The sequence below is a fragment of the Nelumbo lutea genome, chromosome 1 (assembly GCF_056320005.1).
Source record: "Nelumbo lutea isolate HS-2025 chromosome 1, American lotus-T2T, whole genome shotgun sequence".
Lineage (NCBI taxonomy): Eukaryota > Viridiplantae > Streptophyta > Magnoliopsida > Proteales > Nelumbonaceae > Nelumbo > Nelumbo lutea.
In genome coordinates this window covers 151,978,001-152,038,948 of record NC_142684.1, presented here as the reverse complement: position 1 = coordinate 152,038,948, position 60,948 = coordinate 151,978,001, and the positions used below count along the sequence as shown (strand labels likewise).

Below are 60,948 nucleotides of genomic sequence, written 5' to 3'. Positions count from 1 at the left end.
TTTGAATCGTCTAACCAAACCGAAAACTAACCCAAACCAATACAAATCGGGTTGGTCATTTTCACTAATGGTTGGTTGACCAAACAACTTGTAACCGAACCAAACTGACATGTAAACACTTCTCACTCCTCAACTAAATTAATAGTCTAATCTCTAATAAATAATAGTTTAATCACCAATAATTATTGAAAGTTTATAACAAAAAACACAATTATTGATGATAAATTTATAATAAAAATACGATAAATAACTAATAAAATACAATAAATTCTAAAAATATATTAAATTAGTCAATAAATAGCGTAATCTTCAATAATAATTTAATCTCTAATGAATATTAATAAAAAATTTATAATGAAAATACATAATTGCTAAAAATAAATTTATAACAAAAATACAACAAATACAATAAGTACCATAAACTAAATTCAAAAAGTTAAACAATAGTTTAATCTCAAATAATTATTGAAATTGTCTATTCCATAACAAAACAAAATTATAGTTATACATAATTATTGAAAATATATGTATCAAAAAATATAACAAATAATTACTAAAAATATACATAATTTCGTTATGAAGTTCATAAAAGTATAAAATTATTAATAATATGAACATTATTAAATCTATGATTTTTTTTTGTGTTTTTAATAAATATTTTAAAGTTATTACATAATTTCATTATAATAATTAAATAATTCTTAAATTGTTTAATTCAAACTTTCTTTTGATAGATATAGATGGAAAGTGGGATATAATAGAGCCACTTGGTTAGATTAGATTAGATCAAACTTTGGTAAAGAGAGATTTTATGAATAATTTTAGACTTTTAGGAAGGGATATCCAAAAGGATAAACATAGAGGAAAGAGAGATGGGCCAGGCATACTGAGATGTCAAAATGAGAGGGAGAAGAGAGTGATGAGGTGGCTTTATGAGGGAGCAAGGCAAACTAAAATGAGGGACCGAGAGTTCTGGTTAGGGTAAGGGAGAAAGCTCGGGCCATGATGTGACATGTTTCTACTTTAATATATAGATAGATAGATTGATAGATAGATAGATGGGTTTATTTACATCCATGATCCATATTCCCATTGCCCAACCCAGGTATTATGGGCCCATCTAAATCCAAACCCAAGCTTAAACATACAAGACAATTGGAGAGCTCTTGCACAATTGCAAGTGATCTGACCAACATCGGAGAAACAGGAACAAGGAATTTCCCCTACAAATTTCGCGCTTTATCTTTTACAGATCGGTAGCCCATGACTGTTAACTAAACAGTTAACTAGGCCACGATCAATTCACCAATAATACAAAGATATACAGGAATTATAATTCAGTACAAAGAATCAATTCTTACGTGTGTCACAAACGTATACAGGTTGTTCATGTTGTCGAAAGATGAGGGAGAATGAACACAACTACACCACAGAAAATAAGAGAATAAATCAGATAGACAGAATGATATGCACGTGTAGCCATGCAATAAAAACACTCAACCACTTGCAAGCTAAAATGTGACAACAGAATACAGACATCCATCAAATAAATACAGAAGGGGATTTTGTTCTGGTTTTCTGCAGAGGAGATGCAGGTTGGTGTATTCCTCATAGATGTTAAAGAGATGGAAGACAACGTGTTAGTAGTCCTGGTTTCAAAAAAACAGAAGTGATGCAAGGAGCACCCCCAGTGATGATAGGAAGACACAGGTGGTCCTTCGTGGCTGTCCACTTGGCTTTGGTGAGGTTGGAGATGCAGCAGCAGTCCCACTTGATGTATTAGTCTTAGCAGAAGGAAATGGAGGCTCTGCTACATTAGAATCTTCCAGGACTGGATTTGGGGCCTCAGCTGGGGGTAAAAAGTCAGGAGTAATGACTTGCATGAGACTACCAGGCTGAACAGGAGTCATGTAAATTGGTATATTCTTGCCCATACCCAAACATCGGTTCTCTGCATTAACATGAAGCAGCACCACATTAATGACATACCAATCTTGAACTTGTAAATTACACTGCATAATACAATTGGCAGGATGTACCATTATGGAAGGAACAAATACACCACAATGGATGTAGACTGTTGTACAAATTTTTTATGATTGAATAAAAATGTTTTTTGCTTTTCTTTTTTGGAAACATTACTAGCACAATGACAGCATTAAATTTGATGCAAAGGATAAAACAGAAGAATCTGATTGGAGTAGGATAGAACTTACTTCTGTAAGCTGCAGCAGTCCCTGGGAAGTCAGAGATGATTCCATCTATTTTACCTAATGTAACAAATGTATTGATCTCAACAGTTGGATCTGAGAAGAAGTCCCATGCTTGAGAAACAAACTCATTTCTGAATAGATATACATAGGCGGTGAGGTTGAATGCCTGCAGTTTTGATACCACTTTGGTCATACCAGTAATGAAGGCCTGATTTACAGGAAATACATTTGACTTGGTGATTGCTACAGAATGAGCAAATCGCTTGATATCCTTGATGGCCGAGTCATCAATATCACTGATAAATTCATCAACACTGTAGACCAACTTGTAATTGGTTTTCTCCATGAATTTCATTAAAACAGAGCTATTGGTGGACTGGATCATAACCTTCTGGTTTTCATTATTATAGCCAGACTTGTTTAAAGCAACAACGACTGCATCTATTACATTGAAACCTAGATTCTCCATAAGATAGGCTGCATGCTGAAGGAAAGGAAAACAAAATGTTGATCCAGCTGAAAATAATGAGTTCTACTTGTATGAATGTAAATGAGGAAGATTCAAGTCAGGATGGGAAGTAGAAAACCCTCCTGCTGCTGCACAGATGCTGTACATGCATCAAAGAAGGGCCCTGCCACTACAAACATGTGCTACCTAAAAATGAAAAAAAAAAAAAGTGTATTCTCAAGATATTGTACTATTCCATGTCATAATTTCCCCCATCCATCAAACCGTCCATCCAAACTCTAAAGCATATAGGCCATTCTAGAATTTTCAGCCACCAAAAGCTGCCAAGTGAGAGACAGTATGAAGTGCTTCCTCATACACTCCTGCTGCTTGCATGCCCTAGGACTTAAATTTGTAATGGCACCATCCTGACTTGGACATTCCTTATAAAATATATTACCAATTCATAGTTGACTGGTTTCCATTTATATGCATAATATGAATTTACATTGTCTAGAAATTCTCTGGAGCCCGCTAAATCTCAATCCCGCAATAAAAACAAATAAATCATAAAGAGAGAAAGATCCTATCTTTTTGCCTGGGGTTGTAGTGGTCTCCTCGGGTAGAGTGAAGGTTGACCTTGGATTAAAACCATTAAATTGGAAGTTTTGAATTCTATGGTTGATACAATGTGTGTGTTCAAGCTCCGCAGCTAGGAGTATAGTCTCTATGAATGGGATACAGAGATCAAATAGAAGGATTCTGTACATGGGCCTACAATCCTTGGTGTTAATCATGTTATATTCCATATTTTTCTTTTCAATTAACCTACCAAGCAAAAAACTCTCAGAAGGGTTCAATCCACCAGTTCTAACCCTTGAAGGATAGCTTCCACCCTTTGGCCAAGGCAGATACCACTACAACCCTTCTGCCTAAAGGTGAGTGAGCCTTGAGCCTTAAGAGAACCTGCAAGCATAGCATGTTCAGCAATAGGTACTGACCTCTATGCTGATCAAGACAGGAAGTGAATTGCCTTTTGCAAATGCCATGAAGTCATCCAATGAGAAGAATTTTCCATCATTTTTATGTACAGGATTCCGGAACAAACCATAATCCAGGAAGGGGTTTGAGATAACCGCTGCAGTGAAAAGAAATTTTCAAAAAATCAAACAAGAGTAGAACAATACTTGTCCAAGACATAGCAATCTATTTAGGCATTTATTTGTATTTCAAGAACATAGAAGGATCCGTGCATGTAGAAGTAATAACAAATACTGTACTAACACAATTATAACCTTTCTGAAGATCAAGCAAAGAGAAAGCTGAGGGTAATAACAACTATGTTGGTATGAACCCTACATTAAAATAAAGTTGAACAATACAAATAAGTACTAGGACATTGAGAATCCTATCACTATGACTCTAATAGAGTAATAAAGATAATTTCCACAACCACAAATAGTAGATGTTCTAGAGGACAACTGTATATCAATATTCTGCACATGGGGCTTTTATGAAGGGAAGTCACATCTTAGGTGGTTTGTTGAAAAAAATGAACTAATAGACTCCAGAATCAGTAGGCATAATGCTGGTTTTATCTGCAAATCACTCTGGAAAAGCATATGCATCAATTGACATGCATATTTCTTACGAAGGATAAAAGTTTCAATCAGAAATAGCCTATCTAGATGAGAATTTGTGTTGAAACCCATTGTTTCTTGGTGCTCATTAATGACGAGCCACTAGGCCTTTCTAGAAGCTCAAAAGGCCTTCTATAGCGGAAACCCATGGTTTTGACGCTGCAGGTAATCACCCCGAGATAAGGACCAGATCTTTTATCTCAGGTGCATGCTTAGGTAGTTTGAGACAGTCTCAGGTCCTGTACCAACTTGTCAAAGAGTGAATTTTGGGGGTTGGTGAGGTGGAACATAAAGCATTCTTAGCATCAACTCAGAGAGCAATATAAGAAGCCTACCAACTAAGTACCATGAGCTTCTCATGGGCATATGATGTATCCCAAACATTATTTGGATCTCATGCTTGAAAAGATTGAGGGGAGAATAAGCTCTTGGAAAATCTGTAACATGTTCAAAGAAGGTAAGCTTATAAAATTGTTTGGCAAGCCTGATCACCTATATCAGGTATTTTATGTCCAACTCTAAGGAATTAAGAATCTGCAGAGAGATCTTCCATTGAGGGGATCAAAAATGACTTCCAAAATGCAGGACTGGAGGCATGCTCCCCCACTGGCAGATAGGGGTACGGACATTAGAAACTTAAAGTTGTTAATACATCACTGTAAGAAAACATTGGTGGCACTTCAATGTTGAACATGCCGCCCCATGGTGGAAGGTAATAATGGCAACATATTACTTCAGGGAAGGGGGTGGGCCAACCAATCAAGAAAAGGGAGCGGTCGACTGCCTTACAGAAGGGGAGTAGAAGATTTAAGGGGATACCAATCTTTCGTGCAATGAATTAATAAAGTCTATATGACGGATGAAGAATACACTTCTGATGTACCTGTGGTATGATGAAAGGCCTGTTATGGAACTTTCTTTCTCCTTATATCTAGTTGTTGAAAATATGAAAGCGAAGCTCCAAAACTATATTTTTATCAGCAAGTTGAGAAGCTATTATTAAGACAACCATGGAGACAAATGAAATCAATTGTTTCAGGCACAACTTAAACTCAATAGCCTGGTTGATGTTTTAAGTTGCACCATCCTCCCCTAAACTAGTGAAGCAGAAATTAAAATCTGATCATGGGATCTAAAAGGTCTATTTCCCGTTTGCTCCATTTACATTGAGTTGCAGACTCCACTGTGCAGAAGCTTCCTAACATGTTTTAAAAGAGTAAATGTTCTGCACAAAAAAAGCAAAGTGCAATTTGATCTGGTAAGAGATAACAATACAAGTGTTCACGCAACTTCCAAATAGAGGTGTTAGAGATTATTGTAAACTAAGCAAGATACTCTGGATGCTGTGGCAACGCTAATGCTAATGGAAAATGGAGGGGGATTTAATTAACATGTTTTCCATCCAGAAGAGATTGCCATGAGATATTGACAGACATTTTCCTCTGATCCTCTTGAAGCTAATCAGGACTCCTCTCAGCTGTAATTTTTTTCTTTTTTCAACTTGAACAGAAGTTTATCTTATTGTTTCTTTCTTTAGTGATTTATTCATAGTATTAAGTGTTCTTCCAGTTTTACCAGAGAGTTCATTTTGCTACTATAAGGAGGTTCCAACCATGGTTTCAAATGTCGCGACATTTTGCTAATGTCACCCGACATATGTCGATGTCGAGGCTCACCGACATGGAAATGGATGGTAATATAAAAATTACATTATTTCGGTCGACATTTCCTATATTTCGGAAATGTTGACCAAATCGGTCCAAATAACCAAAAAAGACAAATTTTCCTATTATGTCAACAAGATGTCGACTAATGTACATTAATAATACAATATATTAGTATATTATATTAATATAATACAGTATATTAATATAAATTATTCCATTAATAATTTCTATTTAATATTCAAATAAAATATTTATATAAAAGTGAAAGTGTTCAGTCGAACAGAGAAGAGAAGAGAGAGAAAGAAGGAAGAAGAAGGGGAGAAAGTGTTGAACTGGATAGACTCTTCGTCTAACCTAGTCAACCATATACTTTGCATTTGAAATTATAAGTTACAAAAAGACTAAAATGCCCCTGCATGTGAGGAGACATACAACCAACATAATACATAAAGAGAAAAGACGAAAATACCATTTTCTAACTACCTCTAACACTCCCCCTCAAGCTGGAGAATATATATCATATAATCCCAACTTGTTACATACGTAGCTCACTCTCCCTGAACTCAAACCTTTTGTGAACAGATCTGCCCATTGATCACCTGTTCTCACATGCTCTGTCTTTATCACACCATTGATGACATTTTCCCTTACAAAGTGACAATCTATCTCTATGTGTTTAGTTCTCTCATGGAAAACTGGGTTGGATGAGATGTGAATTGCATCCTGATTGTCACAATATAGCTTCATGGGTTTGCTTACTGAGAGCCCGATTTCCTGCAATAGATTCTTCAACCACAGTAGTTCACATGCAATGTGTGCCATGGCCCTATGTTCTGCTTCCGCACTGCTTCTTGCTACCACCATCTACTTCTTGTTCTTCCAAGTCCCAAGATTTCCACCGAGAAAGGTGCAATAACCTGTGGTGGATCTTCTGTCTGATACAGATCCAGCCCAGTCTGCGTTAGTGTATCCAACTATTTCAAGATTACCCCCTAGCTTATACAGTAACTGATGTGTGCACAATTTACATATAAATTCTGGTGTTTATGCATGGTTTTGATGCTGATTTGTGTGAATTCTTACCCCAATTTAGCTTGATTTTAGGAAATTGTCAAAGGGGACAAGTCTAGGGAAAAAGAGCATAAAATCATGCTACAGGAGGCCAAATATAAGGTGATACAGCCCAGCTGGGAGCAAGGCCCAACTGAGAGGTCAAAGGAGGGCCATTCGGGCCATGCAGCCCATGCTGCACTCTTTGGGAAAGCCCAAAGAGAGCACAACCAAAGCTCTCCAATGGAGCCTATTCGACCCAGCAATGAGGAGGCCCATTTGTAGATCAAGAGCAGCTCAAGAGTAGCCCAAAGTGTAGCCCAAGGAGCCTAAAGGTGGGAAACTTTCTAGAAGAGAGAAAGGAGGCGTTAAGTAAAAAACAAGGTTAATTGGGTAATTCTGGACAATTTCGGCACCGAATAGTAATTTGGGCATAACTCTCTCATCCGGACTCCGATTGAGATGATTCAAGATGAGTTGGAAAGATAAAGAAAAGTTCTAGAACTTTCATGTTTTGAGTTTTGATAGACACGGACTGAATCGGGGTCAAAATCGAGCCCGAATTATCTGGAATCGCATTGTAGAACTTTCTAGATGAGAGAACTTTCTAGAGGAGAGAACTTTCTAGAGGAAAGAGGCTGAGGAGAAGGTTATAAAAGGAGAAGAGAGCCAAGGGAAAAGGGGTCCAACATCTGATTTCAAACTCTCCTTGAGCTCTTGTTCTAAGAGAGAAGAAGAGAGAGAGATAGGTGCAAGAGAGGAAAAGAGAGGAGGAACAAGCAGCTTCAAGAGAAGAAGAAGCTGAATTTGAAGGGGGAGAAAGCAATTGGAGATCAAGGGAAATGGGGTGAAGTGTGCAACTACGTTTACCTTTCCGCAATGCAATAGGAAGGTCAAGATCAGAAGCTAAGTCAGATGCAGAAGAGGTTGGATCTACTACCGAAGTAGAAGGTGGCGGAGGTGCTGGTCTCTGTCGATGAGTATACACTTGACGAATTGATGGTCATCCAGGACACTCTTGTAACGGGACCGGGGGAAACTCAGGCACAAGAGGAACCACCGGAATGGAATCGTCAATTGGAAGAGGGAGAGGAACCTCCGTAGGCAGAAGATATGTACCAAGATTTGAGAAAGGCATTGATTCAAAAAATGTAACATCAGGGCAAACAAAGGATTTCCAGGCAATAGAGTTGTAGCATTTATACCCTTTCTGGGTCCTAGAGTAGCCAAGGAAGATACATTTAATGGAGTGAGCATCCAACTTGTCTAAACCAGGACCAAGATTCTAAACAAAGCACACACACCCAAAGATTTTGGGTGTCAAGGGAAATGGAGACAAAGTAGGAAACAAGATATGGAACGAAGAACGACCATCAAGAATGAACGTGGGCATGCGATTAATGAGAAAATAAGCAGTAAGGGCTCCATCACTCCAGAATCGTTTAGTAACATTCATATGATGAAGAAGAGACCGAGCTATTTCAAGTAGATATTTATTCTTCCTCTCAGCTACCCCATTTTGCTGAGTGTGGGCACAAGAGGTCTAATGAATTATGTCATGTTGTTCTAGATAATGCTGAAAGGATGAAAGAAAATACTCTCTACCATTGTCAGAACGAAGAATTTTAAGTGAAACACCAAACTGTGTACGCACTTCAGCATGAAATTATTGGAAAATGGAAAATAATTCACTTCTTTCTTTCATTAAATAAAGCTATGTCATTCTAGAACAATCATCAACAAAAATTACAAAATATTCGTAACCATTGTATGATTCAATTCTAATTGGACCCCAAACATCCGAATGAACTAACTCAAAAAGACAACATACGACTATTGACTCTAGGACTGAAGGAAACCCGGTGGTGTTTCCCATACTGACACAACTCACACTGCAAAGATGACAGACTACTCAATGATGGAACAAGAAGCTTGAGAGCTTTAAGAAATGGATGGTCGAGTCTACAATGCCACTAAGGAGGAGCCAAGGAGGATTGAAGTGCAATTGTAGAGCCTTCATCGTCAAGATAATACAATTCGCCAGCTTCATGCCCTCCACCAATCTTCTTCCCCATTGTTAGATCTTGAAAAACACAAGATGAAGGGTAAAATGTGATAGAACAATTGAGAGATTTGGTTAGTTTGCTAACAGACATAAGATTAAAAGGAAACTTGGGAACATATAAGATAGAAGACAAAGGTAGAGATGCAATGGTAACATTACCAACACCGTAGATGGGGGAAGTAGATCCATTAGCTAGGGTAACACTATTTGATGTAGAGGTTGGAGAAAGAGAGGAAAACACACTTGGAGTCCCGGTCATGTGATCAGAGGCTCTAGAGTCAATTATTCAGGGTGAGGGTTTGGATGCTAGGCAAGCTATACCTGAATGAGCAAGGGTGGCAGTGTTTTGATGTGCAGTGGCCTGAAGAGATCTCTCATACTCCTCTCTAGGAATATTCATCATTTCCCTCCCAGAAGTAGTTGTGACTATAGAAGATACTGGATCAACTGGTTGAGTATCACTAACTTCACTATCGCCAACAGCTGCATGATTAGCCCATGTGGATGGTGGGCCATGTAAATCATAACAAAAATTGGTTGTCCTTCTCTTCCACAGTGTGTGCACTTCTTTGTTGTGCTCCCCCTTCCTCTGCCACAACCTCCCCCTGAATCACGACCTCCTCCACTAGTACGACCACCCATAGGATTACTACAGCCTCCCTTAACTATACGACCACCTCCACTCTACCCATAAGAACCACCTCGAGTACTAACCAGTGTTAATCTTTCGGAAGTTGTGTTACTCTCTGAGGGGCTAAGAGATATCCTACGGAGTCAGGCAAACACTTCTTCGAGAGTCGGGAGAGCAGATCCTCCCAATATCTGTGCCCTGACCGGTTCATACTCTGCTTTCAGTCCCACCAAGAACCGCGTAACATCAAGTTGTTCCCTTTGTTGTTGCTGAATTTTAACGTCCGAGGTTAAGGGATGATAGACATTGAGTTCATTCCGAAGATTTTTCATGCTGGCATAATATTCTTCAAGAGTCTGATTTCCCTGTTGCAAACTGAAATATTCTTGATAAAGCTGATAAACCCTTGTAGCAAGGTTCAAAGTATCGATATGATACGAGTTTCAGCCGTATCATATCAGCACTTAGAAACGGTCGAAACTCTATTTATTTTTCACTTTTTTTTCAAAGTTTGTTTTTTTGGAAAGTTTATAACATATTTTTTATTATTAAAAAAATTGGAGGTTCGAAACACCTGGAAACATGTGTTTCGAACCATATCATTTTCAAAAGATACGATATGATACGCCCAATACGGGGCGTATCATATCGATACTGTGAACCATGCCTTGTAGTGTTGTCTTGTCCCAAATAGAGTTTCTTCACATGTTCCCATATATCCCTCGCTATATCTAAAAATATAAAGTCAACACTGATTTTTGGCTCCATACTGTCCCACAACCATGTCATGATCTGAGCATCCTCTTGCTCCCAATCCCTAAACCCCCGGGACTCAGCACTCGGTTTCTCCTCCCGTACGTGTTTCACTTTCTTCTTGGCCTTCAGAAACACTTCCACCGACTTGGCCCATGGAACATAATTTTCACCGTTGAGTTTGATGCATGTCATTCGTACACTTAAAAAATCAGGAGATATCATCACACTTGAATTCTGGACCACTTGAATCACCCACCGATGCCATATCACTCTACAAAGTTGGTCAAAAAAAAATTTTTCAGCTACTGCAATACTGTCCTTCTACTTCCACACCAACTAGGGGTGTCAATTGGAATGGATACGGTCCAATCCGATCCAGTCCAATGTGAATCCATTACAAATGGACCTGGTCCAATCCAGTCCAATGAATTTTTTGAACCATTTTGAACCGGTCCAAAGACTGTCCAATCTGTTCAAATTTCTGATAATTTAGATTGGTTTCAACTCAAACTTGGTTCATTGACACCTATGTTCTTATTTTCTATCAATGGACCAGATATTGACTCAATCGAATATAAATTCATTATGGATGGACCAGGTCCAATCCAATATGTCATACCGGTCCGTCCAGTCTGTCCAAATTCAATGTCTTTTTGGTCCGTCCAATCCGTCCAAATGGATTTTGATTTGGACGGAATCCAACCCAAAACCGGTCCATTGACACCCCTAACACCAAGACACTTAAAGTCACCACTCGCTTGCCCTAGCATGTATTCAGCCACTGTGAACACCACTAATCTGCGCACTGGCAGATTTAAAAACACCTAGAATCCCTCTTGAAACTGCTCATTAGAGGGCAGACCACAACCACTACACCCACTCAACCACCACAGCTGTCACATATAGTGACAGCAGTCCACACACAGACAACCTTGGATTTCTTGTTCACTCGAACTGCTGTAGTTGCTTACTGTCACCATAACCAGAAATCTAGGTTACTTCACAGTCCTCTAACCCAAATTTCTCACACCATAAAAAAAAAGGCTGCTGCAGAACCCTTACTGTCGTGAAACCTTATGTATTGCCGCAGAAATAGAAACCCTACTATCACGAGCTACTAGATGTTGCCACAAAGATTGGGCTCCTTCTTCCCTAACCCAGATTTCTCACGCCCAGAAAAAAAAAAAAAAAAAAACCGAAAATAAAGAAGGAGAAGACAGAAGGTTGCAGTCGGCTTCTAATACTGGTGCTCTGATACCATGAAAGTGTTCAGCCAAACAGAGAAGAGAAGAGAGAAGGAAGAAGAAGAAGATGAGAGAAAGTGTCGAACTGGATAGACTATTCGTCTAACCCAGTCGACCATATACTTTGCATTTGAAATTATAAGATACAAAAAGACTGCAATGCCCCTGCATGTGAGGAGACATACAGCCAACATAATACATAAAGAGAAAAGCAAAAAAATACCCTTTTCTAACTGACTCTAACAAAAAGAATTAACAAAAAATAAAAACAAAAGAATAAATTAATACTTTATAATGTAAAACATAAAATATTTTTCAAGTAATAAAATATTAACTAGTTAGTATTTTTAAAATATTTATTAAAATCAGAAAATATTTATTAAATTTTATAATAAATCATATTATAAATTTAATGTAAAAAATCAGAATAAATTTATTAAATTTTATACTAAATCATAATTTATTATAAATTTAGTATTAAAAATCATAAAAAATTCATTAAGTTTTATAAGAAATCAGAATTTATCATAACCTTAATACTACAAAAAGGAGAATCAGTTTATTAAATTTATAATAAAACATAAAGTATTATAACTTTAATATTTAAAAAATTAGAATAAATGTATTTCTATTTACTAGTGTGAAATAAATATATTTGAATTTATAATAAATCAAAATTAAAAATAAGAAAATAAAATATCGGATAACCTTGTAAAAACATCAAAATGCATAATAAATCAGTAAATCATCATTTACAAATTTGTTATTGATCTTAGTTTCTTAGCTTTATATAATGGTTGGGAATAAGATAATAGTCTAGAAATATGTATTAATGTTTCTTTTATCATTTTACAAAATATCATTGCATATTTTCACATATTTCATAATGTTTCCACAATGTCTCTAATTTTTACAATATTTTCCCTCAACATTTTCTGAAATTTCCAACATATGTCCTATATTTTGGTAAGCGACATTTCCATGGACATCAACATTTTAAACCTTGGTTCCAACACTTAATGTTAATTGAAACACAAACTATCAGGAAAAAAAATTATTAACTCCTCTAGTTGCATGGAAATTAACCTCCACCATGCATTGGGATTCAAAAAACTCTTACAGACACACACACACACACGAGAGAGAGAGAGAGAGAGAGAGAGAGACTTCCCATGTTTCAACCCACCCCCTTCAGAACTGTGGCTGATCAATAATCTCCACTTATGCAACCAGAAGTATAAACTAACCCACATTCTCATGCTTGCCAGCCTGAGATTTTACCATTGCACTGCTAATGTAACAAGGGGATATGTTCTTAGCTGGGATTTTCACTGCACAGAAGCTCAAAAGGATTCTCTAGCAATGATATCTAGTCAATCCATGACAGAAAGACAGTATGCACAGGAAATCAGTAATCCTAAATACCCACCGAAAATAACATACTGATCCTCAATCTCCACATCTAATGTGAAATGCATGAATTCTTTACTAATTTTAAGCATGCCAGACTTCTTAAATAGATATTATAAGGTCACAATTTCAGTCTATGAGGTAACTTTCAACTAAGAAGTAAATTCCAACTTACGTTTTAAGGTTTTAATCTCTTCCCAAGTAAGGTTGAAGGTAAAAATTCCAGGCGTCAACTGAATCTGTGGAATATCAGTGTTACGAGTGTTGAATTTTGATTGAGCAACATTCGTAGTGTCTATAAGATTTATAGAGCCTGAACATATGGGGATTCCATCCTGTGTCATTTGAACAGAACAATCAATAACATCAGCACCAGCATCGCGGGCTTCCATATATGCAAGATTTGTAGATCCAGGGTAGTCTCCACTAGCTCCATTGTGTGAGATAATGAGCGGATTTGCTGGATGATAAATTAGGTAAAGGAATTAAGTTGGCATTGATGTCTATAGTGCTTTTTATTAAAATATAAATTTATAAAACACCAACAAAAAAAATGAAAGAGAGATCTAGGAGTTACAAGTTACAACAAGACATCAGTATATGCTTGGTAATGTACCTTTTCCAGAACTGTTCATGTTTGCATGAGCAAAGCAATCTGCAAAATGGTTGGGAGAAATCAATATCCTGAAGAAAAAAGTTTTTGAAGCCAAACATGTAATATTTAAGAAGTAGGCAAGTAATAAAAGTCATAAATGTTAAATATTATAGAAAATTACATGCAATTGTATTAAGAATAGTTTTACCTCTTATTTTCTAAGCTATAATATTAACATGTAACCCAGTAAGTTTTTAATTCATTTAAGAATTTAATGGGATCAGGGATGTGTAATAGTTAAGCAAGCAACAAAGCTTTGCTATTTTTCTCCCTTCAAAGCATCTTTCTCTTCTATCCTTCAACCTTTCAATACCAGTTGTTTGATTTTGCTTTCTCTTCTTGTGTTGGCCATTTGACAGAAAAATTTTAAAAATTGTCTCCCCCTTCCATCTGCATCATTCTTGCCCTTTTGTCTCCATTTTATCTTCCCTTAGTAGGTTACTTTATTAAATGATAGCTTCGCCTCCATTCTGGATTTGCTTTCCACTTTTTGTATGGTGCCTACCTCTTCTTTTGTACCAATTGAAGTTATCATTTCTAGCAGTTCCTTCCATTTCTTCATGGATTTGAAACGTCCTCTTTCCAATTTTTAATCTTTGCCTTTAGCAGCTGCAATTTTCTGGCCAAGATGTGAGGACCCATCCCTTCTAGCAGTTCCTTCCATTTCTACCATTGTCTCATTTTTTGAGAAGAGGTAAAGTATGAATATCATCAAAAGAAAAAAGAAACCCTGTACAACTAGAGGCTGTAACAGGGAGAACCATACAAAAACTAAGCCACTATCCCATCAACATTAACAAAAAGATTTACATAATCAAAAAGGGAACTAAACTCTGAACTGTTTAAGTTAAACTGAGCTGATGACCAAGAAAACAGTTTGCCCACAATTGTATGCCAAACAACCTCCTTTTGACTGCCCTTGTTCTGAAAAATTCTGGAATTTCTCTCTTGCCATATAGACCACCACACAACTCCAGGGATCGCTTGCCAAATAGCCTTTCCACTTTTACTCAAACCTTGTAACTGCCTCCCTTTCAAGAAACTCTCCACTGATACCAGAACCAGATAGCAACTCTTGTAGGAAAACAGACTGTGTACTTTCACCCAGATGCTATAATAGAAATTACAATGTAAAAACAGGTGATCAACTGTCTCCTCCATCTTCGACCCAGATATAATAAAACCTAAATGGGCTTGATTTTCTTCCCTATCATTCCTTGTTAAGGAAATTAGTGCATGATGAAATAGGGGGCATGCAAACTGATTGATGCAATTCTGGGTGAAATTACACAGTGAATCTGTCCAACTTCACCAATGTTGGAATTTCTTGATTATTTGCCCATGTATACTCTCCAGACAGTGGCAGATCCAGCATCTGGTTATGAAATCAGTGAACCCCCTGCCTGAAGTAATTAGTGATCTTATCATAAAAGAATCGGATTGTCTTGAAATGCCCACCTGCACACCATGGCAGCAACCACCTGAACCCTTACTCCATCTAGTTTCCCCCATAAATTAGGTCTTTGCAGCTCATTTGAGCCATATACTCCAGTAGCAATGCTTCTAAGACCACCTTCCTACTCCACTTCCACTATGAGATAATAAACTCCAATAGTCCTTGCATGTTACTTTCTTCGAGGTTCCATATCTAATGTTCCTAACTGTCCCATTTACCAACTGACCACACTAACCACTCTGATCATTACCCCGAATGCTTACAAAAGATGCTTCTAGGTGCTGAAGCCGTCTCCTATATCATTAAGATATCTGGATTTTGTTTCCATATGAAAGGGCTTAATACCACTCTTCTACAGCTTGAACGCAAGCCTCAAACATACCACAACAAGATATTTAGTCATGTCATCTTAACAAGACTGAAACAATCTAGCTCCTCTTTCTCCACCACCTCAACCCCTCCAAGCAACTGGCTCTTACTATTTAATCCACACGTACCATCACTTTGACCTTCTCCAAAGGGTATTTGGTCAGTTTGATGGGGGATCTGTTTTTATGGATTTCCACCTATGATTTTATTTTATTTTTTGACAAATGGATTTCCACCTATGATTGCTACCCCATTTTATCCATTCAGTCATTTTGGTCAGTTTTGTCTCCCATTATTTTAACTCTTTATCATTTGTTCTTTTCTATAGGGGTATTTTGGCCATTTTAAAGGTGGACATTTTTATGGATTTCCTCTTATGATACCATACATTTATCCATTCCATCATTTTGGTCATTTTCATTATCTAGTATCATTTTCCCCTGTTCATATTTCATCATTTTGTCCTTTCTGGGTATTTTGGTCATTCCAAGGGTGGATCCCTTTGTACGGATTCTTGCTTAGGATCCCCTCCCTATATTTGTTTGATTTTGTTGTTTTGTTCATTTACATTCTTTAGTATCATTTTCCCATATTTTACCATTTTATCCTTTTCTCGAGGATTATTTTAGTCCTTTTATAGATGAATCTATTCCCCATGGATTTTCATCTAGGAGCTCTACCCAACATCTGTTTTGTTTTCTAGCCTTTGTATTTGCATCATGTCTTCTTGTTTTTCCTTTTCAGTTATCATAATTTTTCCCATTTTGCTTCATTTATGGATATGGAGATTTTGTTTCTTTCAAAGGTGGATACACCCCATCATGGTTTTCACCTAGTATCTATTTCTGACATTTCCTACCACCTTATTTTTAAATTTTGGAAAACACATGTCAGTTTCCATTTATGATTTTCAATAACCTTCTTAGCGTTAGTCTGATCCATCTTTTTGTTAATTTTATGCTTTATTTCCATACCTATGAATTTTATTTAGGAATTGTGCCCCATAACAATTTCATCGTTTGATAAGCTTGGGTTTCCCATTTTAGTTTCTTGTTTTTTTCTTTTTAGAATTTTGATTTCCTTTAATAAGTTTAGATTTCATGGTTATTGATTTAATTTTGTCACTTTAATCATTCATCAAAAAAACTCACTTTAGTCTTAAGCATGTTGCCACTATTCGAGTGATCTAATAAAATCCGGATATCTAGAAGTCATGCCACTTTTTGGAGTTTCAAAGCACCCATGTTGTTAAGTTTGAAAAGTTTTGATTATTTAGAGTGAGTTTTATTTAAAATCAAATTTTGACTTTAATCTTTGATATTTTAACTTTAGATTCAATCTATTTTATAATCTTTCAACAATTTCTGTTTACTTTATTCTTGTTAATTATAACAATGGATGAGGGTGATGCCTCTTGAGGCAAAGAACACGCCATTAATTTTGGACATTCTCTTCATAACATTCACAAATTTTGAATGTAGTTTTTTATCAGCAACCATAAAAGATCAATTTACTAATAATGTGAAAAAGAATGCATGTTCAATGTACAGTATTAGTTAAGCAAAAAAATTTTGAGTTTCATCATCAATATTATTGTCACCTTTCCTACTTTTTAGAAACCATTTGTTTTTTGGGAAATATGAGGGGGGAAGTTGGTCAGCAGGAAAGTCATGTTTTAAAAGCGCAAGGCGCAAAAAAGCCACAAGGGTCAATTTGCACCTGAGATGCAAGGTGCAAGGCGAGGCACGTGCCTTTTAAGCAAGGCACAAAAATTAAAAAAAAAAAGCTAAAAATCAAGAAAATCCAAAAAATGCAAAAAATCCAAAAATTATTAAGCATAATATTAATAAAAATATAAACTTTAATTTTAAAATAAATGTTTTAAAAAACCTATTGTCTAATATTAAAATAGATAAATATAACATGTATAGCATATTCAAATGAGAATTTAAAAATAAAATCAAATATATAAAACATTTTCAAGCATATAAAACCCACAATCTCTTTTTTTCTCAATTGCATTACTTCAAGTATCTAATGTGATGTAAAACATATTATATTCCTGATTCTACGAGCCACCTTTGTACCATGCCCCTCGAGGCAAGCCCAAACAAGTCCACATTAGGTCTTAAATTCTTAGTTCTCACACAAAAAAATAATGATTTGGTAGTTTTAATTGCTTTTGAAGAAGACATTCATTTAAGTATGCATATATATAGTTACAACTATCTCGCGTCATTTTTTTTGTTAATTAACGCATAAATTTATCAGGAGCTTGACTAGTAAAATATGACGAGGGAAGATCATACCTATGGCCTCTGATGGAGTTATAGGGAAGTCAGACAAGACACCATCAACAGAGAAGCCACCATTGTCAATGAAATTAAGATACTCCTTTATTGGATCATAGCTATAGTTGTAGCTAAGAGGTACATCGTTAGCAAAATCTGATGCAAAAACCTCCAGCCCTTCCTTATGAGCATCTGATACAACAGAGGTGGGAGGTTGTAGATATAGACTAGTTACAGGCCATATGTAAGTCTTGGGAACAAGGATTCCAGAAGCAAATGTCTTGACAAATGTAAGATTTTTCAATAGTGAGCCATACGTCTGGTTGGTTGAAGGTTCAATATCATCGACACCTAGAAAGCGGAATACCAGTTTTGTTGTGCTTCTCCTGAATCGTGCTGCAATACTGCTAAGGAAAGCCACCTCTGGTGATGAAATGTAATTGACAATAACACGTCTTGATACAGAAAGTACAAAGCTTCTCATACTCAAGTTGTGCTGCATATAGAATGCATCATGCTGTGGAATAAATGTGAGAATAGAAATTAGGTCAAGACCAATTTTTATAATAAAAGCATCGCACCACATTTGTTCGAAGAATTTATGACATTGAAGTATTTTATGTGTCATAAAGTAAGGCCATTACCCAATGTTGGTCCCAACTCCCAACTAATTGAGGTTTTGGGAGGGGTGGACTGGGAACAGACTTAACCTCCAGCGTTTTTTTTGCACAAAGTTGCTTTTACATGTCATAAAGTAAAGAGCACAAAGCCTAATATATACTTAATAAAATTTTATGGTTATTTACAGAAAAAAAAGAAAGATTTTATTTATCTATCCACCAAAGCCGAACATTAATAGACATAAAATGAACAAAAAATATGGCTTCAATATGAGATGCAACTTACAATCTAGGATACCCTGATGTCTGTACATGCTTACTGTACCAGGTTCAAGTAACATGATGTCTATTTGATGCAAAATTTTTATTGCATAGAGACTTGTAGAGTATACAGGAGGGACAATTCTAGAAATGTACAGGTGGTATTTTTCAATTTGGCAAGATACAAGTACTGGACAATGAAAGTTTAACTTAAAACAGACCGAAAGTAAAAAAGCAAGGTATTCGACATACTGAATGTCCATATGCTGAATTTCAGGAAATGGAGAGTCATGTCAATTTCTTGTATCAGTGTCTCATTATGAACATCTTAGCTTATAGTTTAAAAATCATTTACCTGAATATTCAACCATAAACCTGGTGGTCTTAGGCTCGCCAATTCTTCAACCCTTAGAATACTGAAAAGATTACCATCAAACTTATTTGTTCGAGAGTAAATTCCTTGAGTTACTGTCCAAGAGGGAAATAATTATTAGTAAAACATGTGATCTGGTATTGCATAAAGCAATGAATGATAAAAAAAAGTATGCAGTATAGACTAAGTAACATTTCATAGGCTCCAGATCTTGAAATCCATATAGGTCTAGATAATATAAATTTTCGAAAGAACCTACTATGTCAATAAAAACTTCAACTAGCTATTTATCAAAAAGTAAAAATAAAAACTTCAACCAGCTTTCCGTAGAGAAGAAAGAGTACAATAGCATAAGACAAGAGAAAACACAACAATTTCATCCACATGCATGGCAGTAACAACCAAGATTTTGGCTTCAATTATTGTTTTAGTTTTATGGCCCAATTATAATCTAGGGATACTCTTCCATGGTCTGTAATTTGGTGGGGCATAAAAGGAGCCAATGGTCCTTGGCAGCTTGATAACTAGGTGAAGCATATAAATTTTTTTTATCTGATTTGATTACTTGTGTGTTTCTCATTAATAGCAATGCCAAGATTCTGCAAAATGATTATTGAAAATTCGATGCTCTACTGTTATGACGATATTTTTTCTGATCAATATTTTCTTTTATCTCAATTTCATGCGATAACAATTTCAACATCACTTGAGTCCAAATCTTCATCTTCCTCAGCCTCAGACCCCGTTTCCAAGTTTGCAGCGGTTTTTCTACACCATATTTTCTTCCGAAGGTTGCTTTCACTTCCACATTTTCACTTTGAATATGTTTTATATTAATTTGAGCCAATGAGATTTTTAAAACATTTAATTTCTTTTAAAATTCAGGCTAACATATGTATCATGTTAGAAAGCCCTTGCATCCTCCTCACCTTATGTCTTGCACCTTGGGCACTAGAAGGCCCTTGCATTTTTAAAACAATGAGATCAAGAGAATAGCAAGTAAAGGAAAACTCTATTGGAGAATCACCCTTTCAGCTATCTTATGGAATATTTAGAATGAGAGAAACCAAAAGGTATTCTAAAATAAAACTGGTCACATGGACAATTTGTCGAAGAAAATATTTAGCAAGTGTAAATACAAATAAGTTCAGCACAAAACCTTGTATATGGTATTTCAAACCTTGCATTTGCATTCTTCCCTAACTGAGCCTAAGGTAATAGGAGATTGCTTTTCCTTGATTTTATTATTTTTTTTTGTAGAGAGGTGTTGTACTTGTGTATCTATTATATAGCCTCTCACTATATAGATACATTGGTGGTTGCAAATGAATTTCAAGAGATTTATGCCCAAGTAATGAAAATATGCTTTACCTTTTTCTAAAAAAATCTAAGTATCAAGAACATCATGAAATCCACCCTCCCGTCTGTGTATACACATATGTACATAGAATTGTGGCCTTTTCTATGTCATGCAGTTATTACACAATCAGTATGTTAACTTCCTATCAGTGTTTAAGATTCCAACCAAAATCTCAAACATGTTGGAAAAATTAATGAGGGCTGCAATCAGTATGTTAACTTCCTATCAGTGTTTAAGATTCCAACCAAAATCTCAAACATGTTGGAAAAATTAATGAGGGACTTCTTGTGGGAGCCAAGAGAGGAGAAGAAGGATCATAGGGTGAGTTGGGAGGTGGTAATTAGAAGTAAAAAGCCTAGGAGGTCTTGGGATAGAAAATATTAGGAAAAGAAACATGGCCTTTCTAGGGAAGTGGTTGTGGAGATTTCCTTTGGAAAGGGACAAATTGTGGACGAAGATAGTGGCTTCGTGGGCTGGAGGATAATGGTTGGGATCTTGGAATTTTGGAAAGAACTACAGGCATCTCCATGGAAACTGGAAAGCCATCCATGATATATGTCTAGCATTCTCTCCTTGGATCAGGTATGGATTGAATTCAGGTAACCTAATAAAATTTTGGGAACAAACTTGGGTTGGGGATACACCTTTGATAGAACAATTCCCCTCTTTGTATGCTCTATCAAACCTAAAAAATGAACCTATCTCTTCCTTCTTAGTTCCTTCAGTCTCAACTTCTGGCTTTGGGTGAAACCTAGGCCTAAGAAGGGCCATTAAGGATACAGATTTGGACTGCATTTTGACTTTGTTAAATATCCTTGATAATATTTTCCTGGACCCCACTAAAGAAGATATCAAAATATGGACCCCCTCCTTGGGTGCCTTCTCTTATGCCTCTTTTTTTGAAACCTTAACTCATCCTCCTACTCCTCTTGGGTTGCCCTTCCCTGTTAAAGAGGCTTGGAGTAAGCCCATTCCTCCTCGGGTTGGTAGTTTTTGTTGGGAAACTTTCCTGGAAAGAATCAACACAAATGACCTGATTCAAAGAAAGAGACCAATTCTTGTTTATCCCCAAATCGGTGCTCTCTACAAGGTTGATGGGAAAACTGGCTACAACCTTATGGTTACTTGTTTGTTTGCTAAATCTATTTGGGAGTGGGCTTTCTCCTTTTTTGGGTGTAATTGGAACCCTGCTTTGAATGTGCAAAGTCTATTCTCTTTGTCCTATTTCAGTTGGCCTAAGAAAAGAGGGAGGATTATGTGGAGATGCATCAGGGCAGCAGTTTGTTGGTCCTTATGGGAAGAAAGGAACTGTCATATATTTTCAGAAAAGGAAAGAACTGCTGAGAGTTTAACAAATTTGATACACCTAAGGGTGGTTCACTGGCTGAAATCATTGGACCTTTTTACAAACTTCTCCATGACCGACTTGCTGAGAAATTGGAAAGAGATAGCAAACTCTGCTCAGGTTAAGAGGATTTCTATACCCATTCGGACTCCCCCACCCTCTGTATTTATAAAACTGAACTTTGATGGGAGTAGTTTTGGAAATCTGGGCCATCTGGGATTGGGAGTGTCTTCAGGAATGAGGAAGGGTTTATTCTGGCCTTGTATTCAGGCCCAATTGGAGAAGGTGACTCTCTCAGGGCCAAGATTTTTGTGGTTTTGGAAGGAATCCAAAGAGCAAGACAATTGAACATTAGAAGATTGGTTCTTGAAGGTGATTCGGAGGTGATGGTTAGATGGCTAAAGGAAGACAACAGTAGCATGTGGAACCATAGTAATGAAAGGAAAAAATTCAAATGGCCTGCTAGGGACATTGAGGTGGAGTACAATTGGGTGAAAAGAAATGCCAACTCATTTTTCTCATTTTACCTCCCCTATATCTTGTAACTGCTTCCTTCTATTTTAATAAAGCTGATTGTTATTGATCAAAAAAAACAGGTGAAGTAAGATCTTATTGCATAAAAGGATAATTAGTACAACAAGAGGCAACAGCAGAGGCCCAGACCCCAAAGCAACAAGCCACACACTATACATCCTCCAAAACTCCATACATTGAAGGGACTGCAACCCAGATAGATCAACCACAACTTCAGCATCCTTCGATCTGCACTTGTTAAGGACGATCCTTCTATTTCTTTCAGCCCAGATCGACCACACCACAACAGCAGCCCAGATTGACCATACCTGATGCCACAACTTTGTTATCTGTTTTTCAATTGAAATAAATCTGATCAAGGAAAAATCCAAGACCACAGCTGAGATAAATAAAGGAAAGCTGATCAAAGACCGAAGGAGCTGCATCATCAGCTAGAATGATGACTGATTCATCTGATCCATTTGAACAAAAATTTCTTTGAGATTATAGCTCTTGCTTCCCTCACTAAATGTCTGAACATGGGCCTCCATTTCCCTCTAATAACCAGACAATCACAACCTGGGAGTCTCCCTGACTTGATTGAGCTCATCCCTGTTAGCTGCCTACCTTGTAAGACCATCCTCTAATTAGGCTTTCCATGTGAAAGCCTCTGAATTCATCCCTACTTCCCTAGCTCATATCCAATGAGCAACTATGATTGTGATGATGTTTATCATCTCATCTGATGTAAGATTGGTATGATCCAAGGCTCGACTCAAACAATTTTGAGGGAAACTGAAAACTAAATGATGATGGTAAGGCGTTAGGTCCAAGGTTTGGGGTTGAGAGGTTAAGGAGTAGGCCTAGGTAAGGTGGATGAGGGGTTGTATAGGGTTATATAGCTGCATGAAGTGACTAGGAGGGTAGTTTAGTGCTGAAATTCATGTAATAAGCAGAAATTTCTAGAGAGAGAAAATAAATAAATTTCAATATCTCAAGATTGGAATGGATTTTCTTCAAACTGTTTTAGAAGGAAAGATTAGGAAAGTGAACCAAGCATGAGGTTAAATTTGGATTGGTTTTAAGAAAGGTTGGGCACAAAAAGGCAGGAGTTCTCAAAATTAGAAACTTTTGAGAAATAGGGTTTTTTAGTAAGCATTTTTTGAAAACTGTTTTAATGGGATGAAAAAGAACCTTAAATATGGGGAAGGGCTGAACCAGATCTGGGTTTGGTGGGGAAGCATTAGCGAGATAGGTTTCTCTCTCTAGAAAGGTGCATGGATTTAAGAATTGAAGGGAATAGAACACGGGTCCATCAGGAAATTTGCTCAGAATTTTCTTTTTTCTTTGAGAAAAGTGTAAGGTATTGTATTAAGTAAAAAAACAAAGACACCCATTACAACCTGCACAGACTGGAACTGTGCAGTCCAAACATGTATCTCAATCAATTCTTCTTACAGAAAGAAGTATCATGAACAAGAAACTGGGTATAAGGTGTATTTCTGAATAAACTGTGAGCTGCCATCCAGGAGCATTGTTTTAAAAGGCTTAAGCCTTGAGGTGTGAGGCATACGCCATGAAGTGAGGCACACAGATTTTGCCACACAACCTTGATTTGAGGTTTAAGACTTTGTCAGAATTCCTCAAGCCTCAAGGCGTGAGGCATAGCCTGAGGCGTAAAAAGGCGTAGGCCTCAAGTATCAATGATTACTTTATGATTTAATGCAAAATATATATATATATATGCATTTTCATAATTCAAAACATATAGAAAAACACTTCAATAATTATAGTACAAATAAAAGGTAAAAACGAAAAACCAAAAGGACTAATCAAATTCTTAGTTTCTTTTGGATAAATCAAGTGAGATTTTTCTTATTATTCTGAATGTAATATCACAAGTTTGTTATTTTTCTCATTTCTTCTACTAATGGATAACATTTTCATCTTTCATCAATAAAATTTCTTTTACCTCACCTTCTCAAAAAATAATAACAATAGTATTATTATCATGATCAAATCAACTAAGTTGTTTCCTTTCTTCTAAATTGTTTTTTTTTTTCATGCAATGTAAATTGTTTATAATTGTTAGTTGATTAGTTATTATTTTATTTAATGCTCAATGCCAAAACTTATTGCTTATAAACTTCTAGTTTATAGAATATGTGTACTTTCTATCATTTTAATTTGGTATATTGTTTGTTATTTTCATCAATTTACGAACTTTGAGGCTTATGCCTTGCAATGCCTTGAGGCTTACACCTCAACTACGCCTTTAGCCTTTTAAAACCTTTTCCAAGAGTATATTCTTCCCCGTAGAGATTATAAGATGTCTTCTTCCCTCTTTTCTTTGTTTTCAACGATTCTTCCATTTCTTTCCTCCCAAACCGTCCAGATCATTGCTAAAGGCAATATTTCTCATACCACTTTTCCTTTCTTAATCAAACCAGTTAAATGCCAGCTTCTATAACAGCATCCTCCAAGGTTTCAGGGAAACACCACTGCACCCCAAAGAGATCAAACATCTTGGCCCGGTCTTTTGATAATAGGACAGTGTAAGAATATGCAGTTAACTGTCTCCATTTCATCTTTACAAAAATTAAATTGTGTTATCTACAGAACAGCCTCACTTCAGTAAGTTATCAACAGTCAAACACCTGTTATGATTTAAGAGTAGCCAACCAAAACAGAAAAGCAACCTTTTTGGGTGACCCTGTATGCCAAACCCTGACCCAAGGGAAAAAGGTCTCCTCGCAGCTAGCCAACCATTTATAGAAAGATTTCACTGAGAAACTTCTGTCCTTACTCCATCTCCAAAGTCTTCTATCATATCATTTTGGATTGTAGTGAATACTTATGTATTTATTCTTTTTTTTCTAGGGGGTTGGGGGGTCCACTGACAGTGAGATTCAAAATCAGTTCTGGTAGAGCAAAGGTCCATCAGGAAATGGGCATTATATACCTAACATGGACGAAAACAAGGTAACATTAGTGGCTCTGTTGGCAAGAAAGATTCCACCAAGCTGGAGATGATGGCCTTCTCTTTGGCCTTGGGGTTGCTACCTTGTGAAGGTCCTCATCTCCTCTCGATTGAAGGGGATTTCTATAAAGCGATCAGATGGGGCAAAGGTTTTGGAAGGATTTCTATGACAATCATCTTACATGCTGAACGAGATTAAATTGCTTTCAAGTTTATCCTGCTTTATTAATATGGATTTTTAGTTAGATGAATTCCATTGTTGATAGATTAGCTAGTTTGGTTGCAAATTTATAAGGAAAATATAACAACTCTTATTTATCAAAATATATATATATATAGCAACTCTTCATTGATGGGTGCAGCATCTTTTGAAGCTTTAAGCGATAGTGTTCTTTTCCTTGCCAACTTCTGGGCTTTGGTGAGCAAGGAATTCATCATCATCATCATCCATGCCTTATCCCAACATGAACAAGGAATTCATAATTATTTCAAACAAAGCCCTTCAAAGGAACTTTGTTCAGATCCTCTTATTCATTTTCTCACAGATTAGCATGGATCTAACACTTTAGCTTTCAACAGAAAATTAGGGATGCAAAAGCCATCAAAGCTGAGAGGTGGTAATCCTTCCTACTGGGTCAGGGATTGCTTTGAGACTAAGTTTGCCACTTTCGCAGTGCTTGGTGATTTGGCAATTCTATCATCCAATGGACCAAAAGGTTTGAAATATGATCTACAGCACATTATCTAGATGGCATTATAGATGACCTTACTGCCTTTAATAAAATGCGCTAGATTAAGACTCTTTACAATCAGTAGTAGTAACATCATACCAGTCTTACAGACCTACTGCAGGGAAAGAAAAACAATAGTTGAGAGCCATCTTGCTCCATATACATAGGAGTGAGAAAACTTGGAGCATGAAGAGGTATCCCCATCACTCCTAACCACACCACACATCTTCTTCTCCCTTCATTTATCACCCCTGCCACCGGAAATTACCAACTTAATCAAAAGTCAAAACCCTACACCTTCGAACTTTTTAACTCCAGAATCAACTCAACATCTTCCTTGCAATGAAACAGAAACAAAAATAAGCCACCATTTAACTTTATTACTCCCATCACTCTCTCCAGAACCAATTTATGAATTTCATTAATAAAACAAAAGCATCCTTGTACAATAAGAGGCTATAAACAGGGAACACACAATAATTGCCCAGGAAGCACTACAATTTTTTTATCAATAACTGAATCAGATTCATTAAATTCAATAAGCTCTCTTAGCTCCCCCAACTAGAACACAAATTACAACAATGCCCAAAACAGCCAATTTCTTCCCACCCCTTGTTTGGCTAAAGTATCAGCAAACAAATTAGCATCTCTTTTCACCCATTGAAAAGCAATTTTCATTCCTTGTAAAAGCCACATGATTCTTCTTTTTTCATAAATAAAGTCCCACCATCCAATCTCCTCTTGCTTTTGAAGACAATTTATAACTAGCTTTGAATCCCCTTATGTTGACAGCTTACTACTTAGAGTTTTGGATTCCCTCCATGACAGCCAATATTTTAGCCCTTAACAAGTCACCCACCCCAGTTGGACTTGTGTAGAGAGCAATAACTTTCCCTTTATCATTTCTGAAAACACTGCCAATCCTTGAAGGACTAGGATTTCCTTCACTACTACCATCAAAATGCAACTTGATAAAACCACTGGAGGAGACCAAGATGGCCTAACAATATCCTTGAAAGGTGTAGAATCAGCTATTTCCTTCCAATTTATCAGAAGGTCACAAGCGAGAATGTTCTCAAAAAGCTGCAGGGATTTCACCCAATGGATCACTCTAATAGTGATGACTTCAATTAAGGCATCCCTACTCCTCTCTTTCTAAGAAAAGGTTTCTTTACTCCTTTCTTCCCAAATTGTCCAACAAACAGTTGCATGAGTACAGCTCCATAGAGTTATTCACATAGTTTTCAAGGCGCCAAGGCGAGGCTAGGCGACTCGGGGGCACCTTGTCACCTAGCCGCCTAGGCGGGCGCCTAGGCGATGGATTTTTTTATGTTAAAAACATAGATCCTAGGGCAGTTTCCTAGGTACCATAACCATATTTCTTTAATAATTATTCATGATTTTCATAAGAAAAGTATAAATTTCATATTAAAGTATAGAAAATCAACATAATCATGAGAAGAAAAGGAAGAAGGAAAATTCAAAAAATATAGGGGCTGAACCCTTATTTTTGTTATAGGAAAAGAAGAAAATAAAAAGTATTGGTAGTAGTAGTAGTAGTAGTAGTAGTAGTAGTAGTAGAAGAAGAAGAAGAAGTAGAAAAAGAATATATGGAAGAGGAAAATGTGCCCTGATTAGATAAAATTTTAAGTTCTTCCTTACTTATTGGTTCAGGTTTTTAAGTCTTTGAGGGTTCACTACAGAATTTAGCAATGTCTGTGTTGATTAAACCCTAAAAAATAAGAAAATAATAAAAAGAAACTAGTATATAAACACACAAAATGATTATTTTAGTTTAATAATATTTATTTTATAATTATTATCTCAAAAAGAATGAATAAAAAAGTATTTTATAGCAGGAAGTAGAAAACTACTAGGCAATTAGGCAAGGCGAGCCTCAAAGGGCACCTTGTTGCCTAGGCGCCCGCCTAGGCATCGCCTTGACAACTATGGTTATTCCCCTCTTCTTTGGCCAAATGACAAAAGAATAGGCAAACATGCCTTGAACATTTGGCGGAGGGTTTCACCTACACCCAAATAAGGAGCAAAACCAATCCCAAATTTCCAAGCAAAGGGGCAGGTGATTAATAAGTGATAGCAAATCTCACCATTGACCTTACAGAGATAGCACCAGTGTGGGGATAAGCACCAATAAGGTCTTTTTCTTTGCAATAAGTCATAGATATTAATTCTTTTCAAAAGCACTTCCCAGCAAAAGGCTCGAGGCTCTCACTCTGGGTGGTACAGGATTACTCTAAATCTCCTTAATAGGGAAAGGAACTCCAAGGCTTCAATCAGCTATATCAAGAACAAAAAGAAAGAGGCAAAAGTAAAGGAACCAGAAGTAGATGAGGTCCAAATCCAGTTATTCCTTTTTGAAGGATCTAGGAAACCCTTCAAGACCTTGGAGCAAATGTGATACATGTTAGACAGTTTTGTATGCCCTTAGCTTCAATCCAATTTGATGTACTTTTGACATTTAGTGTAAATAAAGAAAGTACATGTTTGATTCATGTTGTTTGGTATATTTCTGTGTAAGACCCTAAAACTGGACATTTATAGAAACTTGTGTTAGTTTTAAATGTTCACAGCCATTGGATAAGTCTGGGGAGATTTATCCTGCCAAGGCTGATACTGATGTGCCACCAAGTGTTGGGATGGCTTGTTTCGGCCATCAGGGTAAGACCCAAGGCACATGCAGTATGGGATTGCTTGAACCCTTGAACCGGACCAGATTTCCAGTATTGCCCTAGACCTTGGAGACAGATGGGCAAAATTGGAAAGTTACACCTGACCCTGGACTCGATTATGACACTTCACTACGTGTCGGATCGAGCTGTCTTTGATATATCAATCAGTGAGATCCTTAGTGGGGGTCAAAACCTGTATATGTTGGGGCAGTCTGAGAATTCATCTGAGTGAGTGATCATAGTGACAGGATCGTGGCTGGTGTGTAGATCAATGTTTGGGTCCCACGCCATACAAAGAAGCCCAACTGGGCAGCAGATTGGAAACTAGTTAAACACTGAACACTTAATGGGCCAAAAGCCCATTACGAGCTGGGCTGATATGATCACCCATCTATGGGGCGAATCTGAGATTAATGTTAGTAAAAATGATTGGGCTTTTGACCTTATCCACTCTAGGAGACCAAATTTAAATCAGATTTGAATCTGGTAACCTCCTGATAAGATCAGAAATAAACTAACTTAATCTGCAGATAGGATTAAGATTATCCCCTATCCAAATATTGATTTGGATTGTGATAACTCCTAATTAGGAGGATTTCTTAATCAAGAAGAAAGGAGGAGAAAGCTAATTCGAATATACCAAATTTCGAACCAAGCTTTTTCAAGAGAGAATAAAGTCTTCTGCATACAAAGATTAGATCTCAAAACTCCAGAGAAAAGAAAAGTTGTTCAGCCATCTTCGTCCCAGGAGTTCTCCTCCAGCCGCCGCCAACCCCTCTTGCAAGATTCGATCTTTGTAGGAGAAAGAAGTCAAGAAATCAGTTCTTGACATCAGTCTTGCAGAAAAGACTGAAAATGATTCAGTGTTCAGAGTTTCCAGTGGGTTCTTGTGAATGATCCAGTGTAGGACGCACCCTGCTGGTTCCGTTCCATCAACAGATGTGTCATCTTCAGCAAGAGCGGATCTTGGTATCTTCTTTGGACGTGAACACCAACTTTGGGAGATATTGTTTCTCCGGATCAGGTATAATCCTTCATGTTCCCTTTTGGTTCAGATCTGGTTTGATTATGGTTCAAGTAGAATCCTTGAATATTGTATTCTAAATTTAGGGAATATGATTCCCAATTGGGAGAAGGTAGGAAAATTTTTTAAATTCACCCACCCATTCCGCACCTTTCTTGGCGTCCATTAGATGGATCCTACCATTCTTTCAATACACTACTTATTTCAGACCAGAGGTAGATAAGGTCCAAATCCAACAATCCCTTTTGAAGCCCAAATCCCAATCAAACCTAGCCCTTGGATTAAAAGGAACCAAGAACAATGAAATAGGCTCACCCTTACGGTTTGAAAAAGGATAAAAGGAGGGGAATTGAACCTTAAAGGGAGAGTTTCCAAACCAGACATGTACAAAAAAGGCAATATATTTTCTATTGAACAACTTGTGAATTACCAGCCAAGAAAACATCTTCTCCAAGATTTTTTTAGGATACAAAATCGGGAAAGACTCCCCTATTTTTGAATATCCTGGCATTTCTCTCCTACCAAATACACCAAAAGGCCATTACGAGAACAATGTTTCAAACCAACCTCCCTCTCTTACTCAAGCCTTGGATCCTCCAGCATTTTACAAACTCCACAACAGATTCTTGGTAGCAGCTACTTACTGAAACCTGTCCCACCATTGTGCTCTATCAAAAGCCACATTTTCTTTCAAACTATGTTTTTAAATAAAATTTTTACCTCTTCAGACCACATTTTCTTGGGTCTTCCCTTAGCTCTTTTTAGAGCCTTCTTCTTGCACCAATTCACTACTCTCCACAACTCAATTCAGACTAAGTCCAAACTATTTGTGGTGCACTACATGAAATCTTCCCCGCCATTGTGATCCATCAAAAGCCATGTTTTCTTTCAACTTATAAGTTTTTAAATAATATTTTTACCCCTTCAGATTAAATTTTCTTGGGTCTTCTCTTAGTTCTTTCAGAGCCTTCTTGTGCCAATTCACTATTCATTGGTTCAGTTGTTGGTCATCTATACACACAATCAAACATCTCAGTCAACTTTCCTTCAAGAAAAGGGCAGCCCAGTGCATGAGGCTCTGGGGAGGAACAGATGTATGTAGCCTTACCCCTGCAGATACACAGAGAGGCTGCTTCCAAGTTAACTTTCCTTCAACTTGTCACTAATTGTAATTGGAACTACTCTTAAGTCCCCTCTACTTCAGCCTGCACTTATTTCTGATTCTGTTCTTTCTAGTCTTGCCACTCATCCATCCCAACACCATTATCTCAGATGCACTCATTTTTCAACATGTTTCTTGATTGAACACTCTGTCCCATGTAGCAATGCCATCTTAGAACTGCCTTTGAGAATTTTCCTTTTAGTAACATTCGAAGGCCCTCCAAAACTAAGAAAGATGGAAGCCTTCGCCAATAAAAACAGCTTCTACTTTCAAAATGAGCCCTATCTCTAGTCTGCAGTACCATATGCAGCCAAAACATATCAGGCTATGGCAGTATATTAATAATAAACTTGCAACAATATCTAATTTATGACATAATTGAACTGAAAACAAAATAAAGAAACACACACAATCAATTTAGATCTAAAAATGGTAAATTGTCCAAAAGGAGAAACAGTATGATTTCGTTCTGTTGAGAATTCAAAAATCTCATTCAGGATTTCTGGATCTATGCATAGAATACTATTATTAGATTAGAAACAACTCAAAGAAGTTGAACTTACAGTAAACATTTGCTAAGTCATTCAGAGTATAGTCCACAGGGAAGTATCCTTTCATAAGTTGCCCATTCACAAGGTAGACAGTACTATTTTTGAAAACATTTGCGATGTCAGAAGAATTATCTAGCTTGAGATCTGGAAAGCATATTCCAACTGCATCCTTTGTCAGTTGCACATCACACCATAAGATCACATTGCTTAAGCTGGTCATATTTGCCAAACTGTATGCAGCATAACTAGAATCTGGAAAAAGCCCTGAGAAGCCACCCTTAGCTATGACTAAAGGTGCTTTCCCTGCAAACAGTAACCAATAGAATAGGCCTGCTCATTCAATAGTTCTCTAAAAAGACTAGAGCAATAACAATATGCATACAAGAAAAATCTAGCGAACATTGGGCAGTTGGCATTCAATCTACCAAATTTTGAAGGGATAACAAGAAATGGTTTAGGTGCACAGACCAACTAAATAGAAAAGATTATTATCTCTGCATATCTTCTTTACAAGCATAAATCATCAAAAAAGATGAAGAAAACTTTCCAATCAGACACAACATAGATAAATAAATAAATAAGGCTTCCAACTCTCAAAGGGTTACTTATCAAGGGGAAGGTAAGATACTTGTTAAAGGGCAGCAAGCTTACTCTCATTCAAAGGTTGGGTCGAAGGCACTAAAATTTGTTAACACTTTGCTGCTTGGGAAGTGAGAGTGGAGATTTGCGATAATTCCAGAATTTAGATGTGTAGCAATTCAAATTTCACTTGAGGCTCTTATTTAATTGATTTATAACTCTTGAATGATAGAGTATGATCACAATAAAGTATCAATACTATCACACATGGAAGTAAAAGAAAATGCACTTTGATGTAGGAGTAAACAAGGACTACAACCCCACTCACATACAACAGCCAAGATGGTTTCAAACAGAAGACGGATAACAAGGAAGATGACCTTTTTTTATTGTATTTTGTCTTTTAACCGTAGCACTAAAAAGAAAATATTTTCAAGAAAAAAAAAAAAAGAACCCAAGGAGGAAAAACTTTGCTCGTATATAGCCATAATCATCCATTTTTCACAACATACGTATACCGCTTGAGCTTTTCCTCAGAAAATACAAAACAAAAAAAAGCACGTTTATACAAAAAAAAAAAAAATCAATTTTCTGACAAAGAACTCTCTCAAGAGATTTCTTTTCCCTAAATCTTTCGTTTTATCTCAACCAAAATCCGAGACAAAATTAAAACAGTAACAGCAAACAAAATCGTCCTCCGAGATTCTTATTTTCTCCTTTTTTTTTTGTTCATATCACAAAATTATCCAGCATTTCCCCAAAGAAAAACAACCAAACAACATAAGCAACGAAGTAACAACCTCAGAATTCGACCATCAAGTGAAGAACTAAAACCAAGCATTTAGAAACGAAGCGAGAGATAGAGAAAAGAAGAGGAGGAGGAGGAAAAAGATACAGACCATTTAACGTCAGCCATGGACTGGTACTGTTGTTAGTACTGGATCTCTGAGAAGTGACCAGAACAGCTGAGTAAAGAACCAAAAGAAGAAAAAGAGGACGAGAGATCAGCATTGCCGGAAAGTTGGCCGAAGATTAACTCTGCTCTGAAACTTCGGGCAAGTGGCAATCGGAAGAATGGAGTCTAATTGGAAAACGGGAGAGATTTGGTTGTAGTCTTGAAAATACAGCAGAAGAAAATGAGTTATTCTTCTGTTCAGCTCAGCCCCAGCTCCAGAGAGAGAGAGAGAGAGTTGTACTCTTTTTCAGGATGGCTTTTATTATTACTCTAATTATAACTATTATTTTGTGTTATTGTCTGAGAAGCTCTCTCAGCGTGAAGTTTACAGTAATATCATTAGCTACCATAATAATACGCGTTTCCACATATCTATTCAATCCAACGGCGCGATTGGCTCGAGCTAGCTGATGGGAGCTGATGGATTCAGCAGATCACACTCACTGACTCACCCACCCGGTAGGTTTTGTTTTGAGAGTTCAAACTCGCTGATATGGGGACAGCTAGTCGACGATGTAATGGGAGCATCTGGCAGTTGTCCACGTGTTAATACATTATTGGAGGAATTCCTGTTTCCGTCAGCAAACGCGCAAACGTTCCTCATATAGGTGGGTCCCTGTTTTTTGTTGAGAGTTGAGAGACTTGAGGCCGGAGCTTGCTTGCCAATTGCGATAAAGGTCTTTTTATCTCTTCATCAGTTGTTATTGCTTTGCGGCAACCAGCAACTACCATATCACCGTTTTTGTCCAGTGGTTCCTTACTTCCTTCTTCCAATTCCAAGACTCGAAGAACCAAAGTCAGTCAGACCTTGTACAATTAATAAAATATCTTAAAAATTCTACTTAAAACGTGGGACTGGCCCACTTGCTAGCTTGTTCTCGTCATTGATAAATCACGCCGTGACGCTAGTATCCGCCCTTCCACCTACGACCTTTGATGCCCTCATCCACTTTATTTTCTACCGTTGGATTTCTAACTGACGGTGACTGCTTTGGTGGTTATTAGCTAAGGCTTGAGAAATAAATCCTGTATGGTGGAGTGGACTTGTTAAAAGTTAAAACTTAAAAACGACCCAAGAAGGTTCAACGTGAAAGAGGCGAGAGCGAGCTGAAATTTCAAATCTGTTTCCATCCTGATAGTGCTACCGCCGGTTGATGAAGATGGGCACCGTTCTTATTTGTTTGCAAAAATATTTTGCAGGCCCACTTTACAGCTCGGTTTTTGCTTCACGACATTCAACTATGATTTTGATTTGCCAGAAATATTGTCTTTTTTAAATTATATTTCAGTTGGAGATAAAATGTTATGTTATATACTCCAAGATTTTTAAAACCGGACCTGACAGGGAACTGTTCTGAGACCGGTTCCCATGTCAAATGGTCCGACCATCTGATTCGAATGGATGGTTTGTTATGATTTAAAAATTGAAAAAAAAAAAGAATAAAAACAGTTGTTCGATTCAGCAATTCAATCACCAAGGTCAATAGGTCGTTAATCAAATCAATAATTTTTTATTAAAAAACAGTTTTAGGGTGAAATAGAACTTATTACTTAACCGGTTCTTAATTTTTCTGATCCAACCATCTAATCCAATCCGATTTTCAAACCCATGATATACTCTTCAAATATATAATATATTTGATATTATAAATATTGTTTGGATTATAATTAAAAAATATCCCATATTTTAGTAATATATTATTTTAATTATGATATTCGTCCCAAAGTGAAATTTAGATTTTCAAGGATTGAATTTTTCCACATTAAAAGTTTGGTGTCCTAAAATGGAATTGAAGATTAAAAGTTGGGCTAAACAACAGTTCTTTTCTCTTTTTAGTTCGAATTAGGAGGGAGCTTAGAGGTATCGTTGGTGTTTTAAGTATAAAACGTGGTCACATCAGCCAGATAGGCATTTTGAATATAATGGTCAAATTTCTTTTCGATTGAGATCTGTTTTGAGTTTAAATTTTATAAAATACTTCTCATAGAAATCTAGCCGACTCCGTATTGTCAGATAAGGCTTGCGTGGTGTTGACGAATGACGGTAATGAGGATGATGGTAATTCCTGTTGGCCTGTTGGGGGTGTGTCAAGAAACATCAAAGTTAGGATGAAAAACACAAGTTTTCACCATAATTCAGGTACGAATGGTGGTGTTTGTATTTCAAGTATATATGGCGTTTTAAGTCAAAATATTGCAAATTGAAACATTAATAATACCAAACACAACCTTGGTGATTGATTTTAGTTGCATTAATGTTCTGCAATTCTTGATATGCATCCGTCTCACGGACATACAATCAAATTAACCCTCGTAATTGTTACAACCTTGAGTAAGGTTTCCATGGTTAAGTGGTTAAGCGTTATGAAAAGAGATTTTCTTTTTCTCTTTTTCTTGGTCAGATTTCCCAACTTGGTGGTCCTCACACTTTTTATTTGTTGATGGGGGCCGGAGAGAAAGAATATGGTGGTTGTGTTATAATTATTATTGATCAGGTCCACGGGGAAGTCAATGTTAAATGTGGAGGTTTCAATCAATTTGCTTAATCAACCTTTCATAAGGAACCTTCTTAATATTATCATTTAAAAATGTTGAGTGGCCAAGAATTTAGTTTTTTATAAGATATTCGAGTTTGATTTATGAAAAGCTCGATTTAACTAAGTCTAAATTGAGCCCGAGCTTAATATATAAACTTATTTGCTAATTGAACTGAGTTCGAGGCCAATAAAACTCGGCTCATATGGCTCATAAGCCTCATAAGCCTAATTTTGATTTTACATATACATACATACATATATATATATTACATAATAAAATATTTTATATAACATTGTTATTATTATATATATAATAATAACTAATTTTCATATGTCAAAATAAAATAATTTTGTTGTTTTTATAAAACTTTTGGCTCCAGTCAAGCTTGAGCCAAGTTGAGCTTGAATTTACGAACTTTTGACTCAAGTCAAATTCGAGCTTGAGCCTAATAGCTTGTTGGCAAGTTGAACTCGAATAACCAAATATTCGACTTAGCCTTGACCCATGGCTGTTTATTTAAAAGTATAGGGAAACCTTTACAAATCTTATATAGGTTTCCTTACACTTCCCTTTACCTTTTCTTTCAAACCAAATATAACTTTCATGTTAAATTTTTAGACAAAAACAATGTTTGGTTTTCAAATGTATCAAGCAACGTTTGACTAGTAGAATAAAGAATAAAAGAGAATAATGGTATCTTGGTTCATCTGCAATAGTGTATAGAGAATAAAACTAATAAAACGGAGTAGTTGCCTGTGTGTAAGTAGGCGCAAGGACGACATTTCATTTTTATCTTTCTTTTGATTAAATTTGTTCAAATGGGTTTTAGGGTCAAAATCATTATTTTCCACTCTCATCTTACAAAATATCAATTAAGGGTCCGTTTGGTATGCAAATAATATTGGAATCAGAATCATAATCGAAATTCCCAGGAATCGGAATTAGAATCACCTATTCCTAATGCTTGTTTAGTTCAATTAGGAATTGGAATCAAATTCCAATTGTTGCTATTTGGTTCATTTGGAGTTAAAATTGGAATCAATTGAAAATTTTCAATTTGTATTAGTTTATTTATTAATTCATTATTATTTCATTAATATTTTATGAATATATAATTTTTATTTTATTAGTACTTTGTTATTACTATTTTATTAGTATTTAATATTTATTCTCAATATTTATCATTAATCTATGAATATTTTATTAATATATTATTATCTTATTATTACTTTAATAGTATTTTTTATTATATTTTATTAATAATCCATTATTCTATTGCATTTATTATTATTATTATTATTATTATTATTATTATTATTATTATTATTATTATATTAATAATCCATTATTCTATTGCATTTATTATTATTATTATTATTATTATTATTATTATTATTATTATTATTATTATTATTATTATTATATTTGAATTTATTAATATTTTATTATTTTTGTTTTATTATTTTAAAATTAAATAATTAATATGTTAATATTTTATTTATACCTAATTATTATTTAATAAATAATATATTTTTTTTATTATTTATTTAGTAATATTTTATTATTATAATATTATTTTATTATTATTCTATTAATATTTTGTTAAGAATTTATGAATATATTTATTATTACTATATTATTAATTTAATAATATTTTATTATTTTATTAATATTAAAGTTTTGGGGGTTTTTTGTTATGAGTTCTTTATTGCTTGATAGACTTGTATGAAAATCCATTCCTTAAATGGGAGTCTAAAATGGCCATTCTCCCATATGAGGGAATCCTATTCTAGCCAAACAAATAGTTGAAATTGAAACAGACCATTACGATATTCTGATTCTAGGCACCTATTCGAGGGAATCAAATGGACTTGGTCTCAAACTCAATGGTTGTTATACTAAATACAAATTAATAGATAAGTTCATAAAATACAGGGGGTGTTTTAATAAAATGACAATTATTTATTTCATTAATATATAATTTTGTTCGGTAGAATGATCCCCAGCAACAGCTGAACAGCCTAGAGGTGGGACTCTCCATCTGGCAGCACATGGGGTGGAAATTAGAAACCGGAAACTGGACGGGAAACTTGGGGAATGAAAAAAAAGAAAAAAAAAAATAGATGCTTTTCCAGAATCCACGCGATTTTATTCTGGAAGGGAAAATCCAAGTGGGGAAAATAATTGATGGGTTCATATCATATCATATGGCTGCTATGTTTGTCCCTGTGGGCCTCACTCAGCTCAACAGCCACGCAGTAAAACAACGAGGAGATGTCGAGATGACAGAGGAAAGAGTGGAGAGTTTCTAGTTTATACTTTCTAGTGTCGTCTATTCAACCCAAAATTAGGTTTAGGAGGGAATCTGTATTAAAAAATATATACATATAAAATAAGAAGCTCAAATTTATTTTATTCAATAAAAAAAACAAAGGAAATGGTCCATTCACCGTGAATAATAAACCCACGCCTCCTGTTTTTAAAAGAAAAAAAAAACTTTTATAACCCCTTTAATAAAAAAAAGAAGAGAAAATAGTGAAAGTCAACTCAACCGAAGGTAGCTTTAAGCGAGGCAAGATTTTAGTCAGACGAATCCTTCGCCGGCAATTTGGGCGATATTTAGGCGTTGAGCAATATTAATTTAGGCCTTTTGGAAAAAAGAGGGTGAATTCTGCAAAGCCATATTTAAACACCATCCTTGATTATAAATTGAGTTAATTACTTATATTCTGTAATTTCAAAATTTATTTATACGTACTGACTTTTTAAAGGTCAAGTATAGTGGATAAAAATTTACAGTCCAATGCAGATTTCTGAATTCTTTGCAATAAATATTTAAAATGTCAAAAATCTTCACTTTATACATCAATGCCCACCGACCGCCTTTTTCCCTAAAATTTAAAAGAACAACTGTGTATTTAGTTGTTTATTAAATTTTTGAAATGTGTAATTTTTTTTCTTTTCTTTTTCTTTTATTAGGCAAAAATCGCTAATAGAAAGCTTATTTCGCTCTCCTTCTCTCTCCCTTATAATCTTACTTTCTTCTCTGCATGCAGGGTTCACAATTCACACTATTCTCATAGCCTTTTGCAGCTGTGCATCAAGAATATCTCTATGCTCCATTTCTTCTCATTCTTATTAGAACACGCATGGGAAAATAAGGTCCCATGCTCCATTTCTTCTCATTCTCATTAAGACACGCATGGGAAAATACGGTGCAAAAAGAATGAGAGAATTGCAGCTGCTTTAATTCATTAGACAAAGAGATTGAAGATGATGAAAGAATGAAGAGGGGTAAAATAGGGTTATGAATATTTTTAAAGAACATGTAAAACCAGTGTTTTACTCGAAAAATCGGGACCTGATTAATTTCATTTCACCCCAAAACCGTTTATTGGCCAAAAATTATTAATTTAGTCAGCAAACCGTGGACTCAGGCAGCCGAACCGTCAATATAGACAATGATTTTTGGCTGTTTTTGTTTTATTTTTGTTTTATAATTTTTTTTTTTGATAGAATGGGTTGTATGTTCAGACCATTTGACTTTGGTCCCTATAATAGTTTCTTGTCGGATCCAATTTTAACAACCGTGTATAAAACACTTCTAAGACATCTTCCTGATTATAGCTTATTTGTGTTATGTAGGGTCCTCTTAGTTTTTGAAAATACGTAGAGGTTTAGGTATGGTATATGATGAGGGCAGATTTGGCCCTCTAGTGAAATTGCGACACATGGCACCTCGTGATAATTAGGCAAATACTCAAGCAACAACTTATCAAGTTGGTGTCCCACTCGGGCACCGGTCTGGCTGGCCTGGCGCGACCTGCACGCGACCTTGCGCGGCCTGCGCGTGACCTGGCCAAATCAGCCTGGCACATGATCCGACCTGGCCGATCTGGCAACCCACAAGACGCCCATCGACGAACCATAATGGCATACCCCGCGAGCTCGATAACTCACCAAGGAGCTCGCCAAGGAGCTCGGTAGCTCACCAAAGAGCTCGCCAAGGAGCTAGGCAGCTCTCCAAGGAGCTCGCCACCAAGGAGCCAGGCAGCTCGGCAAAGCTCGCCACAAGCAGCTCGGCATAGCCCAAGGAGCTCAGCAAAGCTCCCCCGGGCAGCTCGCCACTTGTAGGGTAGCTTGGTACAGAAGAGTAGTTTGGCGTATCGTAGGAAGATCCCTTGCCTGACAACCTGGCCCAAACACCAACCCGTCGATTGACACAGGCGCCAACCTGACAACCTGGCCCAAACACCGACCCGCCGACTGACACAGGCGTCGACCTAACAACCTGGCCCAGACGCCGACCCGCCGACTGACACAAGCGTCGACCTGACAACCTGGCCCAGGCGCCGACCTAGCCGCCTGACACAAGCGCCAGCCTGACAACCTCGAGGAGTTCACCACTATACCCCGGTTCTGACAGGATATGACGAGTCTTACCATTTGAAGGCTTTTCACCCACCTAACCCACGAGGACACCACTATATAAGGACTCCGACCCCCAAAGCCAAAGGAGAGAAAAAAAATGATGGTAACCTCTGCTCTCTAGCTCTCTCATTTCTCCCCAAGTTCTCTGTAATCAGAATGCTAACTTAGGCATTGGAGAGTCCCCGCCGGGAAAATACCCCCGGGTCCTTTGATTCAGTTCTTGTAGGTCCCTCAGCTCTCACCGCCTACAAAGGAGAGGAAATCACCTCACGCAGAGGGTAGTCGGGTTGCGCTGCACCAGAGAGCTCCACCATCCTCTGAGTTGCAGGCCGCGTAGGAGCAGGTCAAATGACGAGTCCACCAGGGAGCTCGCCACCAGGTAGTTCGCCACCAAGCAGTTCGCCACCAGGCAGTTTCACCACCAAGGAGTTTGCCACTAGGCAGTTCGCCACCAGGCAGTTTGCCACAAAGTAGCTCTCCACCAGGGAGCTTGCCGCCAAGCAGTTTGCCACCAGGCAGTTCGCCACCAAGCAGTTCGCCACCAGGCAGTTCGCCACCAGGGAGTTTGCCACCAAGCAGTTTGCCACCAAGTAGCTCTCCACCAGGGAGCTCACCACCGGACAATTCTCCACCAGGGAGTTCGCCACCCAAGCAGTTCGTCACCAAGTAGCTCTCCACCAGGGAGCTCGCCACCAGGTCGTTCTCCACTAGGGAGTTCACGACCAAGTAGTTCATCACCAAGGCACGTCACCACCGGATCAAATAACCAAAAAAAAATTTATACATCACAAAAAATTGGTATGTGACCAGAAACGGTTACATCATTATATTTTGATATGCCAAACATATACAACGGAGAGGTTTAGGTTTTTACCTCAAACCTCTCAGGGTATAAGTAATTAACACATACATTTACCAAAAATAAACGTTGACAATAAATTCTAATTATTTATAAATTTGAAATCGTACCCAAAAAAGCACTGCATTTTCTTCGATAAAACCAATTATGTTTTTCATTAAGTGCGTCCTATATAAACATTAGGAGAGCATAAATATAATTATAGTATAATCTACCCAGGGTAAATAGTTGGTTTTCTGTTTTACAGTAGTAATTATTAAGTTGGATGAATTTATACAAAACAAAAGAATGAATATTTGGATTTTGGAATTCCTCCCGTTTCAAAAAAAAAGGGAAAAAATAGAACCCCTCTTTTGTCAGTTATGGAAGAAATCTAAATCATTCATGTTGGAAAAACATGTCTTTTAGTCTGTGATTGATAGGGAAAGGAAGAGATAATTATTTTTTAACAAATATTGCATTAATGAAAATTTTTGTAAACAATTAATTAAATTCTCATTTATCTAGATATAATAAAACAAGAGTTCAATACTTCAATTATCTTACCAGAAAACATGATATTAAAAAAAAAACTTGTGAACAATCAACAGGTATCATGAACATGGTAATAAGTTTATTCAACTCTCACCTTACAAACATGTGGGCCCATGAAAAAACATGCTACTTCCTTTCATGGGTCCTTTGTATTTTAGGTGGGAGAATCTAATGGTAGCATCCAAGGAGAAATATATTTAAAAAAAAATTGCATTTAATTTGCAAATTATATTTTTAATAATAAAAATAACAAGAAAAAATATCTGAGAATTGTTCAGAGCAAAGTATGATGCATAAACAATATTAGTTATAATTTTTGCAAATGCATACATTTAAATATATTATATTAATTGTATATACATTTATATAAGAGGTCAAATTTTCCACATCTATTATATGCCGTATATGCATTTATGGATCATAAATTTTCCTACATTTTAACTTGTACCGACTTTATCAAAAATCTTATAAAAAAGTAAATGATCTTTTTTCTTTATTTTTCATTTATTTTTGTACTTTTATATGTAAAGTTGGGGTGGAGAGACTGAAGAATATAATTGGATTGGGTCAACGTAAAACTGGTTATAATGGGTTTGCAAGGTTTTTAAAACCGACTTTCGAATCAAACGGTTGGCCCGTTCTGATAAAAAAATAAAAAACAGTTAAAATGTTCAAACGATTCAAATGATTAATCACTCGAGTCAGTGGTTTATTGACCAAAATCAACGATTTTTGGAAAAGATTCGGTTTTGAAGGAAAATGGAACTGATCGCTTGATCGGTTCCCGGTTTTTTTGATCAGACCATCTGATCCGGTCCAATTTTAAAAATCAGGTGGGTTTGTATCTGATCCCAACAGCCTTGCAGCCATACATTAATTGGGAACATCTCGCCAAAAGGTTATGGCGGAGATTAAACCTTCCGCATATAAAAACATATACTATGCTATGCACGTGTGTAAGACGTATTAACCATATAGTATTTAGAAATCAACACTAACTGAAAATCAAGATGTCTTAACTATATATTACCCGAGCCAAAGTACAAAAACAGAAAATTTTCGATTGATTTTGATTTCAGCTCCACATGAACCAAACAACAATGATTAGAAACCAAAATTAATGCCCATTTGAACCAAAACATGCGTTGAGAATAGGCAATTTCGATTTTGATTCTAATTCCGGTCCTAAGTGTGAACTAAATGACCTTATTGACTTTACGTCTTTACCATATGAAAAAGCATTTAATATTTTTAAAATAAATATAAATGTTGGTGGGTGAATAATGAATGGAATCATTTTAAAAGATTTTAACGGAGGAGATCTACTTAGAGGAGGTAATTATAATTATCAAATTTTAAGAGAAAATTTAATAATAATCTAAACTTTCACGAGAGATGATTGTAATTACCATTTTAATAACAGCAGGTTTCAATATTTAAGAGTGATTAAAGTTTTAAATAACAAATATTTGTGAATGAACTGACTAAGTAAGTTGACATCAGCCGCCACTGCACTTGATTTTTCTTGCGACCTCTCAATAAAGACATAGATATGATACAGAGATGGTTTCAAAAGTTCAAAACACCCAGATTGGGTGGTCGCAACTCGCACGGACGAAAGTGCTGCACCAATACACAACTTGGTGGAATAAAGGATTGATGCGGACAATACAACAACCATCAAGTGACCATTTAAGAGGATCGATCTCTTATTTGGTGGAAGGCTCTCTGGCCTTTACAGTTTACACCGCCCAGCTAGGAAAACCTTTCCTCGATCCGCGTCTTAAATTCTTTGTTTATTGGCGTTTTAGCTTTAGGTCGCATTTCACATGTTGTGTATGCCAGGTGTTTGTAATCAATCTCAGCTGAGATGTGGGGAAGGAAGTTACTGAGACGGCCTCGTTTTGTATTGGATAGGTAGAGACATTCTCCATTGTGGGTAGAGAGATTGGAATTTTTCCTCTTGATGGGAGGATCGGAGGATGTAATATATGTCAACATATCGTAAGCAAAGCGTATGCGTGAACCGAAAATCATTCAATTTTTTATTTTTCTTGTACTGAGAAGATAGAAACCCACAACACAAGGTCCACCGAACAAAAAAAGAGGGAACAGAAGAACATCAACATCAGCATGTGGTGACAAGTGATAACCACAACCTGATTCTCCATGGCCAGCTGTGTTGGATTGCTTTTCAGCTTTTACGTCTCCCGCTTCATACAGATAAAAGCCGTACAGGCGCACTTCCAAGTAGCGGTGCAAATGGATCGAATGATAATTCAATCTGATTCTATTTGCTTTATATATTATATTAGAGTTCGACTTTAATCAGGGTAATGTTCATTTGGGCAGCTTTTGCCACCCTACATTGAGAAATATTCTTAATGTAATGTTACAAAAGACTGCTAGAATGGTATAGTCACAGATTTGCCATCATATAAACCGATCTCATTATATTATGTATTTATAAATATAAATATATAATACATATAAATGCTATTTATTTATTTATAAATATATTTATATTATATTTGTATAATTTTCTTATATTATTTATTTTTTTATAAAAAATATGTATATATAATGAAAATTATTAAAAAATATTTATATATTTTTTAGTTTTTGCTTTATTTTAATTTTCTTTTAATAATTTATTATTTAAAAAAACAAGTCAGAGCATATTAGATCTAAAGATCCGATTTACTGATATGATTCAAATTAAATTTGAATCTTATCAGATTCGATCGAATCAAATTTAACATGAACAATATCCGTTCGAATTCGAATATACCCTCATTCAAATCTGATCTTATCCGTTTGCATCCCTAATTTCAAACCTCCAACAAACATTGTCATCTGCATTAACCCATTAATTATGTTAATCAGAGATGAGATTGGCTTCATTTGGATTCTGTACGACAAATCATGACTAGCTTGTATTAGTCGCAATCAAAAGCAATGCTGACCAATAATACCAAAAAGTAAAATTGCTACTGAGGACATACAATCCATAAGAGAATGAAAAATCAAGATGAAAGATGAATGAATAAAAAGGGACAGAGCATGATAAAAGCTTTACGAAAAAGAAAAGAAAAGTTCTTCAAGTTTAAGGACATTTGGGGAGTTTCATGAGAGCCCAGATCATTGCTGTATACAATTATAATCGTGAAATTGTAAATGGAGAATGTTAAAACTCAAAATTCTGTTAATCATTAATTAAAAAAGAAATCAAAGGAAATTCTCTCGATCTAGAAATTTCCCCTTTCAGATGGAAAGCTGATCAAGTCTTTTTGGAATTTGTATGGCGCAGGGCTTTCTTTGAATCCCAATAAAATATTCTGTAAGAAAAAGGATATTAGAAATATGGTTTCATAGCTTCTTGCTATCTTTTTGGAATTTGTATGGCGCAGGGCTTTCTTAAGAAAAAGATAATGAGGTGATTGCATTCATTACTCAAACATAGTTATGCCCCAAAGCTGGGCAATCATAGACGATTCATCTATATTTTGTATTGAAATTTAATTAATTATTGATGAGGTTGATTTGGCCTGACCTAGTAAGTAGTTGACACGTGGATACAACCTCATAACTGAATGTATGGCTCGACCACCTTGGCAGATCGGGTCACCTTAGGTATCTCAGTCACCTCGGATAGCATCAAGGTCCGGGTATTTCGGATGGCCAAGCTTGCCTAAGCGACACGTAGTAAAACTCTAGAAGTTTCTCACTTAGCTCCGAGACTTTCGGGATCACGTTGCGCAATTGTAGGCCTTATCCTCACCCCGTCCAAATCGGATAGACACAATAAGCCTTATCGACTAGCACGTTATTCACCTTCCAGAGTAGAATAGACTCCTACAGCTCGGACCGAAGATCTCGGGAGTGTTTCGTGAGACTCACGATAGCCTAACTATATAAGGGCATTAATCCCTAAAGGCCCAGGTACGCGCGGTTTAGTGCATTCTAGCTCTCAAGTTCACTGATTCTCAGCTCACTACTTACTACCAATACTGAATTAAGCATTAGAGCGACCCCGTTGGGTTAGCCACCCCGGGTTCTTTGATCCATCTATTTTGTAGTTCGACCAATCTAGTTCATAACCGACGTCCTAGCTGCCTTCCAACTAGGAGCATCCAGATCACACACCATCAGTTGGTGTCATCTGTGGGAACCGACAGAAAAGCTAAGTTCCTACCTTACCTTCTCTTACTCAATGGCATCCTCAAGCAACACCGGAAAGAACTTCAAGATGGCCGTCTCTAGGGGACAAGAGCAAACCTCCACTAACCAAGAATTCCCAACGGTCTGTATCAGCCAGTTACCATCCCCCTCACTATTTTGGGGATTCCAACTATACAGACTCAGCAACCACAGTTTCATACCCAACCGTGAACATTCCGCTTCCCCAGGTGAGTACCACCTTTTCGGTCCCTGAGCCCTCCGTTGTTCCTCCGGGGGTCAGAACTCAGCAGTTCGACAATCTGGTGCAGAGTGTTAGGGTGATGTAGCTATAGATGCAGCAGATTCGCCAGTTTCAGCAATATCAACAACAGTTTCTACCACTACATTCGAACTAGAGCTAGAACCCTTAGCAGAATAGGACTCAGAATCAGTCATAGCAAAATGTGCATCGATCTCCTCCCGGGGTGTGGAGAATCCCTGGGTCCCAATTCCTCCCCGGGTTTGGACCCCACCTCGACATAGAGTTGAAGGTCAACGTACACCCCCACCTTCTCAAGGGGTGAACCAGAAAGATCGACCCGAGAACAGTCACCGCACCAGGACCCCAGCAGTAGCACTCGCGGCATAAGAACCGCGATCTTCAGGTTAGTGATAGCCAGCTCGGGGCAAGAGAAGCAAGCTCACAATGAGACCCCTTTATCCCTCGCACAGTTAGCACCAAGTTCGCAACCACGAAGACATAGCCGACAGGAACCCACTCCCACCTCGTAACAATGTTCAGGAACATGAACAAACCAGAGTCGAGGTGCAGGACAATACTGAGGTGAACAACACCAATGTAGAAGCAGTGAAGAAGCGACGATGTCGCAAGACACACCGGTCATCCGCTAGGAACAGTCCCCCGAAGCGCAACCAGCCACTGGTACCAAGCAGGGTGAGGGAGGAAGTGAGCTCAGTAGTTGCACAACAGGCTTCTGTATTGTTAAGCCGGCCCTCCCTCTAGCATCAGAGGTTCTCACCGCCCCGAAGCCAAAAGATTTTAAGGCACCTACACTGGAGACCAATGTGGGAAGTTTGATCCTAATGACCATGTCGATACTTTCCAGTCTCAAATGTTCCTTGCTGGGGTAAACGAGGCAAGCATGTGTGTAGCATTTTCTACCACATTCAGAGGGTTAGCTAGACAATGGTATAGGAGTTTAGCACCAGGCTTGATTAAGAGTTGGGGTCAGTTCACAGACATGTTTACTACACACTTCATCACTAGTAAGAAGTACTCGAAATCTGCAGCGAGCCTTCTGAACGTGGCCCAAAGGGAAAACGAGTCGATTAGAAGCTACGTCAAGTGCTTCAACGAGGAGTGTTTGTAGATACCTGACCTCAACTCGGTCGTGCACCTCATTGCAACATAGAAAGGAGTTCGGAATGTTGAATTCACATGGCACCTTGGGGTGAACCCACCAAAGACAATCGACAAGTTCCTTGATGATGTCAAAAGATTCATGAGGATGGAAGAGGCTCTCGGGTCCAAGACAGAGATCTAGCGGGGAGAAAAGAGGAAGAGAAATAAAGAATGAGCCAGTAGTAGCAAGCATTGGCAGAGGAGTAAGTCGCCTAGGAGAAGTAAGTCTCCGCATAAAAGAAGCAAATCACCACCTCGAGGTTCTAGGTCAGATCGGCGATCTAGGACCCCTCCAATTGAAAGGACCATCTACACTCCCCTTAATGCAAAATGAGGTAAGATCTTGATGGCAATCAATGATTCCAACTACGTCAAGTGGCCGCCCAGGATGCAATGAGATCCAGCAACAAGGAACCCGAATGTCTATTGCTACTTTCACCATGATGTCGGCATAGCACAGAGAATTGCCGAAACCTCCGCGACGAAATTGAAAAGTTGATTAGCCGCGGGTATCTGAAGAAATTCATCCAGCATGAGGGTAGGGAGACGGTGGACCGGCAGGCTGATTAGAGAAGGGAAGCTTCGGAATCGAGTAGAAGGAACGATTAGCCACATCGACAACAACCACCACCAGAGGACAGGCCAATCTGCAGGGTGATCAACATGATCACCGGCTGATCCATTGTTGTGGGGTATAGCACAACAACAGGGAAGACCTTGGTTTGGGAGTTAGAGCATGAAGCTGAGAACTCACCGAAGTGACCTAGGGTAGAGGAGCCTATCGACTTTACAGAGGGCGATGCACGTGGGATCCAGTATCCGCATGATGATGCCCTCGTCGTCAAACTTGTGATCAACGACTTCGAGGTAAAGTAGGTACTGGTAGATTCTTGAAGTTCGACAAATGTTCTATTTTTAGAAGCATTCGACAAGCTGTAGTTAAAGCGAAAGGATTTGAAGCCAATAGACACGCCCCTAGTCGAGTTCAATGGAGAGGTGGTTAGGCCCCTCAGTCGGGTCACAATACCAGTTGAAGCGAGAGCTTGGCCCATCTTGGTGCGTTTTGAGCACACGTTTCTAGTGGTCGCGACTCCGTCCCCTTACAACACCATCCTAGGTCGGCCCATCTTGCATGCCCTACGTGCGGTGGTGTTGACTTATTACTTGTCCATGAAATTCTCGACAAGCTACTGAGTGGGGGTTGTAGATGTCCAACTTAAATCGCGTAAGTGCTACGTGGTCACATTGAAGGGCAAGGCAAAGTTGGCGGAAGACGTCAAAGTAGAGCCACCCCCTGAGAATGCAGAGGAACGAGTTGCTCCAATGGAGGAAATAGTCCAGGTACCAGTCTCTAAAGCCAAGCCGGCGAAGACCCTCCAGATCAGTGCTCTGCTAAGCGAACCACTTCGGTCGCAACTTGTAAGTTTCTAACTTGATAATTTAGATGCTTTTGCTTGGTCGATGACAGAAATGCCCGACATAGACCCTAGCATAATAACTTACAAGCTTAATGTGGACCCCTCAGTTAGGCCAGTTAGGTAATGAAAATGAAACCTCGCCCCGGAGTGATGGAGGGTAGTTGACGAGGAGGTCGGGAAGTTCCTCGCAGTAGGCTTTGTTAATGAGGTCCAATACCCGAGCTGGGTGGTCAAAATTGTGTTGGTGAAGAAGGCCAAGGGAAAGTGGTGCATGTGCATCGAATACACCGACCTCAATAGAGCCTGCCTGAAGGATTGCTTCCCCCTTCCTAGAATAAACCACCTAGTAGACGCGACCTTAGGGCACGAGTTGTTGAGCTTCATGGACACTTACTCTGGCTACAACCAGATTAGGATGGACTTAGCCGACCAGGAGAAAATAGCCTTTGTAACTGAACTAGGGATGTACTGCTATAAAGTAATGCCCTTCAGACTAAAAAACACTAGAGCAACCTTCTAACGACTTGTAAACAAAGTTTTTGAACCTTTGATTGGAAATAAAGTAGAATGCTATGTTGATGACATGGTTGTGAAGACCGAGTTTCCAAATTCTTTAATCGATGATTTAAATTGTGTTTTTTAAATCTTAAGAAAATCCAACATGAAGCTCAACCTGAACAAATGTGTCTTCAAGGTCATGTCGGGCAAATTCCTTGGTATATAGCGAAACAATGTGGCATCGAAGCCAACCTGGATAAGATAAAGGCCATACTAGATATGAGACCGCCCAAAAAAATAAAGGAAGTTCAAAGGCTAACTAGCCGATTAGTTGCCCTAAACCGGTTTATGTCTAAATCAATGAGCCGGTGTTTACCCTTTTTTAAGGCAATAAAAAAGAATGAAGACTTTGAATGGACCGAAGAGTGCCAGCTCACATTTGATGAGCTAAAAAAATACCTAAGTACAACACCGGTTTGAACCCGACCTGAGGAAGGAAACAAGCTGAAGCTATACCTCTCTGCAAATGACGAGGTGGTCAGCTCAATACTAATTAGAGAAGTAGACCGGGTCCAATGGCCTATTTACTATGTAAGCAAGGTTTTGTAGGTAGCACAGGCCAGGTATCATGACATCGAGAAGTTGGCCTATGCACTAGTAGTAGCAGCTCAGAAATTGCACCCGTACTTCCAAGCCCACACGATTGTCGTCCTCACCAATAAACCCTTAAAGCATATTTTACTGAAGCCAGAGGTATCGGGGGGACCCTACCAATAAATTGCAATGTAGCTAGGTGAGTAGAGCATCAGTCAGCATTGTACGCCATTATCGACAGGCGACTATACAGGAGATCCTTTACACTCCCCTACCTACGTTGCTTGCGGCCTTCGGAAGCAGACCGGGTACTCCACGAGATTTGTGAAGGCCTTTGTGGGGGACACCTGAGGGGCAGGGCGCTTGTCCAAAAGGTGCTAAAGCAAGGGTATTATTGGCCCACCATGAAAGCAAATGCGCTTGAGCTCGTCAAGAAATGCAACAATTGCCAGAGGCACACCAACATCCTCCATCAACTCATCGCCGACCTGAAGTATCTGACCAGCCCGTGGCCTTTTGCTCAATGGAGGATAGACATTCTCGATCCATTCCTGTTGGCAACCAGGTATAGAAGATTTTTAGTCGTGGCAGCTGACTATTTCACAAAGTGGGTGGAAGTCGAGCCGCTGGTAACAATTACAGCTCGAAACATGCAGAACTTCTTCTAGAAGAACATAGTCTACCGGTTCGGATTACCCAAGGTGTTGATACCGAATAATGGGAAGCAATTCGAAGATATCAAGTTCCAGAGTTGGTGTGCCGAGATGGGGATCCAGCAAAATTTCACTTCGGTGGCACACCCACAGGCAAACGAGTAGGTCGAGGTGACGAACAGGGCCATCCTCCGCGGACTGAAATCTCGCTTGGCGCGAGCTAAGGGGTTGTGGGTTGACAAGCTGCCCAGTGTCCTCTGTGCCTACAAAATGACTATCAAGATCGCAATAGAAGAGACATCATTTAATTTGATGTATGGAACAGAGGTTGTGATTCTAACTGAAATCGAAGTACCAGCTCTATGGCTTAAGCATACGATGAAGAGGTTAATGACGACGAACTGCAAATCAACCTTGAGCTGGTCGAGGAAGTATGCAACATGGCCTATATCCGGGCTGTGGCCTACCAACAGTGGGTAGCACAGTACTACAACGCCTGGGTCAAGAAACGCCAGTTCCAAGTTGGCGACCTAGTACTTTGGAAGGTGATGGTACCTGAGCCCGTCGTAGGTAAGCTCAGAACAAACTGGGAAGGTCCGTACAGGGTGAGACGAATTTTCAACGAGGGCATGTACGAGCTTGAGATGATGGAAGGGAAGTAGGTACCCCGCGCTTAGAACATTAACAACTTGAAGAGATACTACATATGAGCTTGAGAGTCATACATCCGCAAAAGCTTTTCTAAGTCCAAAAGACCACCGAGCTGGTCGGAGCACCAACAAGAGAGTGGACTATGAGTAGCTCCTATACCCTAAGTGCTAAGGTGTTGAGCTGGTAAAAGACCTCGACACTATATAAGACCCATTCGCTTCCTCGACATGGGCAACATAAGAACTAATCGCCTCCTTGCCATGGGCAACATAAGACCTAGTCATCTCTTCGGCATGGGAAACATAAGACATAGTCGCTTCTCCAGCATGGGCAAAATAAAAGTAGTTCGCATTCAGCCTCATCGGTGTGCAGACAGGTCGGGCACATACACTACAATGTTGGCGCACCTCGACTTACATTGACTCTGAATTATTCCTATCTATGCCTACCTCACCAACTCGGCACCTTGGGGTGATCTACACTTAGGAAAAAAAATCTTGCACGTTTAAACACAGGGTGGAAAACAAAATATGTTTCATTACTTCATTACAAAAAGAAGGCTTAGTACATTTCAAAAAAAAAAAAGAAGAAAAGAGCTACTACTGACTCGGAAGCCCGGTAAACACTATATTAACAGGGAGGTCCAAGAAAAGAGGCAAAGTGACAGTCTTCATGGGGCTGCTCACCCCCTTCTTCGATGTGCTCAAGATATTTTGTCAGGTCCACTTCCATAGATGCATTCATAGTAGCAACCTCATTGGTCTCCATGACCTCGTCGACTGCACGTCTGAGCTGCCTGACTTCTCTCTAGCTTCCTCACCGACATCGTCATCTCCATCCTCTTTGGATTCTAGGTCTTCCTTCTCTGCCTAGATCACCACCTTCATAGAAACCCCGATGGTAGTGAGCGGTTTGAGGTCGACTGAGGGAACGCACGCCTAGCCAACCAGCGACAGACTTTGAAGCCCTTGCGGAATGCTGAGGTAGCGGTTTCCTTCACAAATTTGTCAAACTCTGGAGAATTCTTGTAAGCCCGAACAGCAAGAGCACCGACCTCCTTTATCTCTTGAGTGAAGATGGCCTCACGATCGGTGAGGAGATCCTTATGATCTTCAACCTCTTTCACTAGCTCGCGGATGCGTTCATCTCTCCGCTTCACCTCGGCCTCCCACTTCCTTGCCAAATCCATGGCCTTCAGCATTTTAGCCTGGCAGTCCATCACTTTAGACTCAGCAGACTACGCTTTGGCCTCAGTAGCAAGTATCTTGGCTTCCAAACTCTTCGCCTTCACCTCGGAGACTTGCAACAACGCCATTTGATGATCAGACTGCTCTACCAACAAATGGATCATTGAGTTCATCTACAAGAAGATCACATCGAATAGTAAGGCAAAAAATGCAAGGGGCAAAGAAGTAAGCTCGGAAACATACCACCATCAAATGACCCCAAGCCATGGCAGCGAGCTTAGAATGCAGCATCCCGACCTACTTGGAGACTTCGGCGGGGAAGACAACTTCATTGCTCTTGAGAGTGGTTACTTGAGCATCAAATATGCTTGGCCCTCCTCGGGGATTGTGCTAGAAGCAGCAACCTCAGGTTCGACGGGCTGGGGCTCGGGCTCACGAACTGGTGACTTGGCTCCTTGGTCATCTTCAACCAAGTTGATCATTGGGGCATCCTCCCTCCTTGTCGAAGCAGCATGTATAGTAGGAGCGGCGACAGGCTTGGTAGTTGGGGGATCAACGCGAGACACCATCTTCTTCTTCTTCTTCTTCTTCTTCTTTATGTCAGTGAAAAGCTTCGAGATCGGAACATCCACCATGACACTTATGAAGAAGACACACCCAACAGCAAAAAATGGAATGAGAAGACTAAGTGTGTGAGTATTGAAGTGGAGACCTACTTGGACTCAACCCCGCATTGACCAACTTCTCCTCAACCAGAAAGTTTTTTAGTCCCAACTTGAGCTTCACCCAGGAATGGATTTTCTTCCTTGTATCTTTGTCCAGCCTAATGCCAGGGTTGCTGATGGCTGTCCTCTAGTGTGTCAGAAACGGCCACCCCCCAGCCACAGTAACAACAAAGTAACGTCACTTCCAATCCAGGACCTTGTTGGGATATCCGTACAAGATCTTATATCTAGCTCGGGGGGTCAAGTAGTAACTACGTTTTTTAGACGAGGTGAGACTGGCAAGATTTTTCTTAATAGAGCAGATTGAGCTGAAGATGTCTAGGGTCAAAGGTCTATCATAGTCATGGAATAGGGAAATAATACCTACTACAGTGTGAACTGAGTTTAGGTGGAGTTGGTCGATGGTGATGTTAAAAAACTTAAGGATCTCTATGATAAAGGGCTGGAGTAGGAAGTGCATTTCGATAGACAACTGCTCTTCGAAAACCACAATCTCGTCGTAATCGTGGTCCTAGGGATACCCTTCCAGAGGAATGCTTCAGCCATGATCCTCAGGAAACTTGTAATATGAGGCCAACACTTGGAGCCTCTTTGCAGTCATCATAGAAGGACCGAAACGATCTGGCCCCGACTCCCAAGACTGGTGAGAGGTCGTGGCTTCCTTCCCGGAGACCTTGCGCTCCTGTGACGACGTGTTCACCTTGGACGGGTTGGATCTAGAGTTATGTGTCGAGGTATCCACCCCGGCAGGACCAGACTTTACCACTTGCATCTAGCAAACTACTAGTGCTAACACTAGACATCGTAATTGAAGGAAAATAGACAAGGAACGAAGGGGGCTTACCTAAGGCTGAAGAGGGAAGAGGCAATTTCGAGGACAAGGACAGGTAACACCGACCCAGGAGAAAACACGTGACCTCAAGACCACGAATGCACAATATACGACGAAGAGAAAGAGACCCCAAGGCCCCTATTTATAGCCACTGTAGCCGATCCTGAATAGTCTAGATCAATGTAATCCGACGATTCTCATGAAAACTGATCACATGCCTCCCGAGGTCGAAATCGGTTGAGTGCGCATTTTGACATCCGTAGAGTTAAATAACCTACATGATGTCCGCGTTCCCGATATGCGATCTAGTTTCCCGATCGAGCCAGGTGGGTCACCGTGGTCAGACCACCAAATCAGGCATCAACCCGGAAGGGAAACCAAGCCAAATCCACCTGAGCTTGTCATGAACTCCCTGCACCGGGTCGGGACCCCCGGCACGAGGAGTGGGGGGCAAATGATGAGGGGTGATTTGGCCCGACCTAATAAGCAGTTGACACATGGACATGACCTGGTGATTGGACATATGACGGCATCCTCAACCACCTCAGTAGGTTGGGCCACCTCGGGTATCTTGGTCACCTCGATTACCTCGGATAGCATCGAGGTCCTAGTACTTTGGATGGCCAAGCTTGCCTAAGCGACACGTAGCAGAACTCTAAAAGCTTCTTAGCTACCTCCGAGCCTTTCAGGATCACATTGCGCAACCATAGGCCTTATCCTCACCCCGCCCGAATCGGATGGACACGATAAGCCTTATTAGCTAGCACGTTATCCACCTTCCGGAGCGGAACAGACTCCTACAGCCTGGACCGAAGATCTTGAGAGTGTTTCGTGAGACTTATGGCAGCCAAGCTATATAAGGGCATTAACCCCTGAAGACCGAAGTACGTGTGATATAGTGCATTCTAGATCTCAAGTTCACTGATTTTCAGCTCGCTACTTACTACCAGTACTAACTTAAACATCGGAGCCACCCCGCCGGGTTAGCCACCCCGTATTCTCTGATCCATCTATTTTGCAGTTCGACCAGTCTACTTCATAACTAACATCTGAACTGCCTTCTAGCTAGGAGCATCCAGATCATACACTATCAATTATAATGGCCGGAATGATAAGAATAGAAAACTAGATCATTGGATTAAACAGTCTCTAATACCAATTCAAATAACAGTTAGAGCTAAAAGCCTAAGCTATTAGATGGGGTTTCTAAGTAGGTATTTATTCTCTAACGTAGATCTTGGAAACAAAATTTTCATGAGTTTTACATTGCATATTTGCATACCTACGTAAAATATTTTTCACCATTCTTTTTGTTTAATGTTACATCAACAGTGAAAACATTGCACAATGGAAAATAGAAATTAATTGCTAACAGAAGATATATTATCTACTGCGAATTGATGCATTCTGTAGTAAACAATCACAGGCGGCAATGTGTTGAAGGTTTTTTATCTACCGTTGACTTGAAATAAACAACATCATCATTGAAGGGGACTCTCAAACCTTAAAATAGACTCAATCAATAAAAAGGTTAACCCTTTATGCGATAATTAGCAAACTAGCGGAGGGACCCAGTTTCACATGGGCTAGAGTGGAATCATCGACTTGTTGACCTGTTGACTTGGTCTTTGGCCAAAAATTGTTGAATCGGTCAACGATCCATTGATTTGTGAGGTCGAATTGTAGACCTGTTGACCTGTTTAATGTTTTTGGCTGTTTTTTTTTTTTAATTTTTTTTCACTGAGAACCATCCAAGCAACCGGTTCTGTTTTAATCTAATCTCGGTCCCTAGCAAAAAATCATTGAATCGGTCAATGATCCATTGACCTAGGCGATCGAACCATTGACCCGTTCAATGGTTTTTGGTCATTTTTTTTATTTTCTTAATTTTTGTTGTCAGAACAAGCCATCTGTTCGAATCGAACAGTTGAACTGTCGACTCGAAAACCGGTGGCCAAAACGGTTCCGTCTTCAGGTCATATGAGTCACACGCTCGAATGACATAACGCATATGGTACTGCTTAATGGACCTTAGGCACTCAATTTTTTGCTTGTATTTTTTTTTTGTCAGAACAAGTCATCTGTTTTTTTTTTTTAATTGGGTACCATCCAGACAACCCATTCCATTTTACCCCAATCCTGGTCCTTGGCCAAAAACTGTTGAATCAGTCAACGATCCATTGACTCGAGTGATCGAACCGTTAACCCATTGACCTTCAATGGTTTTTGGCCTATTTTATTTTATTTTTTAATTTTTGTTGACAGAACATGCCATCCACTCAAACCGAATGATTAGACCGTCAACCCAAAAGCTGATGGCTAGAACGGTTCCATTTTCGGGTCATATGACTCACATGCTTGAATGACAACACATATGATACTGCTTAATGGACCTCACACACTCAATTTTTTGCCTATAACTTTTGTTCTCATAATGGGTCGTTTGTTCGAACCGAACGATCAAACCGTCGACTAAAAAATTGATGGCCAAAATGGATCCGTAATTTTTTGTTGTTAGAACGGGTTGTCTGTTCGAACCAAATGGTCGAACTATCGACCCAAAAACCAATGGCCAGGACGGTTATGTTTTTGGGTCATATGAATTACACGCTCGAATGACATAACACATGATACTATTTAATGGACCGCACAAACTCAAATTTTTGCCTATAATTTTTGTTGTTAGAACGGACCGTCCGTTCAAACCAGATGATTGAATCGTCGACCCGAAAACTGGTGGCCAGAACGGTTTCATAATTTTTTGCTTGTAATTTTTGTTGTCAAAACGGGCCATCCGTTTGAACTGGATGGTCGAACCATCGGTTATCAGAATGTTATTAACAACATTTATCAATAATAGTAAGTAATTATACTATTTAATTAAATAATCATTAGTGATAGTTTTAATAATGTTATTTAGTTAATTTTAATATAACAATATATTAAATTTATGAATAGGATTTATTAACAATATTCATTAAATTAATAATTACCAAGTTAAATTAAATTAACAGTATTTATCAGTAATAGTAATTATAATATTTTATTAAATAATCAATAATAACACTTTTAATAACATTTTTCATTATTTTCAATATAACAATAATTACTAAATTTATTAATAACAATATTTATATTTTTAATTTAAAGTAAAATTAAAGTAAATATCTATTTATTAGCAATATTTATAATAACAGCAATTATTAATTATAATCACTAATTATATATTTATTAAATTACTGTAATAATCAGTATTTTATTAACAGTATTTTTTTAATAACAGTATTTGTAATTTTAAAATAAATATCTAATTATTAATATTATAAATAATTATAATCACTAATTATATATTTATTAAATTACTGTAATAATCAGTAATTACTGTTATAATAATAACAGCAATTACAGTTATTTATAGTTATTAGTAACAGTAATTATTATAACAGTAATTAGTAACAAAAAAAAAAAACTTTAACACATCGATATCATGGCATTGCAGCCATAATGGGCCAAATTTTCAGATTTAGGTTAGAGCAACACTGCCAAGTGCCAAAGGCAGGCTATGGCCAATAAAGTAGGGTAATTTATTTTCTAATCCAAAGAACATCTTTTTCCCATTCCAAAACAAATTGGAGCAATTGATTTCATCAACTTCTGTAAGGACTGGGAATCAAAAGAAGCAGTAACATCCAACATTCTGGTCAGGACTCTGGGTCAATGGACCAATAATTGTACTAAATAGCAAAAAAAAAAAAAAAGTTTGCACACTTTCGCCTTGACAAAAATGAATGACTGTTAGTAGCTGGAGAAGAATGTAAGAAAGATGCCTCAAAGTAGAATATTGTGGGGAATGTGGATCCATGAATAGAAGGCCAAGCTGAGATGGAAATCATGGAGATGAATGGTTGCTCATGGGGGTTAGTAAAATGAAATATATAATTATAACTTCTATCTCTTTTAATGGTGAAGTTGATGCGGAGGGTAGAAGGCGATATATAAATAAATGTTAAGAAGGGGGATAGAAGATGATTATTCAAATTATTCGTGATATGGTTAATATTCCCATGCCACCTCGGTAGCACCATCGTCCCTTCTTGCCTGCATTGCAGGTCTTACGATCTTGGCCAAGCTCTCCCCATATCATTTATGTTAGGTAGGGATGCAAACGGATCGGATTTGAATCAGGGTATATTTGAGTTTAATTCAAAATTGTTTATGTCAGATCTAATCCGATTTGAAGATTTGATCTAATTTGATAGGATTCAATATGAATTTGAATTCTATAGGATCTTCAGATCTAATTTGATCTGACTTGTTTTCTTTAAAAATTAATAAATTATTAAAAGAAAAAAAATAAAACATATAAACTTAAATAAAGAAAAAACAAAAAATACAATTTATTTAATTATTTTTCATCATATATATATTTTTTATAAAAAATAAATAATATAACAAATTTATAAAAATACAATATAAATAATATATTTATAAATAAATAAATAACATATATACATATATATTATATATATTTATATTTATAAATATATAGCACATTGGATCGGATCTTCTGGATCAGATAGGGGTGATCCAAATTCGATCTGATTTTTTATCAGATCATAGGATCCAATTTGAAGATTCGACCAGGGATGATCCAAATTCGACCAAATAAGATCGGATCATAATCTGATCAATTTGCACCCGTAGGAGCAGGGTAACGCTTGATCACGTGAATCATGCCTTAATTAACTCCCTTGTCATGGTGCCTGACCGGCAGAGTTCGTTATAAGTGACTCCATGGCCATAGATATCTCTCTTACGCTCTTGCTTTTCTGAAGTCTCCGGCTAACTTGACTGTTGGAATCATTGCTATCCCAATCTTTATCTATAAAACGAATTTAGAAATCAATCTCAATCAAAATCTAATTGCAATGTTCTTGTGTAGCCACGTATATGTTATTAGTTATTACAATAGATCAAATTCCCCGACTGGTTTACATGGCATGCATGATAATATGGTATCCACAAATTTCAAAGCAAGAGGTGATAAAATTGAATAAAATGACTAATCTATTTTAGGTTATGTTTGGGAGTGCTTAAGTTATTTTATAAGTGCTTATAAGTACTTATTTGTATTTGGCACTCAATTTTTTCAAATTTCAAATGTTTATTTTTTTTTAAATAACCACTTATTTTATATTGGGTGTTTGGTAGTTTTTTTTCTCTAATAAGCATTTAAATAAGCATTTGTGACTATTTTGTTCTTCATTTTCTTTCAAATTTTCAAAATATACCCTTTGAAAGCATTTCTATTAAATTACTTTTATAAAAACATTTATATGAAAACACTTTTATAAAAGTACTTTTATAAAAGTATTTTCACAAAATGCTTTCATAAAAGTATTTTTTATAAGGACAAATTTCTTAAACTATCCTTATGATTTAGCTAATTGACTAACTCTACCCTTATAAAAGTATTTTCACAAAATGCTTTCATAAAAGTATTTTTTATAAGGACAAATTTCTTAAACTATCCTTATGATTTAGCTAATTGACTAACTCTACCCTTACTGTTTAACATATTGTCTTAAAATATCCCTATTCTTTCTTACAATTGGCATTGCCATTAAGTGCTAATGGAAAAAACATAAAATGTCCAATTTTTCAAATTTTCAAAATAAAACCCAACTGATAGAAAGAATTCAAGAAAAAGAGGAAATTGATCAAAACTCCGACAATGATGAGAATCTAAACTCAAGTACCTTGCACGCCTTGCACTCATGGTAGGGAACAATCATACCGAGAAAAACCCAGACGCCACCTCTCTCCCTGTCTAACTCAAACAAGTACCCTTGTTGCATTAAGTTCCCTATTATTGAGAAGCCCGACGGGGAGAATATCGAGTCACCCTCGAGTTGGAAACTCAACTTGCGTAATGATAGATTTGATACCCCAGACACATTGACGCAGAAGTCTAGACTCGAAGATGGGTCGGTTGTTCCGGTCCAGCATGCTCGAACTATTTCCTTCTGAGACGCCGTTAGAACCTGACAGTAAGCTAGCTCAATGAGGAAGGTTAGTGTGGTGTCGGAGTCAATCACGGTGTCGCTGTTACCGTGGTTGTCTAAGGCCCAGATGGAGGGGTTGATCGGCAATCCCACGTCGTCGGTGAATACACTCTTGATCCCTACATAGTAGAAAGAGGGATAAAAAACACTTGTGTGTAATGGAGTGAAGCTCATCATTTGCTTCCTCGTAATGGGCTGCATTTGTCCTATCAGTAGAACTTGTAGCCAAACTGCTTACCCACTTGGGAGAAGGAAGTGGGCCCTCCCCCAAGTCTCACAACTCCATGGGTGTCCTTGAAGCTCGCACCAAAAACACTCGAACCAAAGAGGTGAAATCCATAACCAAAAGCGATAGCCCTTGTTATAAGTGCAAAGCCCGGCCCAGCCCGGCCCATAATCACCCCTAACATTACCGTCTCCCTAGAGAAAAACCCATTTGTTCTATACTTATCGGCTACAAGTAATCGTTGCGGCTAGTACTGTGGAGAGTATGGTTGTAGGGATGGTGTTTAACAGGGTGAGGGATGAGTTGACATGATGAGTCGTAACAGTGAATCAGAGCGAATGTCGTCAAATGGTGGATCAGAAAGGCTGAGCCTAGAGCATGTTTACTATAGTTATGACAAGCAAAGCACATAACCCAGACGAGGTCGCTTCCTGTATCGGTCACAAGGAGGTACTTCCCTCCTGAATCCTGATTCAAAGTTGAAACAACAAATTTGGTAGGGTGAGTGCCGAGTGCCCATTGCCCAAATCGAAAGGAGTAGGGGTTCTTATCAATATCGCTCTGCTTGAGAAGAGGACAATGAACAATATATAAGAAGGGTATTTTAGGAATTTTAAAAAAAATATCAATCATGTGATGTCACATGTGAACGAAGTGTGACAAAAAATTAACAGTAAGGGAAGTTTTAGATAATTGTTAGAAACTGTAGGGGTAGTTTAAGACAATATGTAAACAATGAGGGTAGTGTTAGTCAATTAGCTAAACCATAAGGGTAGTTTAAGAAATTTCCCTTTTTATAAAAGTGCTTTTGTAAAAGTGTTTTCATAAAAGTAATTTTACAAAATTCAACTAGGGATAATTTTATAAGTGATATTTTAAAATTCAACTAGGGATAATTTTGGAAGAAAAAAAATTGAATAAGTGCTTATTGTATAAGCACTTAAAAAGAGCTAGAAATTTGGGCTTATTTTTAAAATAAACACTTATTTTGGGCTTATTTCCCAAATACCAATAAGTGCTTAATGGCCCAAATAAGAACTTATTTTTAAGTACTCCCAAACATGGCCTTAGCTTTCTAACCCTTTTAATTCTCAGAGGTCTCCCAATCAATTAA

The 60,948-nt window shown here is 37.8% G+C and overlaps 1 protein-coding gene and 1 pseudogene across 1 annotated transcript; both read right to left on the bottom strand.

Moving 5' to 3' along the window:
* Positions 1-1,336: 1,336 nt before the first annotated feature.
* Positions 1,337-33,502, bottom strand: SVL1 (SHV3-like 1). Its single transcript, XM_088954336.1, has 9 exons — positions 32,984-33,502; positions 31,518-31,808; positions 19,132-19,244; positions 17,914-18,412; positions 13,741-13,779; positions 13,300-13,584; positions 3,663-3,799; positions 2,217-2,697; positions 1,337-1,951 (listed from the first exon to the last, which is right to left on the bottom strand). The coding sequence occupies exons 1-9, from the start codon at positions 33,093-33,095 to the stop codon at positions 1,656-1,658; spliced, it is 2,253 nt and encodes a 750-aa protein (XP_088810462.1). The 5' UTR covers positions 33,096-33,502; the 3' UTR covers positions 1,337-1,655.
* A 25,816-nt stretch (positions 33,503-59,318) lies between these two features.
* LOC148878412 (aspartic proteinase NANA, chloroplast-like) overlaps positions 59,319-60,948 on the bottom strand; it is a 2,858-nt pseudogene continuing 1,228 nt past the window's right edge.

Bases quoted from the DNA above. Each gene is read 5' to 3' on its own strand.
- SVL1 (XM_088954336.1), bottom strand. From the start codon at position 33,095: ATGCTGATCTCTCGTCCTCTTTTTCTTCTTTTGGTTCTTTACTCAGCT. The intron at 13,780-17,913 runs GTATGATCTTCC...ACCATTTTGCAG, and splicing joins AACTCCATCAGAGGCCATAG to ATTGCTTTGCTCATGCAAAC. The intron at 2,698-3,662 runs GTCAGTACCTAT...CCTTTCCTTCAG, and splicing joins CTGTCTTGATCAGCATAGAG to CATGCAGCCTATCTTATGGA.